General features: G+C 31.2%; 5 protein-coding genes and 1 long non-coding RNA gene across 13 annotated transcripts; 2 read left to right on the top strand and 4 right to left on the bottom strand.

Moving 5' to 3' along the window:
• Positions 1–8,725: 8,725 nt before the first annotated feature.
• On the bottom strand, positions 8,726–17,432 carry LOC114412204 (ubiquitin carboxyl-terminal hydrolase 3-like). The gene is made up of 9 exons (XM_028376016.1): positions 17,319–17,432; positions 16,982–17,113; positions 16,832–16,870; positions 16,462–16,567; positions 16,311–16,369; positions 16,107–16,181; positions 14,604–14,652; positions 14,270–14,346; positions 8,726–9,045 (listed from the first exon to the last, which is right to left on the bottom strand). The coding sequence occupies exons 1-9, from the start codon at positions 17,391–17,393 to the stop codon at positions 8,947–8,949; spliced, it is 711 nt and encodes a 236-aa protein (XP_028231817.1). The 5' UTR covers positions 17,394–17,432; the 3' UTR covers positions 8,726–8,946.
• A 4,077-nt stretch (positions 17,433–21,509) lies between these two features.
• LOC114412205 (probable enoyl-CoA hydratase 2, mitochondrial) lies at positions 21,510–25,159 on the bottom strand. Its single transcript, XM_028376017.1, has 8 exons — positions 24,714–25,159; positions 24,469–24,638; positions 24,123–24,197; positions 23,644–23,734; positions 23,483–23,534; positions 23,111–23,214; positions 22,617–22,693; positions 21,510–22,053 (listed from the first exon to the last, which is right to left on the bottom strand). The coding sequence occupies exons 1-8, from the start codon at positions 24,892–24,894 to the stop codon at positions 21,877–21,879; spliced, it is 927 nt and encodes a 308-aa protein (XP_028231818.1). The 5' UTR covers positions 24,895–25,159; the 3' UTR covers positions 21,510–21,876.
• Positions 25,160–34,369: 9,210 nt separating this feature from the next.
• LOC114411606 lies at positions 34,370–35,160 on the bottom strand. The gene is made up of 2 exons (XM_028375230.1): positions 34,957–35,160; positions 34,370–34,880 (listed from the first exon to the last, which is right to left on the bottom strand). The coding sequence occupies exons 1-2, from the start codon at positions 34,999–35,001 to the stop codon at positions 34,554–34,556; spliced, it is 372 nt and encodes a 123-aa protein (XP_028231031.1). The 5' UTR covers positions 35,002–35,160; the 3' UTR covers positions 34,370–34,553.
• Positions 35,161–43,120: 7,960 nt separating this feature from the next.
• Positions 43,121–44,682, top strand: LOC114411453. The gene is made up of 3 exons (XM_028375131.1): positions 43,121–43,401; positions 43,601–43,687; positions 44,322–44,682. The coding sequence occupies exons 1-3, from the start codon at positions 43,151–43,153 to the stop codon at positions 44,341–44,343; spliced, it is 360 nt and encodes a 119-aa protein (XP_028230932.1). The 5' UTR covers positions 43,121–43,150; the 3' UTR covers positions 44,344–44,682.
• A 10,825-nt stretch (positions 44,683–55,507) lies between these two features.
• Positions 55,508–60,891, top strand: LOC114412207 (calcium-dependent protein kinase 15-like). 8 transcript variants are annotated; one of them, XM_028376020.1, is made up of 6 exons: positions 55,508–55,765; positions 57,220–57,294; positions 58,290–58,639; positions 58,865–58,987; positions 59,808–59,851; positions 60,533–60,891. In XM_028376020.1, exons 3-6 carry the CDS (start codon positions 58,544–58,546, stop codon positions 60,537–60,539), a joined length of 270 nt encoding a protein of 89 aa, XP_028231821.1. In that variant the 5' UTR covers positions 55,508–55,765; positions 57,220–57,294; positions 58,290–58,543; the 3' UTR covers positions 60,540–60,891. The 8 variants fall into 8 exon arrangements, 4 of the variants coding, with proteins under 4 accessions (XP_028231821.1, XP_028231819.1, XP_028231820.1 ...); XM_028376018.1 differs by having other exon boundaries at positions 60,572–60,891; XM_028376019.1 differs by having other exon boundaries at positions 60,632–60,891.
• On the bottom strand, positions 59,196–60,020 carry LOC114412208. The gene is made up of 2 exons (XR_003666611.1): positions 59,931–60,020; positions 59,196–59,900 (listed from the first exon to the last, which is right to left on the bottom strand). It is a non-coding gene; the product is annotated as an uncharacterized LOC114412208 (long non-coding RNA).
• Positions 60,892–72,089: the final 11,198 nt, after the last annotated feature.

The following is a 72,089-nucleotide window of genomic DNA, read 5'->3' on the forward strand; positions in this document are numbered from 1 at the left end:
TTAATTAAAATATAAAAAATAAAATAAATAAATAAAATTAAAATTAAAAATTGAAAAAAAAAACATTTTTTTAAAAATAAAATGATCAAATATCTCAAATTAATTTTCTTACATCTTTTAATACAACTAATTAATGCATTGTAACTTGATTTGAGTATGCTCAATAAAACATGCTCATTCATTCACTTGATAATAATTTGTTTTCGAGAAGTCATGTCAGCAATTCAGCTTATGTAAGCTACAAGATGAAAAAGCAAGTACTAATAACGTGGGGTTTTCAGTGTAAGAAAAATCGAGTCCATAGTTATATTATATTTTAAAATATTTTAATGGTGAATTTACATTTATTATTATTATTATTATTATTATTATTATTATTATTATTATTATTATTAAATAATTAGGTAACACGACATTATTATATTTTTCGTAGAAATGAAAGAGAGGGAGACGCCTCGGAAAAAAATGCACACTGTTTTTTAAAGTTAGGATTCTTATAATAATTAAGATTCTTCAGTTATAATGTTATAAATGCTTTTTATATTTTGAAGAACAAATGACACCGTGTAGTTCATATTTTATTAATAAATTATTGTAAATCTGTGCATTAATTATACATAAAAAAACAGGAAAATAACGTTTTATTTGGTTTTTTAAATGGAAACATGGGGCCCCACACCCCCACACTCGCTATCACAGTTTTAAACAATTATGAATTAATTGAACGATCACACGATTTTGAACAAAAGCTAACAAGTATCTAAAAATGTTTAAATTTATACAAATATGCATGCGTAATTAATTTAAATAAGTAAAAATATAAATAACAATAACTTAGCATAAAAAGATAAATTTTAAAACTATATAAATAATTGATATGTCAGAAAAAATATTAATATGAAAAAGTTCGAATGCTAATCAAGTTAATCAAAGATTAAAATTTGAGAAGAAAAATCATATTTAAAACAATCAATAATTTGAGAATGACTGGAATGGGACCTATTACGGTTACGACAAATATTTTTCTTTTTAAAAACGATAAACACTTATATTGATGATTACACGGTTTTTGTAATTGTATTAATTATTGAACAATGTGCATGATAATTATATGAAAAATTATAAATCTTTTGATAGTTAAATTTAACTTTTACGTATAAAAAAAAATAATTACACGATTTTGAATAGGATGAAAATAAGGCAAGATAACTTTAAATATCTACATACTCTGACAAAAGTGTTCCCCTAAGTCATGTGTTGCTTTTTGAATGCTCTTTCAATCATTCTGTCATTTCGTAGAATTTGATTAATTAATTGTGTTTGTCTCAATAAAAATATTAAATTTTATAAATAGATGTATTTGAAATATACGTCAGAACAATGAAAACCCATATGCTGATGCACGAGTAATCCTTGATCGGTCACTTTTTCTTTTTCATCATAACACTTGGTCAGTCACTCTATTGAGTAAAAGTCCACCTCGTATTATGCCCATAAAGATTATGTTAAGCTGATATTTATAAATTTTACGAATATTTGTAGATATCAATTAAAATAATTTTATATCAAAGTAAAAGTTAAATTAAATTAAATTAAATTAAAAATTGAAATAAAATATTTATTAAAAAATAAATAATTTCTAAATTTTGTTTATCCTAAAAATAATTTATTTAAAAATATACATTTATACAATTCTAAATTATGAGACGACAGGTACCTGTAGGTACAAATATTTTACTATCTTCCCCCACTTTGTTAATAAACAGGTATAAATAATTATATTTATGAATACTCATTAAACTATTTATTTTTAATAATAAATTTTATTTGTAAATAATTTACAAGTACAACTTTTTTTTAATAAGGATGTTTACAGGTCAGCTTGGGTCAAGAATATAAGAATATAGAAGATGAGTTTAATTTGGACTCAGTTTAGTATATGTTTTACATTAATATATAACATGTATATAATTGAATAGCAATGTGTTTACACAAATAATATAATGAATGAAATTAGACTCGCGCGTTTTCAACTATATAAACTCTGTACATAATCATTGAAATGAACCTTACTTAACCTAATATTTCTCTCCTCTTTTGAGAAGCTAGACAGCGTTCAAATAAATTAGTTTATTTATTTTACATTTACCCTCTGCAAATGCTATTTTCACTTTCCCAAAATCGTTAGTACATAAAAGTAAAGCAACTCTTCCTTTGTTCAACGTTCATTGGCGTCAGAAACATTAATTTGAAACAAATAATTGAGGGTGTTGGGAGTTCAATTCAAACATGTATTCTCGGGTCTCAGTGACGTTAGCTCACATTTGTTTATGCATGTAGATAAAGTAAAAGTTAGCGACGGAAAATCTTGCTTCACTAAAATCTTAAGAAAACATCACTTACTAGAACACACGTGAAAATGAAACGTGTTAAAACGTAGTGCTACTAAACACTAATATTCAATCACAATTTCACTTCACATTGCATTGTCTAAAAAGAATAAAACATAGTGCTACTAAACACTAATATTCAATATTGCATTGTCTAAAAAGAATAACGTATCTCTTTGAAAACTGCGACATATCGAAATTACTAGTAGAATTATTCATGAGATGAGGTTTGCGTCAACCGCCAAAAGCACCGCACGTGGGCTCCTACGACAAAGTATGCAATACCTTACAAAGTTGTCGCAGCTAATTATCCTCAAGCTTAGACTTTCAAACTTTGACCTTGACTTTTCTCCATTTCTCTCTTCTATGAATTTTCAAGAATGTTTATAAATATTTTAAAGGATATTGTTAGTCGGTATTATAAGAGCATTGATTAAATAATTAAAAGATTTTTTTGATGCGTAAGTTATACAAAAACGTAACAAAAATCATGGAAATATAATTTTCTAAATTCCAATAAAAAACTTTTTACTTTTATTCTATTAGTCTATTTGGTTAGATGAAAAAAATATATGGAAGAAAACAAAAATTTAAAATTTGAATGAAAAAATATGGAAAGAAAGAAAATTTTTAATTTTTATTTCTAGAAATCATTTTTTTTTTGTTTTATTTTCCTTCTATTTTCTTTCAAATCAAATAAAAAATATTTGGTTTCTTTCCTTTCACGTTTCTGTCTATCAAACAAATCATATGTCTGAGGAAAAAGAAAATGAAAGAGAAAAATATACTTTAAAATTTACTCTTTTTAGTTTTTCTTTTTTTTCTTTCTCTTTTCTCTTCGACCAATCAATAAAAAAACATCATAATACATTTTTTTAAATTTTTTTTTCTTTCATTTTCATTCCTTCAAACGGACCCTTACTTAACTAATGTCTTCATTGACCTAAGGCATCTGTTATTCTGTTAGCATTTTTCTATTTTAAAAACTAAAAAGGGTTATTTGGCCGCCTCTCATGTGAAGTAATGTGAGATCAATCACTTTCAAATCCAACGGTTTTGGACCCGAACACGTGTCCAAATCAAAAGCAGCAGAATTTATCTGGTCTGACCAAGACATAAAAGTGCTTCATGCAGGAGAATTTGGATCATAACTGTCTCTAGTTCTAGACTAAGAATATGGCCATATCCTCCTTCATTTGGGGAATCAAGCATGCAAGCCACGTCTCCTAACTAAGGTGTCTAGGTTTATGCCATTTTTGTGTAAAGAAGACGTACCTCGTTTGTCATGATGCTTGATATATATTAACACTCAAAATTAAAGGATTCCCATGTTTAGTTAAAAATGAAAATATTTTCAAATCATCTTTAACAATATTTTTTTATCTAATACTTAATAAAAATATTGCTAAAAAATTTTGATAAAATTTTAAAAATGTTACTAAATATAAATAAATATTACTAATATATTTTTTTATGTTGTTAAAACCTTTAATAACAAATTATACATGCTGTTAAAGATCACATGTGTAATAATAACAACCGAACAAACGTATTAATTGATGTAAAATTATTCTAGTCTAACTAATATCCTTATGTTTGAATTGTAAGCATAAATATTTACTTTTTAAACTAAAAGGAAGAGTTTTTCTCATTAATGATCTTATTCAAATTGAACAAAGTTATCTTCAATTTGTCACTTATAATGATCTTATTTAATTTTACTTTCAAGATGTTGGGGTGGGGGTATATCGTTATAGAGATATGGAATGTGACTGAACTTGGCTAAAATATATGGCCCAAAGCTATCCTAATTAAGGCTTAACCTCAAGACATGGAGAATCATTTGGAACCTCAAGATTCCTCTCCTAAGGCAGCGGTGCTATTATGTGGGATAAACTACCCACGAGAATTAACCTCCTCCATAGAAATGTTTCACTGTCAACAACAACAACAACCGGAGTCAATCAACCATTTGCTGTTTCAGTGCCCAAAAACCCATGGATTGTGGCTACAATTCTATACTCGGCATTTACAGATTGCTTGCAGCCACACATGGGCTTTTGATCAATCGAAGGCTGGCAATGAAGGATGGGCAATTGTGTGGTGTACATGGAAGTCCCGTAATGATCTTGTCTTAAATAATAATAGAATTTCAGCACGAATGATATTTTGCAGGAGGTGCTCTTTGTGAGTTGGTCATGGTTGAGACAAGAGAGGTCTTTTGCCAAATTTCACATATTCGTTTCACCAATGGGCTCTTAATGTTGATGCATGTCTACGTGCTGCAGCTTGACACATTTTATGGACGCATAGGAACCTACCTGGGGGCTGTGTATGTACGGTGATTCCATATCAGAATTTTTGTGGCCTGGTTCTGATGTTTGAGCTGATAGGTAACTGTAAGAGGCTTTTTTAACAACATTATATTTTGTGTTTATCTTTTTCCTTTGTCTATCATTTATTATATTTCAAATTTAAATTTATTTCTTTTTCTTTTCTTTCGTTTAATTGTATATTTTATTGTACAATTATTATTTCTGTTTGGGAATTTCTTAGGACTAATGTAATTCAACATTCTCCCTTTCCTTTTTTTATATATATTTGTTATTATCCAAAATACCTTTTTATTTATACTTCCCATAATTATCCAAATGCTTAAATAAGTTTTTAGGTCCTATAAGTTAACACTTTTTCTATTTTTGGTCCTTATAAGTTTATTTTTTTTACTTTAGTTCTTGTAAGTTGAGGCTTTTCTAAGTTTGATCTGTGTAAGTTTTTTTTTATTCATTTTGTAATTATTGTAAGTTTATGTTTTTTCCGTTTTAGTCCCTTTTAGATTTTAATTTTTCATTTATAATCTTCATAATCTTGCACTTACCAATACTAGAAGTGAAAAAATGCAAACATACAAGGACAGAAAATAAATAAAATATCTTATAAAGATTAAAATTAAAAAAGTACAAACTTACATAGATTAAAAATAAAAACCTTATCCAAACTCTGTCCCTTTGCATTGTTACTGACGAAGGCAACAATGAAACAACCGGAGCAACTTCATCAAGACATTTAAATTATCATCTCTTATTGCAGCAAACAAGAGCAACCAGATTCCATACTTATACCTACCACTCCATTATCTAAAAAAGCATTGTATACAGTGCAGCACTCAGCAAACTGATGATCAAAAAGCTATGGCTATCATTAGTATTAGAATAGATCTCCCAAACGTAGTCTGTCTTGTAATGATCAGAATTTGTTACCAATCCATCCTTTGCAGAGCTTTGTGCCATATATTTTAGCCAAGTTCAGTCACAGTCCATATCTATATCACGATATACCCCCACCCCAACATCTTGAATAGTTAGGGGAGGTATGAATAAAAGCGCATTTTGGATAATAACAATTATAAAAAAGAATTGGGAGGTGTGTTGAATTGTCATAGATTTTAGCCAAGTTCAGTCACACAGTCCAAATCTATATCACGATATCCCCATCCCAACATCTTCAATAATTAAGGAAGATATGAATAAAAGGACATTTTGAATAATAACAAATATAAAAAAAGGAAAGGAAGGTATGTTTAATAATTTAGGGAGGTATATGAATAACATTGGCCTTTCTTAGTGGTTATGAAGTATTTGGGTCATCAAATTCTCAAATACCCAATAACCATCATTTGGATCCTGTGATTGGCGAGGAAATATCCTCTGTTTTGTATTTGTAAATGGCATACCTTATACTTTTTTTTAATATATAAAATCTTTTATTTGACGTTCCGCATTTAGCATAGTTTTAAAACTTCCTACAAAAAAACCTCCATATTTAGTGTAGGTATAAAAATCTCTTCCAATAAACCTCCATATTTAGCGTAGGTTTAAAACTTCCTTTAAAAAATTTTCACAGTTAGCGTAGGTTTAAAATCTCTACAAAAAGATCTCTGCAAAATATTCTCGATACCAGAGGTTTTCAAAAACCGCCGCTAATTGCTTGTGACGAATATAACTGCAGAAGTTTTTGAAAATCTCCGTAATTTATTTTGTAGAGGGTAAAAACCTCCACTAAACAAAAAAATAACCTCAATTATTTAACAGATTTGTTGTAGTGAGTTCCCTAAGTTTAATTTTAATATATATATATACCCCAAGTATTGCCTAAGACTACACTTGAATAGTTAACAATTTTGTTTTAAATCCATACAAGTTGCAGGTTATTAATACCAATTCTTAAACTAAAATTTTAATAACCAAGGCGTTGTGGAGGATAATGGGGCAAGCCAGAAAAGATGGGTCTCTTGTATGCTTGCAACTGAAAAACAGGTGACTATTCACACTGATGGGAGTTGCTGTGGGAACCCAGGTTTAGCAATCTTGTTGTTTTGGAGTCTTTGTTGCCAGAGTTAGCTGCCTTGCTCCGGGCTGACGCCATGCAAGTCTCTTTCTTGAAGCTTTAGTTCTGGTTTTGTTTGTTCTCTTCATCTACCAAAAAAAATAACACTAAAATTTCTATATTCAACTTACTAAGAAGTCATGTAGAATAGACAATTTTTCATAATTTTAAATTATGCTTTATTTTTTTTATAAAAAAATATTTTATACAACTTGTACACCAATCAAGGAAAGAAAATTACAAAGCTTTTACCAAAAAAAAATAAAAATAAAGCATTGATTATGTCATAAATGCAATTTTTTAAGTAATTAAGAGTATTTACAGGAATATTATTCCTTAATGTACACACGTGTATAAGATAGAAAAGTTAATTTTAACATGAAATATAAAACAAAAAAACTTGCATGTTGTGTGTTTTCTTAAAAGCAAAGAAAAAAACTCATCCTTTTTGTCATTTCACAAAAGCATAGAATACTAAATAAAGAGCGTCCCAACCATGCACAATAAATAAACAATAACAATTCAGGCACATGATAGAGCTCTGAACTTTTCTTCAATTTCTTTTCCTTTGTCATTCTTTCTGGATCAGCACCTGTCCAGCAGCAATCCAAGTCAAATCAAGACGATCCAAAACAATCGACAACCAATATGAGTAAATTAGTGTTGTGCAAAGGAGCTAACATAAAGACAACAAATCTGAGTAGAGCACTACTACCTAAGGGAACTCTAAAAAGTTTGGATACCATTGCAAAGACGGCTCTAACAAATTTATTTTGAACAGGTGAAGTGTGTAGGTGATGAGTAGAAGCCTATAAGGGGCACCATTCACAAACAAACAAACTGAAAAAGTGAATGGGGTGAAACTGTTGATTGGAAAAAGAAGAGAAAGGTGGAAAGCTAGATGAAGAGGAAGAGGGGTGATAGTGGTGAAGAAAGAAAAAAGGAAGGAAAGAAAACAAAAACTCACTAAGAAGATAAAAGACCCATCTAAAATGGGAAAAGACTTTCCCACGGATATAAAGGAACCCTCCCATGGAGAAGGGTGGCCCCTGAAGGGGGAGACATCCCTGAGGGTTTGCTCTCTTAGAAGGTTTGAAGCATGGAGGTAAAGGAACCCTCTCCATGAAGGAGGCCACAACACTGAGGATTTGCTCTCTAGTAGGTTTGAAGTGTCGAGACATCTGGTCCAAGTGTTTTTTTAAGATCAGACATGTTAGATGTTAAAATGTTATACAGGTCTTGAATATAAAATATAAGTAACAAAAATTCTTTATTTTTTGTTTTTAAATATAAACAAATATCAATTTCTTATATATTATTTAATAAAATTATCTTCAAAATACTCTTTCATTTAAAAAGTCAAAATCATTTTTATGTTTGACATTAAGTTTCAATAAATGTTTCTTGTTTAATTAAAAATGACAATTTAATTAAATTGACTTATTTTTTTAATAAGTGTGAAGTATGTCTTTTCTTTTACTTATAATTGAGACCAAAGGGAGTAACTAAAACTTTTAAGAAAATAATACAGTTCGAGTCATAAAATTTTATGAAATTATGAATTTCAATTTTATTGTTGAAAATTAAATATTTTATGGATCGATAAGGATGATTGCTTTTCTTTCTTTATTTATTTTTTATTCATTGGAAATAAAGCAACAAAGAAATTACCCTAGCCTGTTTCTGAGAACAAGTGAAGCTGGAAAAGGAGAGGGAATGTCCTTTTTGTTTACCTTTCTTTTTTTCCCCCTAATCTTTTAAACAAATCAACCCACCTCTAATACAGACGGGTTATTGAATTCAAACCATCTAAAGTGAGGCAGGTTGACCCAACCATCTTTTATGGGTCAGAACATAGACCTGTTTTACCATACTATTTTAAAATTTGCTCTCAACATTTATCGCACGGTTATTATGTTTGCTTGAATTAATTTTTTATTTTTTTTAAAAAAAAAGTTAAATTCAAAACGACAGTAAACACGACTTTTAGCTCAAATTTACTCGCATTGCATCTATTTGAAACGAAAGATGCATAACCTGATAGGTCACTGACTGAAAATTAAAATCCGAGCATAAATACAGGAAAAGCGAGTGAATAAAGCTGCATGGATGATGACTGGGGATTATACTGCTGATAACTTCAAGAATTATTTCCCCCAAATTGACTGCCTTAATGTCCATCCTTGGATTTCTTTGATATTGCAATGACATTGAAGTTGAGAGAACCTGGATTTTTCTGAATCATGCTCTGGATGACTTTCGCTGCATCCTGTTGTAAATTAAGATATACACAATTGAAAATAGCAAGGTAATGAAAGAAACATGTAAAGATGAAAGAGATAGTAAACCCAGCCACTTCAGACATGATCAAATAACCAAGACGGGTTGAAAAGGTCATGGTCACGGGATTCAGCACAACCCTCCAACATTTGATAGGGAGGATAAAAGAAAGAAAAAGGCATATATAAGCTGGTGAAGGTGATGAACTATAGTGCCAAAAGTACGGTGCCTGTTCGGAGAAACAAGAGAGTTTGTGTTGAATTTGAAGAGGTGGGCAAGTAAAATTTACTTGAAACGAAACTTCAATTTAGTAATAGAAAGTAATACAAATGAGAAATCGGATACACTGAGGAGCGCTTATGGTTATAATGGGTGCTCTAACCTAGCACTCCTATCTCAAACCCTCTCGCACACAAATGGACAACATCCAAATCCTATTCATATGGGGTGTATGCCAGTATAAATAAGTGGCAGAAACTCCATCCAAAAGTTAGTAGTTTGGCGGCCAAGTGATCCATAAGACAAATCCTATTCATATAGTTTGACGACAAGCTCCCTCTAAAAAATAATCTGCCATAAGACAAAATTCCTTGCAAACTAATACATGACAATGGTGGTGATAAAATGTATCCCGATGCTTTGAGAAATATGGTGGCAGTTATAGCATCTAGTATATTCTGGATTATGCTAGTAAGACTGTAAGTGGAGGAATAAATTGGCATTCTTAACACTCCCGCTCAATTATTCTCTCTTTGGACCTTGTCGTCACACCAAGCTATCATCTAAACTTTTTAAACTCTGAAGCCGTTCTATAAATATATTCGAAAGTTGGCCTTGTTGCCCCACAAGTACCACAACTTTTCTTTGATAAAATGATAATCAGCTCTACGTGCTTTGTCACGGCATGATACACTAGATTCTCTACTAAACAAATTGTCAACTAATTATTGTAATATAACTCCATCCCAAAATTGTCAACTAATTTTTGTAATATAACTCCATCCCATAGTCAGTAAGTTGATATAGATCTTGTAGTGATTGCATAGGACACATACTGTAACACTCCGATTAAATCACATCAGAATGAGAGGGATCCAGAGGTTGTGCAGGTATGCGCCTATACAATTGAGGTTGACTTGAAGGAATTAATTGATATTATCTATACCAACAAGATGCATCTACTTTTCGGTAGCCCATCACATAAGAACTCCACAGTTAAACGTGTTTGGCTTGAAATAGTTATGGAATGGGTGACCTTCTGGGAAGTTTTTCAGAAAGCATGAGCAAGGATAAAGCACACTCAAAAGTCTCGTTAGTTTGTGAGATCAGTTATTGATCCTGAAAGCAGACAGAGCCGATTATCGAGATCTTGAAAAGGGCTACCTACGGAGGATTCTGACCAGTGGAAGTTATGACCAACAAGATGTTGAGTGAAGTACCATCGTGTGAGAGTCGCCGAGAAGTCGAAAATCAGGAATATTACAAATGGTAGAAGAGCATACCTCTCCTAGTATGGTGTGGTTCGAGGACAAACCAAGCGGAAGTTGGTAGGCATGTAACATCCCAATTAAATCACACCAGAATGAGAGAGATTCAGAGATTATGCAGGTATGAGACTGTACAACTGAGAATGACTTAAAAGAATTAATTGATACTACCTATACCAATAAGATGCATCTACTTTTCGGTAGCCCATCACATAAGAACTCCACAATTAAGCATGCTTGACTTGGAGTAGTTATGGGATGGGTGACCTTTTGGGAAGTTTCTCAGAAAACGTGTGAATGAGGTCAAAGCACGCTGAAAAATCTTGTTGGTTTGTGGGGTCAGTCATTAATCCTGGAAGCAAGCAGAGCCGATTGTCGAGATCTCGAAAATGACTACCTACGGAAGGTTCTGACTAATGGAGGATTATGACCAACAAGGATGTTGAGTGAAGTGTTACTGCGTGAAGTGCAATAATGTGAGAGCCGTCAAGAAGTAAAAAATCAGGAATGTTACACATACACTCTTGAGCCATAATTGCTACTTTATTCTTCACTTTTGTACTTGACAGAGATAAAATGGGTTGTGTACACCAAGATATTACTCCTATGCAATTATAGTGTGTTGATTCAACATAGTACATTGGATATTAAGGTGTGTTAAGAGTACATTTAATTATTATATATTATACAAGAAATGTGTGAACTATAAGGTCGTAGGATATTGCAATGCTAATTACACTAAAGAATCATTAAATAAGGACCAAGACCTACAAATTTTGGGTTTTCTAATAAAATTCAGCCAATAACATAAAGTGTGTTCAAGAGGGTGCATTAGGAGTGTGTAGCTAAGCATTTTTCTTACTCCTAATTCCAATTTAAACATATATCTCGTGCTCTCATAAACAAGCTTGAGTCATGTCATTGAATATTCACGTTGTAATACAAGTTTAATTTTTCTATATGGTGCTTTCTTCAACTTGTATACATAAGTGAAACTTGCTCTCAATATACCCCTTGGTTGTTCCATGTATATTTCTTAATCTCTAACTCACTCTTTAGAAATAAATTCTTGCATATGCCAAAGCCTCCAAGACTTATTAATTGCTTGTTATAAAAGCACACACTAATTATTTTAGCCATTGAACTACATTTCTTGTCATAGTCCCACTTGTATTGTGAAAATCCTCAAACCACTAAATGGGTCTTGTATCTCTCTACTGATATACTGATCCATTTGGACAACTCTTCACCTTGTATACCCATTTACAAGAAATGGGCTGCACTCTAGTAGATCATGGCCCTATTTCCCAAGTTAATTCTATTTTAATGCATCAATCTCATCTTTTGTTTTATCTATCCACTCCTTTGACAGTGTTGCTTCTTCATATGTACTAGGCCTTTTCACATTATTATCTTTAATAATGCTACATTAGCATATTTTGGATTTGATTTTCAAATCTTAGTTGATCTACCTAGTTGTGATGCCCCTCAAATTCCTGTATTTGACTTGGTCTCTCCTTTGAAGACCTAGTGTGTACTCCTGTCTGCCAAGGGATTTTTCTTTTATCTGGAGATCTTGCTCTGATAGAAAGAATGTAAATATGATGATTATGGGCTGATTACATGATGTATATTATTATGTAACTATGGTATTTAGGATAATTGTAAATCCTTATTTTCATTACGCCCAGCATATAAGTCTTTTCTGGGTATTTCAAACACATGGATTCCATCATATCCCCCGTTTCTCTCCTCTCTCAACATGGTATCAGAGCAATGAATTAGAGAAGGAACTTGCATAGTTAAGAGAACAAATCAGACAACTATTACTACAACACTAACCCAAAGTTCTTCACCATTTTGGGGTGATGTGCTGTGCCTACTCCTTGCTATCTTTTCAACCAGATGCTTTCTTCTATTATTTACAACAAATACCTCAGTCTGTTTTATTTCCTTACAGATTATTAAACCTCTTTCCTCCTTAAGTCTTTGGTCCTAAATGTTTTATTCATAATCTCAATCCAGGCTTGATAAACTCTTAGGTCACTCTCACATTTAGAGAGTAGAGAGAAAGTGGAAGCAAAAATCCAACAACAATGAATGTCTAGTAGACAGGGGATAGGGCCAAAGGTTGGTAGGGAAATTCATATATTAGTCACTTTCAAGGCCCAACATTCTCTACAGCATAATAAGTTAATTTATGCAATGTCCTACTAAAAGGCATCTAGAGGCAGCCAACTGTGTACTGAAATATCTCAAGGGTACTCTAGGCAAAGGAATTCCAATTAAGAAATGCAGGATAAGAGACATTGAAGGGTTTGCAAATTTTAATTGGGCTAGATCAACTAAAGTTAGTAAGTCCATGATTGGGTATGGACAAAAGGTATGGGGAAACCTTGTTACATGGAGAAGCAAAATACAATCAGTTGTGGCAAGGAGGAGCGCTGAAGCTGACTTCATAGCAATCGTATAAGGATTATGTCTGAATTTGGATTGAGACTCCACAAGACCTAAAATTCTCTAGAGAATGTCCTATGGAGGTATGTAGTGACAGTGAATCAGCAACAGCATAGTTCACAAGCCAGTCCAGCATGGCCCAACGAAACATTGTAAAATTGATTCGAATTTTATCAAAGATGAAATTATTTCAGGGGGTAACAGTATGTTCACATTCCAACAGGACACCACAAAGCGGACTTATTCACCAAAGCATAGTCAACACCTGGATTTGAATTATTATTTGGCAAGCTAGAAATGACTAATATTCTTATTTCACCCAGGAGACCCGGGTTTGTTTCCCGGCAACGGAACCAAAATGTTAGATAATAATCGGGAAAAATAGAAGTGCAATACAAAAATATGGGGAACAAGTCACTGGTATTGATCAACACTGAAACACCTCTGCCACTGCAGGGTGATGAAAATACAATTCCAGGACCTCACAAAGAGAGAGAGAGAGAGAGAGAGAGAGAGAGAGAAAACCCTCAATAGCTACCAGCAAGTCTGCCAAAATAACTGCCCCCTCACAACCTCATTCCACCTTCCTAAAAACACCTCCTCCTCCCCCACTCACGACATGAGGGCCCTAGCCCTATAACTAATTTCCCCCTACACAGGATCCCCTTTTTTCTTTCTTCTCTCACAGTCTCTCAGCCCCTTAATCATATTGCCCCCACATCCAAAAGCCCATCATGTTGAGGCCCAACCAACCTGTCCAATTCTTTTGGGCTAACAACAGGGTTGAGGGGGAGTGTTGGATAGGATCTTGGTCATTATAGGAGGTAGCACTTAATGCAAGTAGCTGTAAATATTGTATATTTATTGTAATCTGTTGATTGTATCCTGATTGATAAGTCTGTAGGTTAGGAGTAAATTCCTCACTCTTTCAGTTTACCTTCTATGATTAGGGTAGCTTTAGCCTATTTCGTGTAAATTCTGTATTCTCAGAAAAGCAATAAGTAGGATTTCTTTCTAAAGCCTCTTTGTTCACTAACTTTGCAAACTCAAATTCAAAGCACTAACTATCTGTAATTTTTTTCCTGAAAGGTGGGTGCTCCAATGCTAGAGCCGCTTACCTACACAATTGTGGTCATTGTTTCTTCATCCATCATTTAAATTTAAAAGTGACAACAGAACTACTTGCATTTGCAAACAAACCAGACCTTTTGCCAAATACATGTCTTTAAGGAACAATCAACTATAGACTTAACATTTAAAGATATTTACCCTCAACAAAGTACTTGGTGAGGATGGACCATGAGATATTGGTCCTGACTTTCTTCCATCTAGCTCATACAATTCACCTGCATATTATACAATTGCAGAGAAATTAATTAGATAATATTCAGGCAAGTGCAAAAGTAGAAGAACAACAAATTGATCTAGACATGAATATGATCCCAAATAGTTTAGTTATGGGCTTTTCATACAGCTGGTTTATGATTTAGATATTTAGGTTGCTTACTATATTGTTGACACAATTAAATCTTGGTATATTGGTTTGCTCTTTTTACAAACACCACAGAAACAAAAATATTAATCAGTTATATGAAGAAATTACCATCCACACAAGCAAAGCAGATGAAATGAGTGTCCACATTATCTGATGCCTGCATTATAAATATTTTAAACAAAAAAAAATGTAAGGATAAAAGGAAACAATTTGAAAATTGAAACAAGCAATTTTGTTGTTGCAGGGGTAGGGGGTTGTTATCTATGTTTACAATACTATCCAAGTTTTGCCTCACAATATAACAACATTAATACATGAGAACACTTAGAAAGTTATATCTCCTAAAACCTAAGTAATTTACATTTCCAGCTTGTTAAAGTCAGCATATACAACATTATCAATGTAGTGAGATACAGAAAGAAGAAAGAGAGAGAGAGACGATGATAATTTTTCACTTCATATAATGAAAAATAACTTTCATTAGGATAAAAAAAATGCCGCCCAGTGCATAAGGCTCCCACCTAATGGGGTTTGGGGAGGATAACTGTATGTAGCCTTAACCACACAAGTGAAAAGAATGTTTCCAAGATTTGAACCCATAACCTCCACATCATAAGGCAGAAACCTTACTGTTGCACTAGCACTTGCCCCAAGAAAATCATTAAGATGAAGAGAAGAATATTACAAAGAAATTTGGAGGTTAAGAGATCCTCCATAATAGAAAAAAAAAAAAAAACAAAAGAAAAAGAGAGAACATCATAGTTGCAAAGCTCCCCAATCCCTCCATATATCTGTTAAGAAAATGAAAACCCCCTTAAAAAAACCATGTTCTTCACACGCAATAGAAGCCAATTGCCTAATTTTATCCCAATAACTGAATAAACTACTAAACCAAAGAAACCTCAAAAAATAGGGTCATTAAGCTTTAACCAAATGCATCAAATACAGTATTTAGCTTCTTTATTTATACCAAACTCATTAAAGCTAGTCACCAAAAAATGGTCCAAATATTGGCCCTGAAAACATGAGGCTACTCACATTATGGACTGAATTTGCTATATTACTACCAACTTATGTAAATCACTTTGAAATTGAATTTTTTTAGAATTGCAGCTACTCCTACTTTGGCTCATAAAAGTAAATTCCTGTGTGTAAGTCATACAACTTCAATGAAGAAAAATCCAAGTAGGAAGCAGGGTTTGACACCAATGGGTTGGTATCTTCTCATAATTTTATATCTCCTGCGAAGTTAAATGGTCATTTGTTTGTGATATGTTTTCAAAGAAACTTCTTTGTAAAACTCAGTTGCATAACAACTTAAATTTGAACATTGGTTCAAATCTCTAGTCTAAAAGGCCAAATCTAAATCCCAGGATTACTCACCATAAGAGAACCTACAAATAAAAACTATTTTATATAAAAGACCCTGCTTAAGTATCAGTTTATCATATCCAAAGAATAATGATAACAACAAATAACTAACCAGATTTTCAAGATAAGAAAGCCAAACTAAACCTTTCATCACTACATCAGTTATCTGTTTCACTAATACATCACATCATAACCCCTCCCCCAATTTACTGTTGCTTTAAATTTAATAAATAAAAGTACCACTGTATCACCAGCAGTGGCGGCTACTGAATGAGCAACTTCCATCTCTCTGTCATTCTCAAGAAATACAGCCCGCTGCAAGATATGAAAGTTAAAAAATTGCCAAATGAGCATATATTTAACTGACCAATAGTGTCAGTTCCTTGCACTTATGAAATATGAGAAAGAAAAGAGAGGAGGTTTGGCTAGGAAGAAACAAATAACCTGCAATGGATCCATGCTTGCAGTAGATTTAAAAAACTTATCAAAGAATGACCCCTCAACTGGTAAGAACAAAAGCAACACAACTGAATGAGATTTAATGATTGATATACTAAAAACTTTAACTGAGGCTGCGTGATTGTTGGAAACCTACCAAGCTTGACTTCGGAGGTTATGTTCCCAAGTGCATGAAGCAACCCTATTGTACCACAAGCATTACCCACGGTTTGCTTCATAAAATACACTTTGCTGCTATAATCCTACACCAGAACAACAACAAAAATTCCTACTCAAGGCATGCAGTTAAATAATCAATTATATGATATATGCTACCTAAAATTCAGATTTTATTAGACAATGTTTAATAAAATAGTCAATTAAGCTTGTAAAACAGTCCTATAATTAATAATAAATGATATTAATTTAATACACTACAGTCAAACAGAATGCACTATTCTTTGAATCAGGGAAACGAATAGTCACAGATAAATTAAAAGATTCCATAAATAGATATATCCACTCACCTTTTTTTCGTTTTCCTGTTGCAACCTTTCTTCTTCGGACTGAAAACAGATCATAAAACTTACACAAAATCAGAAGCAACACGTGAATGTGACATGACAGTAAAAATAAAAATTAAAAAGAAATCACATGTTTTCTGTGTAGAAACTAACCTTTGCGGTAATTGGATAAAGAAAAAGCACGGCGAGGACGGGCTTCGGAACCATTTCCAGAAGCTCTTCATCTAAGCCAAACACATCACAGCACTCTGCCTCGTCCAGTGGAAGGCCAAGACCCCAAAGGAACTGCAATTCACCGAAAACACTTAGAAATTATGCATTGCATGCTACCAAATAAAAATTGTAAATCTAAAATGAAAGAGAGGGGAAGTTCTTTAGCAAAATTTGTCAATATTATTATATGAGTATGTGTTGAATCAATAGATGATCATGATTGAAACATTTTGCTCAATGTAATAAAAGAAAGAGGAATAGAGAGAGGAATGAAAACCTGGTTCATGACTTCAGGGTTAGCTTCAAGAGGAAGCCACCTTTTCGCAGAAGGGCGTTCGTCTAAAGTGGCCATTCTAGTTTCTTTCTACTGCTCTTCGAAACTCACTCTAAGATGATGGCAGTGAAATAAAGTCACCATATATAGCTGAATTGCGTGGGCCTTACTGGACCTTTACAAAGCCTATAGTTTAAGCATGTAACTCTGCAAGGTCCATGATATTGACACCCCTGTTTGATATTCGCACCACCCCTCTTTTTTCTTTAATATTTTTTAATAAAAATATCTTTATATATTGTAGATTCACACTTCTCTATCAATTTTTATGCATATAAATTTTGATTTGAAAATAAATTGTTTTTTTACTGTGACTGAAACATTTAATGTTTCACTTACAGTGATAACTAATTAAAAATCACTATTATTATAATGTTTGACACAATTATTTAAAAAAGTTAACAAACTTATTATATACATGATAATTTATGATTGGATGACAAACCTATTAAAATTAAAAAAACATATATTTAATTATAATCAATTTGACATGGTTGTACTAAATTGTAAACAATGCATATTACCCACAATGATGAATTTTTCTTTTTTTTAGAATGATGAATTTGGTTTAAATTGGCCAGTATGTGTTTATAAGTACAGATTCAGGTTTAACTTTTGGATGTGAGGCATGTCATTAATCAGGTTCGACCTCTACATGTGGATATATTGGTGACTTTTAATCAGGTCCGTCAACTTAAACCAGCTCATCAAGTTCGTTGGGAGCAGCCTCAAGATTTCTATTATCAAAGTCAACACTGATAGTGTGTTCGATAAAGAGGAAAGAAATAATATCGAAGAGAAATTTTATATTTTTTTTTTGTGAGACTCACATTTTTTTATATTCTATTTTAATCTAAAATATTTTTTTTATTTTTATTTTTATCTTCGTGTTTTCATCCTCTAAATCAAATATGGGAGTTCCAAAGGCAATCCTGGACACTAAGGGGCATTCACAAAGATCAGCTTGGTAACTGGATATATGCTATTCCGGGGTACTGCGGCTACACCTCTTGCTTCTAGCGGACATGATAGGTGTTATTGTTATCCATATTTGGATTTGAGTTCCTTTGCTTAAAGTCTTTTATTTCTCAAGTACATGCAAAAAAAAAAAAAAGTAAGATTTTTTCTTCGTGCACCTAACCTTTTTCTTATACATCCAACAGATTTTGGACAATTTTAACATCCTAATTCCGTATGGTCCAAAAAATACATTATTAAACCTACAATTTTTATTTAAAATTTATATATGTAAAAAAAAGTATATTATTAAATCAAAATTAATTGTTACAAAATTTCTTATATAAACTTATGTGTATTAAATATAATTTTATAATAACATTAATTATTTTATAATATAATTGACTTGTTAGCTTAATTGGTTAAAGCCTTGTATTAATAATACAAAAGTTACAAGTTTAAGTCTTGAATGGACTATTAATTTTAAATTAATTCATAAAATTTAAAAAAAATTAAAAAAATCCATAAGATTATTATGAATACACAATCCATATGAGCTTTATTGATTCACAATCCATATCAACTTTATAGAAAGATGATGTTGAAATTGTCCCAAATCTACTAGGTGTCCAAGAAAAAGGTTTGGGGCACCTAGAAAAATCCAATAAGTACGGATTCAGGAACTTGGGCAATGATTGGCACCTCGCTAGTAGCTTTGGACAGCATTTTGACCTAACTGGGTTACTTTCACAAACTTATTCCCAATATAGGTTTGTTCTTAAACTATTTCCAAATTGGGTCTGTTTTTCTACGTAAATCCCAGCCTATCCTGCCAGCCTACATGGCGGTATCACTGGCGTGGCGACACGTGGACGAAGCCGTCAGGATGAATGGCGAGACAGCTGCCAGTTGGATGCCACCAGTCGAGGTAGCGAGACACCCATGGAAGTCACCAGTCGTAGCAGCGAGACCCGTGGAAGAAGACGAAGTGCACAGACCCGTGGAAGAAGACGAAGTGAGGTGCACTGTTTGTTGCTGCAGTATCTCGCTGGTTGCAATGGCGAGACAGCTGCCAGTTGGATGCCGCCAGTCGAGGTAGCGAGACACCCATGGAAGCCGCCAGTCGTAGCAGCGAGACCCGTGGAAGAAGACGAAGTGCACAGACCCGTGGAAGAAGACGAAGTGAGGTGCACTGTTTGTTGCTGCAGTATCTCGCTGGTTGCAATGGCGAGACAGCTGCCAGTTGGATGCCGCCAGTCGAGGTAGCGAGACACCCATGGAAGCCGCCAGTCGTAACAACGAGACCCGTGGAAGAAGACGAAGTGAGGTGCACTATTTCTTGCTGCAGTGTCTCGCTGGTTGCAATGGCGAGATTCACGTGCTAGTCTTTTTCTGCTTTATAAAATGCTTCCCTGAACCAAACATAGCACACTTTCATCTCACCTCTTCATGCATTCTTCGTGTTAGTGCTTGTGCTGCTGGGTGTGGTTGCTATTGTTGTCCATCTTCCATTTTTTTAGTGTGTCAAACCAAGTAAGTTAATTAATATCTTTTACGTTATAATTACTTTAGATATTAATATTATTTATGTTAGATATTATAAGTTTATATTGTAAATTAATTTTAGTTTTTATGTTAATATTATTTGTAAGTTTTAATTAGAGGTTAGTTTTAGTTATAATTTTTTATGGTACTTAATTTTAGTTTTAGTTTGGGATATCCTAATTTTTTAGTTCTGTATGTTAGTTTTAATACGTTACTTTTACAAATGATAGTTTTTTATTTCGTTAATTTTAGTTTTAAGTATTTTAAGTTGTTAGTTTTACTTGTAGGTATCCTAATTTTTTATTTTTGTATGTTAGTGTTAGTTTTTGTTTTATAAATTACGGTAGTTTTAATTTTAGGTATTTAAAGTTGTTAGTTTTAGTTGTAGGTATTTTAAGTTGTTAATTTTAATTTTAGTTTTAGATATTTTAAGTTGTTAGTTTTATATGTTAAATTAATTTTAGTTTTAAGTATTAGAAGTTAATATTGATACATTAATTTAGTTTGTAATAATTTTATATATTTTGTTATGGTATTGTAATAATTTTAGGTACCTTAATTTTATATAGTTTGTAATAATAGTTTTAGGTATTGTAATAATTTTACAAATGTTAGGTACGTTCATCTCATCTCGCAACACACATTGGCGAGACCTTCCTGTGCATAGCCTGCGTCCCTCAGCTGTCCCCTCGAAGCACGCGTGCAAGGCCAAGTCGCCACTCAGAGTGGCAAGAACTTGCCACAGCAAAATCGCCATCTCCAATTACGATATCTACACCGATATCACCGGCTCCACTGGCGGTATCATTCCACGTGTCAACGGCTTGCGGATTTCGCCATTCATACTGGCGATACACTTACATAGCTTTGCATGACTACGTAAAAAACAAACCCACCTTTAAAATAGTTTAAAAAGAGTTCTATATTGGGAATAAGTTTGTAAAAGTGACCCAGTTAGGTCAAAATGCCAGCTTTGAACTTATCATTTTCCAACTTTGACTGTTGTAAATAACTCTATAATTAAAAATCACTAAGGCAGATTGTCTGCGAAATGTGTTTGGAAATTTAATTTTGAATTATTATCTAATTTTGTAAAGTTAGTTTTCATAAAAAATTAGTTTTAATCAAGTAATATATACTTGAAAGCTTTTATCTTAAAAACAAGTCTGAAGCAAAACATAAAATATAATTATCCATTCTACATTAAGTCATTTTTTTCACTCTGGATAAAGTTTACATTTAGATGGAAAGAAAGACTAGAATGAAATAACAAAAAAATATAATTAGAATTCATTATTTAGATTATTTAAAATAAAGTGTGTCATGATAAAATACATTTTATGTCATTTCGTCCAATACCATGTTTTTCTTTCTCCCTAATTTGGAGGTTGAGATGGAACCAATGTTTTTTTCTTTTTTCTAATTCTATCATAAAAGAAATAAACAATGAAATAGTAACTCCATTCCATTTCATCTTTCAACTTCAATGTTAACCATAGGCTTAGGAGCAAAAGCAAACTAAACATCACCCCCCTCCCTTTCCCCAACACACAAAATCACATTGTCTTCCCCTCAGTGTGATTTTGGTGTTGTCCAATAGCTTTTCCATCCATCAACTGTTGAAAAGTAATATACAGGTTCTTAAGGGTTAATTGATTATCCAAATGGACTTTATTCTTTACATTGAATCACCACAAGTTTACACTCCAAGTTCCCAAACAGATTAATTTATTGCCAGAAAACATCGAAAAGAAAATTTTGAATCTTTAAAACAATAATATAAATGATGAAGAAAAAGCTCAAAGCCATCTCAAGGTGCTTGATATTAGAGACACTTTTCAGCTTCAGGAAGATGACTTTACTCAAAAGGGGAAGAGATTGTCCCCAGCAAATAGTTATGAGATTTTCTCATCTAGGAACTTGACTCCAGGCTCTAGATGACTCTAATCTACATGATAGATGAACCTCTCTAGACCCAATCAGCGAAAGACCACTCCTTTCACTCACCAACATACCTTGGTTTCCGCTTCTCAGCAAATGCAGCCAAACCTTCTAATCGATCTTTAGAATTCAAGACCTGATCATAGCAATCTTCTTCCAACTCCAAAGCTGATCTTAGATCAGTCTCAACTCCCTCATTAATAGCTCTTTTAGCCATCCTTAAAGCTACAGGACCCTGTTAAAAGTTTAATAACTGAATAACATGCAAGAACAATAGTGACAACTAAGCCTTATATATAAAAAAAAAAAATCACATTTTCAATAAAGTGGAGGGTTGTTTTAATTCGGAAAACTCACCTAAAAGTAATTTCAATTTACAGTATCCAAGAAACTCCATTTGACAATAAACTTTAGGCTAACATTCTCAAATACAAAATATTGTTCAACAATTTTTTCTTCCAAAATACATTCTAATCATATGTTGTTTTGGACAAATAATCGAAGTGTTCTCTTGATTTGCAAAATAAGATGGATCACAGGGATCAAATGCACCAATTGAATCATTTGTGGGTCTTTGTACAGGAAGTAAAGGATTTAGTAATGTACTTAAAACATAAGCTATCTTTTTCATTTAATAGATCAACTTCAAAAGAACAAAATGAAAACTCAATTATAAAATATTGGTTGCTGCCATTTATACATGGACATTCAATGGCACAAAAGGCCGGACCCCTGCATTTCTTATTGTCATAAACCAAAGCTATACGAGTATCAGAATGATATATCTCAGGGACATACCTTCTGATTGATATCCTGAGCAATTGCAAGTGCTTTTGAATAAGCTTCACCAGCAGGAACACAATAATTGACTAGACCTGCATCAATGAAATTTTAGGCAGCCAAGCCATTTATCATGATATTTGTTGAGGAACAAAAAAAGAGATTAATGAAAAGAAACAGCAAGAAATTAGTATTTTTTTCTGGTAAAAAAATCGTATTTGTTATTGTATTGAAAGTTGCAGAACAGTGGAAAATTTATTCTTTGCTTTCCCGGAGTTGAACAGTAGATACTGCCATAGAGTTGGCAATGAACTCCCAAAACAAATGAAGTTTGATAGACAAACTATAACTTTTATAAAGTCTGAATGTTTTTTCAAGTGAAATTATGAGTTCACAGAAACAATGAGCGTACATCATGTGTTCTCAAGATGCTCCTCCTATACATCTCTGCACCTAATGATGTTTTTAGTAATTAGAGGAAAAAAAATGATCTAAGTGACTAATCAGCATACCCAAGGACAGTGCCTCTTTGCCATCAATCTTTCGACCAGTGAATATAATATCTTTTGCTATTGCTTTTCCAACCAATCTTGGCAGTCGCTGTGTTCCACCTGCCCTGTATCAAGACAAGAATATCGGGCTGACCTCATTACACACATTCATAAAAACAACAATTAAAATCCACCCTTAGATTTTCATAGGATACCCCCCTGAACCAGTTCTATCAAATTTATATTTGTTTACATATTTTAGATATATTCTCCACAAACTAACTTGAAATTTAATCTTCTTTCATTATTAGATAGCAGATATGAAGAAGTCCATGGCAGAAATAGACAGCGTCAGAGATGCAATATGCTAAACAAAATTAGTATGCAGCATACCCAGGGATAATTGCAAGTCCTGTCTCTGGCAAACCCATCAGAGCATTTTCTCCTATGCCATCAAAGAAGAAACAAGTAAAGAAAAAGTCTAATACTTGCATCACACAGAAGCATTCAAACAATTAGAATCCAATTTACAAAAATACTTCATATTTAACTACCACATATTCGAATATCACATGCAAGAGCCATTTCAAGTCCACCACCAAGAGCTACTCCTTCAATAACAGCAATAGTTGGTACATTGACAGCCTGAATAAAGAAACAAATATTATACTAGTTTCAAGGAGCAGTATCAATAAAACAGGAAAACAGAGATTAGAATCCACTTAGAAATTTTCCATCACCAATATTTCTTACTACCAATCAAAGACAGACTATAAGTGGAAGCAAAAAAAGAAGTTAGGTCAACTCATGTGCTAACTAACCCACCCCCAAATAATAATAATAATAATAATAGAGCAGCAATACCAGAAAAGGATGTGAAACAGAATAGAACTAAACACCTGAACCTACTTCATATGATGCCTCATCTGTCATAATTCTCATAAATTCATAACATTATGTTGATAAGTACAAAACACAAATATTAGAATGCAATCCAATATGTACAGAAATGTGATGAATAGTGTGAACAAACCTCTAGAGATGAGAATGTGGAGCGAAGATAATTCACAAAAATCTTAGTTTCTGACTGACTCATGGTCCTGCGCTCCTGCAATCCAATAAACACAAAACCCTTAAAGGCAGGGATGACTTTGCTCCAAGACCATAACAAGTAAAATTAAATCCACACTATCTTGACTAACAGCAAGAACCCATTAGAAAGTGCATCAAACTATGTCCAACAGCCATGCTTTGAAAATGTTTGGTTTATGATCACAGATTCACAATCACCATAGAACAAAATAGAGTTCACAAAATATACTAAACACCCGACCCCCTTTCCTTTAAAGATTAAAAAAATACATAATTTAACAATTAACCTTTAAATCAGCCCCAGCACAAAATACCCCAGGAACTGAACTACTGATCATAGCAACATTAGCGTAAGATTTCTGATTAATCAACTCAAACGCATGACTCAGGCCTCGCAGCATCTCTTTCCCTATAGCATTTTTGGCTTGAGGCCTGTCCAAGCTAATTTCGACAATCCCTGTAAAAAAAATGACAAAAAAATATGGGAATTCATCATAGTAATGATGAATGGAGTAAAAAAATAAAAATTTACCGGAATCAGGGCCAGTGAGTTTGTGAAGCTTGACGAATTCAGAAGCGGAAGACTCAAGAATAAGATTTCTACGGGTCTGGTGCTGATGGGTGATGAGATTGAGAATGAGATAGGGTTTGGAAGTTTTAACATAGGAGCTGCTGTTGCATACGGACCTAGTCAACGCTCTCAAAGCGCACATTTTTCTTTTTGGTCAATGCTAGTTCAGTTCTGCTCTGTTTCTTCGGTGGGAGATGATCGACTTCTTCAGACAAGAACGAGAAGATCACTGTCTCTTTGCGACTTTCGTGTTTAATGGAGGCACTATCATCCTGCTAGTTTGGTTTCACGCATTGAAACGCCACCTATGATTTGATTTGTTTGGATGGGATGATTTAGGAAGGAATGAAGTGAGAGGAAGTGAGATAGGATAGAGATGATTTTTTTTCCCTATTAACATTAAGAATAAGAGATGTGTATACTAAAAGGAGTAATTATCTTTATTAATAGTTATAGATAAAAGAGTGGTTGTAAGTTGTGACATAGTGGATTTTCGTAATGTATGTTAGATGTTTGATAAATACTACAAGAGAAAATTAAATTTAGATTCATGATATTTATAAATCGAATTTAATAAATCGATTGTTTCGTTATGTGTCACAACATTATTGATAACTTTCTTGATGTGAGATTGTTGAAATTTATAAGTAAGTTTCTTTTAGTTGTAGAAAAAAGGGGTTGTCCTTAGAAGAAATAAAGGGGCAATTAGCAAAACTCAACATTTTCCAACCTTTTAAACATATGAAGCTTCTGGCTATCTCATTTTCTCGCATCTTATTTTCCAACCTTCCTTCTCCTCTCCTTCTTTCCTTTCCTTTCCTTCCTCTTCCCATGGAATCCCTTTAAGTTATTATTTGAGCCCCTTATGGCTAAATATTATATCTGATTTCTTAAGCACATAAGTCCATCAATGGAAGATGAATTCTCTTTCTTGTTTCTTTTTCTTCCTTTGATTTACCTAAGGCACATTTTTGTTATGGAACCTTCTATTGAGTGTTGTTTTGGCTTGTATTCCATGGGTATGGTGGGACGGTGTTGTTGTTTGGAGGAGATCCTTGGTGGAGCTTACGATCATCTTCTTCCCTTCTCTTCTTCAAAACCTAAATTGGGGGAAAACTTACAAGGTAAAGGAAGCTTTAATTTGGCTTGATTAATGTTTTGGTTATGTGTTTAATGCTTGGAATGATGATTCTTTTGTTGTTTATTGATGTCTAAGAGCTTCGATGTGTCTTTGCGCAAGGTTAGGATGAGTGGATATGCCATTAAAGGCCATGGAGCTTGCAAATTTGCAACTCCTTATCATTTCGGCCTAGCTAGAGTTCTGTTTCAGTTGGGCCAAAGTGTGACAAAGTGGAACATTAAGCTCCAGGGTGGTTTCGACCCTGCAAGAGTTGTTTTTCGGTTGGGATAAAGCATGGCAGAAAAGAGAATTCCCTCCAAGGGATTTCAACCTAACCAGGGTAACGTTTCGATTAGGCCATAATGTGAAAAAATGGAGTATTCAACTCCAAGGGTGTTTCAACCCAACAAGAAATTGTTCGACTGGCCAAAAAAATGATAGAAGGGTTTCAGCCTAGCTAGAATTTGTTTGACTAGGCCAAAAATGTGACAGAATAGGTAAATTAGCTTCAGATGAGTTCTTACTAGGCTGCAATTATGACTAGTTGGGCTAAAATATGGTTATTGTGAAAATTCTCTACCAACAAGTCATTGGTTCAAGTGGTCATGAGCTCAATCCTTTTATGCAAGGTCTTGGGTTTGAGCCTTGTGAATTGACAAAAAAATATGGTTAAGAAGGGAGACCCTACTAAAGATGGCCAGTCAGGTTCCTCGGTGGAGATTAGTCATCAATAAAGCTAGTGGATACTCCGCACCAATTCCATGATGACTAAAACAAACTCACTTTTTCTTTTTCTTTTTATGATTCAAATGACTTTAAAATGTTGTATGCTTATTTATATGGTGATTATGTTATTCTTGAAATGTTTATATTATGTTGAGGTGGTTGTATTGTTCTTACAATAATTATGTTTTGATTAGGTAAATGTGTTATTAATGAGATGATATGAAAACCAAAAGTATAAAGTGGAAAGTTGTTATAAGGATAAAGTGATGAATAAGTATAATGAGATGATTGGTCTATGATCTTATTATTGATAAGTTATTATGATGTTGTTGAGATGATTATGTTCTTTAATGAGATGGTGATTTTGATTATGTGTGCGATATGATTTTGGTATTGGAAAGGATTTTGTAGAATCTAATGTTGAGATCTTAATGATATGTGGATGAATTTATGATGAATTGTGAATTGAAATCGAATGTTGATGATAATGGATGTCTTGTAGGAGAACCATCCTTATGTGTGGAAATGAGTTAGTTATGTCCTTTGGAAAGATTTTGTTGTTGTTGAAAATGGTATATTTGGAAGGGTGAGTTTTACACCAGAAACTTCACCTCACTAAAGCGATTTAGGGGTCTCACCTAGTAAGATATCTTCCCAAGTACCACCCCTATGTTTTAACTTTGAATGACATGCTGAAGTGCTAGAAACGACTTCTCAAGAGGTTTAGTTAACTCTTTTGGTGTATAAGGAATGAGTTTTGTTGTTGTTGTTGCAATTGGTACACGGTGGGTGCACATAAATGTATTGTTCTAATTGGTAAACAACAAGTGCATAGTTGGTGCGCAAACATATGAGTAGGCATGCAAGTTAAGGGTGCTAGGTGGGCTCTCAACCTAGCGCTAAATGTTTTCGTAGTGACTAACAAGAATGGACCTATAGAGTATACGAGTGGGCGAATCCCTATAAATGTATGGTCTTGCAATCCTACAGAGGTAAGCCAATAGCTACACTTGTCTATTTTCAATAAAACCACACTTCCTCCGTAGGGTCAACCTAAGAAAGTCCCTGAATAATCAAAGTGTAAGTACAATGATAGGGGATAAGGCTCATAAAGGACTGTTAATATTGTGTTGAAACTCTATGAAGTAAAGTCGATGTTAATGTTTGAGTTTAACGTGGCCTCGTTGGCTGTTGGTGTATTAGTGTATGCCAATTATGATGATCATAGCCTAGTTTTTTGTTGGTGTATGTCAATTATGATGACCATGATCTAGTTGGTTATTGTTGTAGGTAAGTTGTAATGACAACTATGATGAGTGAATATGATAAGAAATTGTGAGGGTTAATGAAATTATGCTATTGATGATACCTGAGGATTATGTGTGATTATGATGATAAAAGTATGTTATTGATCATAATTGATTATTATGTTGTTGTGGTTAAGTTGGGTCTATCCATTTGCAATAGTTGAGCTTAATGTTTAAGGTTCAGTAAAGATTGATAAGAAAGGATGTTTTATATGAGTTGATTTTGGTAAACATACTATTTTATGTAAAGTATTTTCAAAGTGTATTAAAGTAGTTTTCCACCTTTCTCTATAAATTGTTCTGGTTTATTTGTATATGTGTGTTTGTTTTTGTGAGCTTACCTTTCATGTTGCATGTATGCTTTGTGTTTGTGATAATCCCAAATTTTGCGTATGGGGGAACATATAGTGTTTGGGTGGGTCTTCCTCTTGAATATAGATCATTCTTTATGAAACATCATGGGTAGATGCGCTTGGAAGCAAATGTTATGTTTTCTTTTGTGTTGTTTTGTAGTCATTCATATATGTATAATTGGACCAACTTAGGGTTTCATGTATTACCTTGCAAAGAGATATAAACATATATTTATATATGAATGGTCTATCTTTGAGTTTTGATTTCTAACTGCTAGTTTTAGAATTGTGAACATTTGTCAGCCTTTTCATAAATACACCAATTCAAGAGCTTTCTAGTTAAATAAGAAATAAAATCTTTGATTTTGTTAGATATGTAACAAATGTAGATTGTTACAATAGTTATTATAAAACTTGGCTTTGGCAAAATAATTGCATATTCTTGGATCACCACTTGAGCATTTAGTATGTTTGTAGGTGTGTCCATGAAATGCAAGCTAATTATTTGGTTTTGGGTGGCATTGTTTGTTTACTTCTCTCTCCCTGGACCCTTCTGTATCATCCGTTCTCTAAACTTAATGTTGATAGGAGTTTTATCTCTGATATAGGGTGTTAGTTTCTATTCATGAGTTAGTTTGGTATTGAATATTTGCAAGGAAATAGCACTATGCCTCCAATTTATGGTTCTTTTTATAGGAATTGTACATATTTTCTTTATTGTGTGAGTTTATAGGGTAGAAACTCCATTTTTGTGACTTAATGTTGAATCCAACTCAGTTTCAAGCCAAAGAAGAGAAGATTGAAGCAGCTGATGACTCGCTTAGCGAGGTTGATCCGCTCAGCGAAATGCCTCAGCTTAGCGAGGCATCCAGCTTGCTTAGCGGATGGGAAACCCTAGAAGAGGATAAGTAAAAAATTTGCACGTCCAACGTGCAACCAGCTCGCCCAATGAGGACGTTGTCCCTTCTCGCGCTCAACGCGCTCACTCTCGCTAAGTGAAAATTCACTAACTCTCGCTTAGCGAGCCTTCGGAAGCTGAAGAGTCCAAGAGCTTAAGCATTGAGGTTGGCGGAGTTTCAAAAGAGAGACGAGTTTTGAGCAACAAGGAGAGCTTAGTTCAGGAAAATATAGAGATTTAGGGTTTAGAGGCTGGAGAAGACATCCTCCATCATCTTCTTCCAATTTCTTTCATCAAAAATAGTTTCTTTCTTGTAGTTTTGAAGCTTTCCTTGTAATGGAAGGCTAAGCCTCTTTGTTAGGGAGTACTACTGAACAATCTTGATGTAATATTCTCATTATCTATTTAATGTTATTTTTCTGTGTTCATTGCTTCTATCTATGCTTATTTTATATGTTTGTGGCTTGATCACCCATTTGTATGTGTAGTTAGGTTTTTTAGTATTGGAAAATGCTTTAAAACCTTAGAATTTGATAAAGTAAGTTAGAAATCTGTATGTCTAGGAATGGAGTGCAGTGATCTAGTCCATTTTACACTATAGGCTTAGTACAACTCTTTAAGAACAAGTTTGTTGAGGGGATCAAGGTCAAAGTCTAAAGAGAGTTAGGCTCATTCATGTAAGGAATCATGGTTTGAGTAGTTTCTTAGTGTAAGAACACTAGGATAACGTCAAATAGAGAAAACCACATTGTATACATCAAGAGAATTTAGTAGGATGCTCCCCAATGCTTTTAACTTGATAGTTTTCACTTTTTATAGCTTTAGATATTTTGTTTATGTTCAAACAGATTTTATTAGTATAAAACTCAACAATTGCTTCATTTCAATCCTTCTAAGTGTTTACATACTGAATGTACATGGTCTAGGTGAAACAAATTCCCTGAGGATACGATACTCGGTCTTACCATTTTATACTACTTGTGCGAATTGGTACACTTGCCGATTACCGAACATAGGGCTAATGGGGGTTAGTGGTGTGCTGAAAATTTTGGTACGGACTTGGTTGTTTGGATTCTCGAAAGCTATGGATTCTGAAGATCATGTCCTTGCAGAAATCTTGACTATCCAACGAGGTTTCTATTTGTGTAGGGAGTAAGTTATTCAATAGTTGGTGTGCGAGTCAGATAACTTAGATCTCGTTGATCTTCTTTTAGATTGGAGGAAGGATCGGGTTGCATTGCATGTTCATAAAAGTCAGTTGCATGTAGTCCATGAGTTGCTTGTTAGAGATTGGGTTTATGTTCTTTCCTCCGTCCCTTGAGAGGAAAATGAAGTTGTAGATATCCTAGGGGGTTCTCAAAGCCTTCATTGGGAGCATAATTGGAATCACCCTCATGATGGTGTTCTTATTGCTCTAAAGAAGGATTTTTGTTAGTTCTTTTCTTGTTTTCTATTTTTTTTTATTCCCTCAATAACTAGAATGAAAAAAGGAAATTATCAATGCATCTAATGTCATTTTGTAAAGTTAGAAACAACGACCCATGAAAGATTTTTAAAAGTTAAAAAAATAAAATGTTCAAGTCAAATAATCTAAAAAATTCACCCAGGATTTACTCATTTTATTCATGAAAACTAAAAATTATATATTGGAAACTAAAAAGTTTTGAAAATAAAAAATATTATGAGTATTAATGGATAAGAAAAAAATGGAAAAGAAAAAAAGCAGATATTTCTTAAAAAAACAAATTAAAATTTAAAAAAGAAAAATCAACTTGTCAATTCAATTTCCGAAAGGCAAACTTTGAAATCAAAGCCATAACTACTCATCAGAAAATAAAATCGAAGCCATGACCATTAAGCTAAATGAGAACTCCAAAAGCTTCATCTTGGCCAAGAACACTTCTTCATTTCACTTACCATCTTGAAAAACAAGCCCTTTTGAAGCAAATTCTTCGAAATTGAAATTTCAATCAAAGTGGATTTCTAATTTGGCTGTGGGTTTCCAATCAAATTGAAACTAATATCAAGATATGGACTTTTAAGAAATCTCATTTCATGTGATTTGTAGAAAAAGAAATGAAATAGAGAAAATTGGATACAATAATGTTATGCTCTGACACCGTGAGAATCATAGCCATCAACCCTTTTTGGTGCACATTCTCAGCAACCAAACTTGAAATGCAAAACCTATTGAAGACGAGGAAAATCTCTAATCATGGATATGAATTGGGAAAATGGTACTTGGGAATGGAAGCTTCAAAGGAATCTTGCGTTTGAATCCATCAACGTTTTTCCAACATTAAATCCAACAACCTAGGAGGTAGAGCCAAACATTATGGTAAGATGGTAAAAAGAATTATTTTTTATTTTTTTTACTGTAATTGTTAAATTTTTGAAAATTTGAGTGGGATTGACACCACTTGTCTTAAAGGGCATTTGGTTTATGCTAAGTTTTGTTTATCTTCTATTGTTCTATGTCTTTCCTCCAACAAAAATGCTAATGATTTTAGGATAGTTTTTTTTTTTCATTTCCTAATGACCTTTTGGAGAATATGAAATAAGCAAAATGTCTCCACATGAAATTTAAATGTGGTGTTTCTTTTGTTGCAGAAATGTGGTTTATTTTATTCACATTCTTTTTTTGCCACAACCACACAAATGAGAGTTCTATGGAGTAAATTAGCCTAGGACTAACATATAATTTAAAGGAATGTCTAGTTTCTCTTAGTCTAACTAGTTACTTATTTGATCATTTCACATCCATCATTTTCATTCCTTCACCAATGAAAATTTACATGGGTTCTTATTTAGGTAATTTTCTAAAAAACATGCAATCAATCTATTGTCTTACCTCTCAAGCTTATCTAAAAGCAATTCTAGGCTATGAAGCGACATGACACAAACATTTTGACACAAATAATGTCTAAAATATAGGACATGGGACACCACATACAAACACAATTACACAAACATAAATACACAAAGAGACTCTAATGAAATGAAATATGAGTAACATATAACAAATTATCTAAATTGATGGCATATTCATTTTTTAAACCAACCTTTTATGTTTTTTCAAGTGTATTAGCTGTGTAAACGTGACGGTTTAAGTGTTCGAGCCAACAAAATATAATTTTTAAAATGGACACCTAATAAGAGGTGTTAAACAAGTGTCGGGGTGTCAGAAAAATGTCTGACATGGCGACACTTCGAACAAGAGAAGTGTCCATGCTTCTTAGTTTCTAGGAGAAGTAAAAGTGAAATGAGTTTTTCCATAAGCTAATTTGTAGAAGCTTTTTCATGTAACTTCTCTAAAAGATGAGAGAACTTCTACAAATTAGCATGTGCCTGTAAGTTAATTTGAGCTTATCAATACCTCATTTCATTTTTTCTTCTCCTAGAAGTGCTTTTGGATAAGCTTAACCAAACAGGTCCTAAGCAATTTTCAATGACATAATCAAAGAAAGTAGTTGCTTTATAATTTGTTTGAAAGGTTGGTCTCAGATGCCACATAGGTGATTTACCACTAGGCAATTTTGTTGATAATTCTTTTACTTGTTGAATCTCTAGCAACTTTCAGCAGCTGGATATGCTACAAGATACAACTAAAATTATAAGAAGAGAATGTGTCTTAAATGAATTCCTTTATTTTTTACATTAATTAATTTTTTGAACTAAATTTAGAGTGTGTAAAAAAAGTGTCTGAAAGGAGTTTCTCTATTTTCTATCATTTAAATCAAATAATTATTTTTTGAGGGGCAAACGTGCAACAAAGCTTAAAAGAAGGAGTATGCAACATTTTAATCAAATTGCAAGTAGTGTACTCTGGTTGCACTTTATCAGATGAAGTGCTAAAACCTAATATAAAATTTATAATTCTTAACCACAAGTTCTCATTATGCACCGTCGTAGTATTATCATATAATGCATTTTACAATATTTGGAAGCCAATCTAACTTGGCAGGGAAAAGCAACGCAACAAAACAAAATATTCTTTTTACATGGCATAATCAATTACAAAAAATTACACAAGTTTCTTATTTTATTCTTGTCTAAGCCTGGGCAATAAAAACACATCTAATATCATATCTGCACACGACAACTTAAATTAATGATTGGTTAGACAATGAATGGGTGAAACCCGTTTGACAAGTGTCGACTCAGCACAAACAGTAACCACATTGTCCCAGCTGCCATTTTGACTGAATTTGAATTTTCTTGGATATAAAGATATGGTAGGTCTACCCTTGCCAAGTACAATTACCTTACTATGTGTTTGGATGGGGAATTTAAAGATTTTTAGGAAATTCAAATTCATAATATTTTGATTGTCTTGATTTAAATTCCTTTCATTTTGTAAATATTTTGTTTGGATGAAGCAATTCAATTTTTTATATTTTAATTTTATTGTTTGGACAAAGTAATTCAATTTCAATGAAATTCAAATTTTCATTTTTAAATATTTATTTAAAAATTAAAATTTCAATATTGAATGAAAATAAACATGAGTCATTTTTTAAATATTCAAAATAAATTTAATGTTATAAAATATATAATAATAATTTTTTAAATATTTAATAATTAAATAATCAAAATAATTTTAATGCTAAACAATTTTGAATCTTATACAATATTCTTGTAGTAACACAAAAAAAAACTTGGATTAAACAATACTGCAAAATTAAAAGATGAATGATATGTAATTCTTTATTCTTGTTAAAAAAAATTAATTACCTAGTCTTGCAATAATTTTAAAAAATATATTAAAATTAAATAATTATGTAATTTAAGGACAATTATCTCGTACAAAATTCAAATGATATTAATTTCATCGTTCGTACGGGAAGAAAATTCAAATTGTTAATAACGCACCAACGCATAAACACAAATCAACACAAGCATTACAAGGTCCTAATTAATCAAGTTCCAAACAAAGATCTTAAACAAGAATTACAAGGTCCAAATTAAAAAAAAAAAACAATGTTCTTCATTCCTTAATCTTCATTCATCATCAAGTGTAAAAGGTCGAGGAACCTGAATAATTAACATCCAATGCTGTCATTTAGGGGAGAAGAAACAAGATAATATAAGTCACAAGAGGAAAGACAAATAACTATAGTGAAAATATAAGCTCAATTAGGCATAAAAAAGACACAAATTTATAATTTGAGAGTTGAAATGGGAAATGTAGACAAAAGGTTACTCACCAAGTTTCATTCTCCAAGAAGATGTGTTAAAACATAATCTGTCTTTTGGTGAATTGGAAGGGCTTTCACAATAGCTAACTACTTTGGATCGTCAGCTAACCATTTAATAGCTTTAGTCCATTATTGTCTATTAAGATCTAGTATCAAAGCTGCCTCACGTAATACTTCTTGAATATCTTCATCATCAACTTTACCATCCATTTTTTTCTACCATTCGGTTAAAAGAGTTGGTCATTTTATCCAAAGAAGCTGATATTCCTTCTTTTTCTCCCATCTTTCTCTTGTGAGGATGTGTGTCAGAATAGGTCGAACCTTGTCTTTTTCCTTTTGTATTAGAGCTTGGTTCTTCTAAATCTATGACAGTAGCACCTAACCCCATGAATTCCACTTCATTTGTTTCTCTACTCATCACTTCATCAGCTCCATGACCGGTGGCTCTATCTTTAGCACACAAATCCACTATATCATCCCAATTTTGAAGCACCTTGAATCGAAACGGTTTAGCCGATTTATGCGACTGAAAAAAAAAAGAAGAAAAAGTCAAATCCAATCTACTTTGAATAACAAATAGCAACATATTAAAGAATACTTACAGTGCAATATTCATTCCAAGCATTTTCATTCTCAATTGTGATCATGTGCTTAGTGCCATCCCAATCAAATCTACTCTAGCCAAGGATGTCACTTACAATACCATACCACGATCTCCATAATTTGATACAGTTTTTGACATTATCTGATGTGACATTAACATTGAAGCTTGTAGACAACACTGCGGCTGCAACATTCAATGCTGACCTTTTCCAACCTCCGTCACCCTTGTTGCCCAAATTCCTTTGATCTCTAAGTACATCAGCCAATAGCCAATACACGTTCCATTTCCAAATTCCATGTAAAATAACTTCTTGTTTATTTATTATTTTTTCCTAAAACTTTTCTTTTGTCTGTTATTTTTTCATTAGATGACTCCATTGAAGTTAATGTCACTTATTCAACCTGCACATAACAAATATTAGATATAACCTACTTTATTCATTTGACTAGTCCATTGCACAATCATAGAAAATATTTCAAGCAGTTTTTATGCAATAGCAAAGTACATAAAAGTCTATCTTCAATAGAAAAGTACAATAGTAACAAAGCACACAAAGTTTGTCTGCAATAGCAAATTACATTTAAAAAAGAACTATCCCTAAGCAAAGTTTCTCCTAACTTGATAGTTAGCCAACATATTCATAGCTAATGTATTTTGAAATCTTGTCCATTCCTCGGTAGCTTGAATAGTTGTGATATCATCTATGACATTATTTTGAACTCTTTCCCTTGATTGATGGACTACCTCTTCATCAACAACAGATCAGAATTCTAAGTCTTGAACTTCTAAAAGTTGATCAGTTTGTTGTTCGTCTCTTATGAAATTGTGTAACACAAAACAAGCATTGATAATTTTTATTTGTGTCTTTATATAAAAAAATGAAGGAGTTCTTAATATACTCCATCTTTTTTTCAAGATCCCAAATGATCTTTCTATTGCATTTCGGGCACTTGCATGACGAAGATTAAATAACTCCTTGTAACTTTGAGGGGTGTTTCCAATCCACTCATTGAGATGATATCTAGTCCCTCCATATGGTGCTAAAAATCCCGGACCATTGGTATATCCCGCATCCACAAGAAAATACTTACCTACAATGTTTAAAATAACAAACATAGACTTAAACTAGACCAAAAAAAAAAAGAAAAAAATTATTTCTAAGAAATATTACCAGTTGGAATTTCAAGTTTGTTTTGATGATGTAATGCATCTTGTAATACTCGAGAATCTCCTGCAGACCCTTCCCACCCAGGTAACACATAAATAAATCTTAAATCTGGACCACAAGCAGCTAACACATTTGTAGAGACATCACCCTTTCTATTACGATATCTAGGTCTCTCATCAGGAGAAAACTGTAACCGGAATATGAGTCCCATCAAGTGCTCCAATACATCTCTACAAACAAGAAATTTTTTTTAGATTCTAAGAAAATTTTATAATTAATTAATCTCTCCTAACAATTGATAAACTTACCTCAAATCATCTCCACTTGTTTGCTTCCGCACCTTCTAAAGTACAGGGTTGAAAATTCAAATAGTTTTTGCTCACTTTCATTACCGCTCTCAAGACATCATTGAATTTCCTACTTATGGTTTCTTTAGATCTACAATAACTAAATTGCACTACCCTATACTTTAGGTTGTGAGCAAGGATATGTAAAAACATTGCTACTGCTTCAGTTGTTGGAACATTTCTTGTTCTTACTAATCCACCCTTTTCTTGTAAAATTCTACAAAGGTTAAAAAATGCATTTTTACTAAGCCTCAATTGTTCAATGCAATCTTTATTTGTTCCTCTATAAAGACGATTAAGGAAGTTGTGACGTTCTAGTTCCCAATTACGGGTTGGTTCCTTAACAAAATAATTATTATGATATCATGTCACTACACCAATGATCATATGAACAACACAAGCAGCAGCTAATAAGATTATCTTCTTATACTCTTCTCTTTTACGTTTTCTTGAAGTCATTGCAGTGTCAACTATGTTAGGATCCATTTCTTCTCAATCCAAACTGCATGATAATGATATAAGATAATATTTTGAGATTTAAAACAAATATGTAGGGAAAAGATGTAAATAAGCTCTAAATTTTAATGCCCATATTTTTCTACATTAGGCTGTCACAAGCAAGAGCCTAGAGGTTAACTTTAGCAGAATATAAATTGGATGACAAGAAATGTCTCTTAACTATATATACACAACAAAAAAAGAAGTTTTTTTTTTCTTTTTGGGTTTGATTAGACCCCTGTAATAAAAAATTAAACTCGAGGCATAGGGAGCTTAAGAAATTCAAGTTTAATTCCACTCATATTAATGATTTGTGGCTTTTCCATATGGAAGCATCGACCAACTTGTTACAGATTTGTGGCAGATAGATAATAGATGTATCACATACAAGTTTCATTCATAAAAACCGGATACTAGCAGGGTTCCCTATCCCGTACGTATAAATCACTGTTGCTACTTGCTAGTCCCTTTGATCCAACCAATACACTTTAGGCAATTGCAAAGGGGATGTGATTGATATGGTATATATGATTGTACAGGTTTTAGATATACTACTTTTAAGATTTGTTAAAATTATCTGTTAGAATTAAAAGTATGTAATTAAAGTATTGATTAATTAATTCTATAATGAAGTGCTTTAGATTCAACATATATAAAAAATTATAAAAAAATACTAACACAGACTTTAAAACAAAAATAAATGTCCATATCTACAAACTTCAAAATCAGAGTATCAATATTCAACAGTAAAAAAAGTGCAACTTTAACTCATCAAACATAGACTAGAAGACTGTCTAAGACATTCCCTTTATTTAGAGGAACATATCACTTGGACAGCAATGAATTGACCAAGTAGCTGAGGAAGATGACATGGAAAAGGGGCCAATATATGAGTAACAACTGCATAATGGTTGAAATTTTGATTCTAGAATACTAATAATAAAGTTCCTGCTATTACTGGTTTATGGTTTATAAAATTTGTTGGGTATGACTATAGATCAATAGTGTCTTAAACAATGATGATATAATGACTTCAGGGAGCATGTCATGGGTTGTTGACTATAGTTCTTGTTATTACTTTTTAGCTGCACTCTTCCCCCCCCCCCCCCCCCCCCTCCCATGACATTGTACGCACCATTTCTTCAGTTTCATCTTTTTGTGGCTTTCTTCAAGCTGGTGTAGATTTAATTACAAGACATCAAATTTATTTGTTCATATTAAATAGTATGAACTAAGGGGACTTCTAGCTCAGTTATTTAACAGATGCGTAAATTGATGTAATTCTTTTAGTATATTTATTTTCCATTCTTATAAATAAATAAAAATATATTAAATAATATGAATCTAAATATATCTTTGCATTTTGGAAATAACATATTTTTAAACAACTTTTCAAACATACATGATCAAGGGCAGACCTACGACTACATGAGGGGGGCCTTGGTCCCCTGATTTTTCCACAGATTTTTTATATTAGGTTATTCTTAAAAAATAATATTAAGTAATTATTTTGTTTTGGAAATTTAAGTATGTAAATAATATTATTTAAGTCTTACTTATTATTTTATATTTTAATAAAATATGCTATTCTTTTGTAATATTTATTGTAAAGAATAGAGATAACTACATTTTTGTTTTTCTAGATAAAATATTTTAGTATTATTTATTTTTCTTTTAAAAGACCAACCTAGAAATTGACTTACATCTACAACAGGAAAATCTTAGCAAATAAATGTCCATATCTATAGACTTCAAAATCAGAGTATCAATATTCAACAGTAAAAAAGTGCAACTTTAACTCATCAAACACAGACTAGAAGATTGTCTAAGACATTCCCTTTATTTAGAGGAACATATCACTTGGACAACAATGAATTAACCAAGTAGCTGAGGAAGTTGACATGGAAAAGGGGTCAATATATGAGTAACAACTGCATAATGGTTGAAATTTTGATTCTAGAATGCTAATAATAAAGTTCCTATTATTACTGGTTTATGGTTTATAAAATTTGTTGGGTATGACTATAGATCAATAGTGTCTTAAACAATGATGATATAATGACTTCAGGGAGCATGTCATGGGTTGTTGACATAAGCCCCGAGAACCATAGACAATAACATACTCAAGTATTGGGTCTTTCATGCCTGCATACCCATCTTATTTATTTACTAAAAGCAAGGCCAATGAAAGTAGGACTCCAGAATTGTGAATGCTTCCAACTTCAAACAAATAACTTCAATCGCATGAACACAATTCATGATACATTCTCTTTGAGCTGATAGAGATATCTTATTTTAAACTAGGCACCAGATTTGTGTTTTCCTTTAAATCATTACAAAAAAAACCTTATCAAGGAACCCTTTCTTCAACCAATATGAGGAAAAATATACAGCCATATAAACTGTTTACTTGAGAAAACCACTTCGGTGACCAAGACACATCACAGCAGCTATAACAGTAGCAGTACACAGCAATAATAATAAGCAAGCAAAACACCCATCATTACCAACATAGTACAGCCCAGCCCCATCAAAACTAATCCCCATGATTGACCCAAAAGATTCAATTAATGAAACCAAACAACAACAAAAAAAAGCAGCTACACTGCAGAGGGTGATGAACCCTAAATGAGACATTGAAGGAAAAAATCATAATACAATTAAAAGAAGACTCACCAGAGAGTGATGAACAAAGTGTGGAGAACAAAACCCTAGAGAATAGAATAGAGCATGTGAGGGAGAACGAGAATGAGCCACTGCGAGAGAGAAAAACCCACCACGGAGAGAGCAAACCGAGTGAGGGAGAACGAGGTTAGAAGGGAGAACGAGAGTCACGCGAGAGAAATGGTCGCTGGAGAGGAAGTGAGGTCCATGAAAGAGGAGAAATGAGGTTAATGAGAGAGAAGAGTCACTGGAGACGTGCGAGAGAAGAGTCGCTGGAGACGTGAGAGAGAATTTCAAATTCTCTTTATTTATGTGTAATTTTAATTCTCACCTTTTGAAGTAATCAGAATTCTTTTTCAAAATGACGTGAATTTAAATTCTCTCACAATGCTTTATCCAAACAGTTTAACAAATTGCAGAATAATTTAAATTCATTAAATAATTGATTTGCTCCGTTAAATTACTGTATCCAAAACGCACAGTTAGGGAATCCAAATTCAGACCAATTTCGAATTGCAGTCACTGTCTCACTGCTAGCACTAAACACCTAGCTGGAGAAGAGTGTGCAGTCTAAATTATTCGCCAGTGTCTTGCTCTTGCTTGTGACACCACTTATCTGTTTCAGTTTTCAAAGCAATAAAAATCTCCTTTGGTACCGATTTTCCTATTCTTGTTAGCAAATGTAACATGAATTCTTTCATCAATTTCAGATATTCACTGCAATTTTTTATTATTATTTCAAGTTGTGCAGGCATTTCATAGATTTATAGACCATTTGCAACTGCAGTGATCACCGCACTAACTTGAAGGATTCTATAAAATCTGCACATCAAGAATCTATAAAATCTTATTCCAAAATTGAAGGTATGTCTTCTACTCAGTAGCAATGTCTGCAGTGGTTGAAATTTTGTGGAATATAATTACCACTTTGCCTGTTAGCCAAAGTGTTTGGATCTCCTTGATTGAAGTGTGGTGAATGACAATTTTACTTATGCATGCTTGTTTTGCCATATTGATGTTATCTGTTCTGGTATAGATACTCCAAAAATACAACAAGAATTAGAGTCCAGACACATCTAATACCGATACACGTCGATACGTCCCAATATGAATCCAAAAAGTATCTATCAACTTTTTAAAAGATAAATTGCCTGATATATCTCCGACACGTCTCCAAAACCCCATGGATATGGCTCCAATAATCTATGGATACAGCTCAGGACATGATTCTATAACTATTGTAATTTTTATTGTTAAAAAGCAACCCAGTAGTGTCTATTGTTTCCAAACAACGAGCTAGGGTATATAATTATCAGATTTCATCTCCCAAACAACGATGTTTTTACTTTATTGAGCCAAAACTTCTTTTGGACAACACTAATGTTTTTTTACAACATTATGACCTACGCAGGGAAAATTGTACATTTTTTGTGACAAGTTCACAATAAAAAGAATATTATATTTTGATATGGGTCGAGGAAAGATATGTATCTATGCTTACTTGTTATGACTACAAGTTTTTTGTTCTATAAATTGCATTCATCATCTATTGACTTCTATATGTTTATGGATTAATTAGTGGACAATCGGTGATGTAAATGTCTCTTCACAAATATTGTGCTTTTATGTTATATATATATATATATATATATATATATATATATATATATATATATATATATATATATTAAAATTTTGTTAATGTAACATGGATGTGTCGTATCTTGATTCTTTAAAAATTCCTCATATCCCATATCCATATCGTACCAACCCCATACTACGTATTTGGGCTTCCTAGGACGATTTTGATTTTCAGATTTTCAAACTACTATTTCATTAGAGTGAATTTCTTCAAAGTAATTTTTTAAAGTCATTTGAAGATAGAACAAATGGTCATTGGTATCTACAATTGCCAAAAAGAGTCGAGATGGAAGTTTTGGACAACAGAGACGGAGATTTGTTGATCGATTATTGTCTCACTCCTGATAAATTAATCAATTAATTATGGTGACAATAGTGAATATCACATCAGAGAAAACTTCGCTAGAAAAGATTAACTAGATTAGACATCCATGATGAAACTTGACTTGCATGGTCATTAATTAAAAATATCTGATTGCTTAGCATTTTGAAGTAAAATAAACAAAGTATTTTCACTAGTCAAAAAATTTAGTATGAAAAAGCAGATTATATGTTGAAGCAGCAATTTGTCAATTTCTTATTATGGAGAGAATAACACTTTCGTTGTTTCCCCCTATGATTATGATCTGATCCTTCTGTCAGTGTTAAGTTTTCAGTGTTTTTGTGCAGATTCCACATAACTTACATCCTTTGTAAAATTTATAGAGGAGTATACTACAAATAAATACATAGTTCATCATATATGATTTTATGACATAAATTTATTGTTTTTATTTATTAGCTTCGAAATACAACATATTTCAGTTATGCTGGTTTATGAGTATGAAAGTCCTTTTTAAGCTGTTTTGTAATTCTATTACAGATATTTTGGCACCTTAAGTTGATATTGTCAAAGCAGAACTTTCATTGAATAGAACCAACAACATGGTCTCCACCCTGACATGCTGCAATAATAAAGCAAACTATGTAGGCCCGAGTGATCCTAAGACTGACTCGTACAGTTCTGATAATTCAAGGGTCAGGTCTACTAGACCAACAACAAGAAGGAACAAATTATCTGGCTCTCCAAGAACATTGGAGACTGATAGGGTCGAATCAAGTGTGGATTTGATTGCAAGAGGTGGAGAAACAATATCATACTCTCCAAGAGCAATGGAGACTGAAATGGTGTAGTCGGATGTGGATTTGAATGCAAGACATGGACAGTGTTGTGGACAAGGAGAAAACACAACATTAGGCATTCCAAGAGCAATGGAGACTAAAATGATTGACTCAAGCGAGGATTTGACTGTTGGAAACACCACATTAAGCACTCCAAGAGCAATGAAGATTGGAATGGTACTCAAGTGGGGACTTGATTGCTGGAAATACAATATCATGCACCACTCCAAGAGCAATGGAGATGGAATTGGTGGACGCAGGTGTAGATTTAATTGCAGAACAGAGAGAGGGTCATGGACAAGGTGACAAGACAACATCAAGTGTTTCAAGGGGAATGGAGACAGAATGGTGGGCTTGGGTGCTGATCTGATGATGGCAAGACATAAATCAGTCTCTAGAAAAGGTGAAAACAGAACATCACGCACTCCAAGAGCAGTGGAGAATAAAAAGGCAGCGACAAGTATGGAGTCAATTGCTAAACGTAGACGGGTTAGTGGACGAGGTGTAAACTTAATCTGCTGTGACAAGTGTCCCTCCACATATCATCTATCTTGCATGAATATAGAAGTAATCAAATTGATTTTTGCCTTTCCTTTCTAGAAAGGGTCTGTTCACATTACTTAGAAATAATCTTTCTGGTGTAAATTATGTATTTGATGGTCTACATAATGTGAATACTTTCGTTTTATATATACTGCAGAGGGTTCCACAAAATGATTGGTTTTGTCAATATTTTTATGCAAATACTTTGGGCTGGTTTTGGACCTGGTTGTAGAGAAAAAAGAAGGCTTCAAGTGCTCCCAAATGTGAGAAGAAGGGTAAGATTACTCGGTATCCATACGAATCTATGCTCAGAAAATAACTCAATGGTTGTTACTTGGATGTTTATGAATAAAGCTCTCAAGAAACTAACCCACACACATACGGGCATCAACGTGATTCAAAGTATAGTTTACAGTCGCGGGTAAGCATATAGATAGTATTATTCCACATTGTTGCAGCACTTATAGTTTTGTCCATCTTACGGCATGCGACTCATTACTGCTGCTGTCATCATGTTCTTGTTGTTTTGTTCATTCAAATGCTTCTAATATTTTCTACTTTCTGTATAAGCAATCAGGCATTAACAACCTTTTGATCAATTGTTGCCATTTACTATTCAGGTCAAACTTAACAAGGATTTATTTTAGTCGTTTTTATATGTTTGTTCTGGAGAAAGATGATGAGATCATTGCTGCAGCTTCTATAAGGTATTTTTTTCTGTTCGATAGTAATCTTTTCGACTTTTTTTTGGTTATTGAGTTTGTGAATACTCTTTGTAACTAAGAAATGTCCCTCGCGCTCTGATGCTCTCTGCATTTGACATCGTATATATAATTTTGTTGTGTTAACAAAGATTGATTGAGATAAATATTGAATTGTTACTTCACGGCTCTATAAATTTCATGGGGGAGGGATTGCAAAAATGCTATTTATTGCTAAAGACATGGCATACAGGAAGCAAGGAGTTTGCAAAGAATTAATGAGGTTAATTGAATCGGTAAGTGATTGACAAAGTCCTATAATCTCTTGTTAAATGTCCATTCAATCATGTAGTTAGAGATTATGACTAAGATCTTTAAACATCAACTCATTTCCTCTATAGCCCGTTTCCTATCATTGCTATTCATAGCAATATTCTATATGCCTAGACAATTTATAATGGTCATCACTACCTATTCCAGTTCCTATGCAACCTTAAAGTCACAAAGTTGATAATTCAATCTATTCCGGAAACTTATAATGTGTGGAAGCGCAAGTTCAACTTTACTGAGGTGAGCGAAGAGTTAATGAGAAATATCCTCCTACAAAATTTTGATGTTCCCTTGTTGTTTGAGACTGTAGAAGGATTTGTCAGCAAGCATAGCAGGTGAATCTTACTGAGGTGACCCTCATCAGGAAGATTAGTAGAAGCAAAAGAGTAGTAGGGATCGTTACAGATGGCAAATAGTAGGTTGATACTCCTCATTGTGGCCAGATTGAAAGAAACTTAATGCTCAAATCTTGGATAGTCCCTGCCAGAAATTATTGGTGTCTGACGAGTGCTACCTAATATTCATTATTCAACTAAGATTTATTTTTACCTGAGGTTTCTCTGTGTTTTTTCTTTGGTTGGTAAACTAGACTCAGTTTTGGACTAAGATTTATTTGTTTAATGTAAAGATTGTTATTTAAAAGTAATATTATCTGTGACTCTAATTCGATAGTATTAGTCTATCATCTCAAACAAATGTTGCACTTCATGTTTGTGTCGACACTTGATTACTAGGCCTATGATTTTAAAAACTGAAGTTGATCAAACTCAACCCAAGTCTCTAATACACAAAAATGATAATGACGACAAAGTCCTACTTCACTATATGATTTCAGTTACATGGATTATAGAATGTAATTCAGTTTCAAAGATATTATTTATCATGAGATTTTTTTTGACAATTTTTTTCAATGTTCTTTTTTATCTTCCTTTTTTTCTTTTTATAAGATTAAAAATTATGCAATTTCTTCTTTTTCATTGATACTTTACGTGGCCTTTTTTTTATGTGGACAAACAACCTTAAGTAATTTTTTCTACACCAAACTCGCTTGGTATATAGTCATTTCATATTTTATTATTTGTATGGCCTCACGATCATCTTTTTTTTTTTTTTTAAATCAAGGAACTTATATTAATTCAAAAAACCAAAATTACAAGGCCATCAAATGATCCTGCCATCAACAAGGACAAAAGGACAAAAAGAGGAAAAAACTCAAAACATCATGAAATGAGCTATGTGAGATTTCAGTTTATTGTTATACCACCCTCTATAAACTATATTATCTATAATATAATCAACTATGTTCGTATTATCTATAGTTTCTTCAAAAATCTTAGCATTGCGGTATTTCCAGATGCCATAGACAGTTTCAGTCACCTCCAGCTTCAGAATAGAGGCCTTATGTCCCTTTCCTTTACCGTGCCTAATAATCCATTTTAGCTCTTCATTCCATTCTTGAGGATGATGCTTTACCTGAATCCACTCAAGGACTTGTTTCCACACATCACCAAGGACACTACATCCAAAGAAAAGGTGATCATGGGATTCTGGTCCCTCACAGAAGCAACAAATCTTATCACCTAGCATTCCAAATCTTAGCAAACGATCTTTTGTGGGTAGCCTACCGTGGCAGGCTTGCCATAGAGTCATCAAAGTGCAAGGTCTAGCAGGGTTACCACAAAAAAGTCTATTCCACACAACCTCATTCGAGCCTTCACATCGCATCTTCAGATATAGTGTCTTCATACTGAATTTTCCCCTATCCCTCTGGCCCAAATCACTCTGCATATTATTAATATGAACTCTTTGATTGAGAATGGATCTCATAATCCAAGACTGAGTTGTCTTCTGTGGAATCTCCATTATACTTTGATTTTTTAAATAGTAGGTATGTATCCACTTTACCCACAAATTATCTGCTTTCTCACTAAGACTCCAAAGTAGTTTCATCATAGTGACATGATTCCACGTTTGGAGGTGAATAACATTCAAACCCCCGTATTTCCTAGGCCTGCAAACATTAGTCCAGGCTACAGGACTTTTACGACTTTTGTCAACACCACCTGTCCAAAGGAAAGTCCTACAAACAGTATTAATTTTATGGATAACAAACTTAGGCAACGGAAAACATTGCATCCAGTAGTTTGCTATGGAAAAGGTAACACTCTTAATGAGTTGTAGCCGGCCTGCATAACTCAACAACTTATTACTCCAGTGATTAATCTTTCCAGTTATTCTATCAACTAGACTGAGATAATGAGAAATAGACAACTTCTTACTAGTCAATGGTACACCTAAGTATTTGAAAGGGAGGGGCCCCTCTTTAAAACCTGTCAGCTTCATAATATCAGTCTTCGTAGGAGCATCAACCCCCTCAAAGTAAATATTGCATTTACTCGGGTTTACCACTAAACCAGTTGTTTCAGAGAAGGTATTCAAGGTCTGCATCAACATCTCTACTGATCTGCAATCTCCTCTAGCAAAAAGCAAGACATCGTCAGCAAAGGCCAAATTAGTAATATTTAGCTTTTCGCATTTGGAATGATGATTGAAATCAGGATTCCTTTGCATCTTATGGAGGAGTCTATTGAGATATTCCATGATAATAACGAACAACACCGGGGATAAGGGGTCCCCTTGTCGTATGCCCCTATTAGCTTTCATACATTTGGTGTAATTACCATTGATATTAAACCTGTAGGTGACGGAAGTGACAGTAAGCATAATCCACTTAACAAATTGTTTAGGAATACCTGTTTCCAGCAGAATAGTTTCCAGAGCAAACCAGTCCACCATGTCATACGCTTTCTGAAGGTCTAATTGAATCATGCATCGGGGGGTTCCATTCTTCCTAGCATACCCTCTTATAAGCTCATAGGCCAGCAGAATGTGATTATGGATCTGCTGTCCAGGAACAAAGGCCGCTTGACACGGACTTACAATACTATTCAAAACTTTTCCAAGCCTAGCTGTAAGTATTTTTGAGATAATCTTATATAAGATAGTGCATCCTGCAATCGGTCTATAGTCTTTCACAGAGACAACCTTCTCATGCTTGGGAATAAGAGTTACAATAGTGCAGTTAAATGCCTTAAGCAATCTATCATTATTGAAAAAGTCATATAATGCATTATTGATATCATCTTTGATAGTATCCCAACTGGATTTAAAGAATTTTGCCCCGTATCCGTCGATACTGGGAGACTTCAAATCGCCTATACCATTCAACGCTTTTAGGATTTCCTGATCACTGACTGGGGTAACAAGAAGCTGTCGTTGCTCCATTGAAAGTTGCCCACCTCTTCGCATAGCATCTGCATCTATATGCTTCAGATTGGTAGATTTTTTCCCCATCAGCTCACCATAAAACTCCAGGACCAGATTCTCAATATCTTCCTGAGTTGCACAAACTGTACCATCAATCTTCCTTAGCATGTTCATCCCTTTAGCATTAGCCCTCAATTTAACGGTTGCGTAGAAAAATGAATTGTTGCCATCACCTAATTTTAGCCAATCAATCTTCGCCTTCTGCCTAAGAACATTTTCCTCAAGTTCCTGAAAGTAAATAAGTTCATCAGTGTACTTTTTTACCTTAGCAATATTGGTACTGTTCATCAGGTCGATGGAGAGATCAAGTTGAGCCTGTTGCAGGTTCCCCCTGGTTTGGAGAATATTTTGTTTGAGATGCATCAGTGGTTTACTTAAATTCCTCAGAACTGGCGGTAGACGCTTTAATTTTTCCCAGACCATGAACATAGGTCTGCTTGTGATTGGCTCTCTCCAGCTGGCCGAGACTGCATCATTGTAACCATCCAGATCGACACTTCCATTAATGAATTTGAAGTGGGATTTTTTCAGAATTACCCTATCGCGGTGTTGCAGCCATAGAAGAGCGTGGTCCGAGACATTTGGGGGCATGATGTGAAGGTTCACATTCAGATTGTTTTGAAACCACGAAACATTTGCCAGAACTCTATCAATTATCGAGTAAATGGTGCCTTCTACATGCTTATTTGACCAAGTAAAATAGTCTCCTTGACTATCCATTTCGGCCAGACCAGTCTGCTCAAGCATATCAGAAAAATCAGTATATTCGGCTTCCGTCACCATTTTACCTCCTATGCGATCTTGAGCTTTTGCGACATTATTATAGTCACCTATCAGACACCATGGACCTTGCTGGTGGCTATGCAAAGTCACAATATCCTTTCATAGACTTCTACGATCATCTTAATATTATTATTTTTCTACTCTTATTTTCTTTTCTTTTGATACACGACTTAAGTGAAATTGTCATTATCTTTTTTAAAAATTATTAGAAATCGTGGTTGTGGTTAGAGGCAAGATAATCCAACAGAAAGTATCAGATTGAAAGTTAAAAAAGATACCTTCAAGGTCCCGAATCAATGCCACATACTAACACAATGTAACATATCAAAGGACGTGTATGACAGTTGTTTAGAAGTGAATATATGAAGCAATCATAGCAGGAATACCTCTCTAGTGAGTGAGCTGAACAGCCACAATCTTTTCTTTATTTTTTATTTTTTTTTATCTAAACTATAGATAGTCAGGTATATTTTACTAGGTATATTTTACTAGAGACAATCATGTTTGAGCACTAGAATCACTATAGGCGGTAAAATACTCTCTCCAAGTATTCCTAGTATTTAAAGCAGCATCGCAGCCACAATCTGTTAGTAAGGTTCGATTCTGCATATATTAGGATGCCAACATGCTCAATAAAGTGACATTTTTAGCAAGGAATGTTGAAGTCAAATTTTAACAGCTCAATTCAATGCCATCATAACCCTTCAGAAGATCTAACACAAGTTCCTCCAAGGCAGTTTATCACAAACGATGCTAGAAGTTACAAACTTAGAACAGTTAAGACATATACAAGGGTTGATATTTAGGGTATTCGTTTGATAATTTCAACAAGATAGTCAATATTCATATATTTTCAAAACTAGTATTTTGGAGAGCTTAGTGGAGATACCCACTCCTTTGTAGTAAAATAAATGACAATTGGCATTAAGGTACGTTGAATTCTACAGTGAGCATGTACCAACTAATTGGTGAAACACAAGCATAATGGATAAGAGGCACCATAAAAAGAATCGAGCAACAAACACTCCTTGTGCCAATTTCAATAGAGAGCACAAATGTATTATTATTTACCTCAACTTGATGAAATAAGATTCATTTCTAAGTCCAATTTCGACAATTTGATTTTAATAGTCTTTAAAACCATCAAACGTAAAAAGAGGCTGACGAAAGGAAATTTACTCTTCATCCATCACATCCTCCTCCTCTAATTAATTAATTAAAATTACTCACGAAAAATTTAAGAAGAAAAAAGATAACAGAAAAGTGACAGGAAGTTGGAGACATCAAAGCAAGGACAAAGTTTTACAACTCTTTCGACCTCACCTCAAAGGACCACGAGAAAACTCGCAATTTATAACAACTCTAACATTAACTTGTATGACAAAGGTAAATGCATGAGGGTGAAAATAGATTTGTTTGCTTGCAGAAAAAAAAAATATATAACTTAGGCCTGTTTGAAGTGGTTTATATTTGTAAGTTTCCAAAATTTTAAAAACAACAACAACATTTTAGTTTTAGTTTAAAAAAAATTAAAGCCAACTTTTAAAATTTAATTGTAACTTTTTCTTTAAATTTTTAATTTCAAAATAAACTCATTTAAAAAAATTTCAATCCTATTAAAATTGATTTAAAGGTATATTTTTGTGATAATGACAACGAGAAAAATAATAATATCAATATCATTTATTTTATTAATAAATATTAGTTGTTATTTTATTAGTGAGGGATTCAAATTCGTTTTCTTCTTTCATAACCTTAAAATTATAGTATTAATGATAATGGTGATGGTGGTAATAATCATAGTACTTATGGAGGTGAGACCGCAATGTCAATGATAATGATAATAACATGAAGAATGTTGTAAAAAATGTAGATAGTATATATTTTTTTTAAACTAAAAATTAAATTCATATATCATTTTTCTTGGTTATAAAAATGAATATAAAAGTATTTTAAATTTGAATTAAAAATTATTTCAACTGCAATTTTATCAAATGAGTTTTTGTTTTCAAAATCAAAAAAAAATTCAATAACTAACAATCACCCCAAATGAGCCTTAGTTATTTTATTTTAAAATTGGATTTGAAATATAATCTAATCAACTTGATAAAAATGATTTTATTTTTTATTTAATTCAATTTATTCTGGCAAATTACGGGAGTTATATGGCAATTTTTTAAAAGAAAAAAAAAACTTATAATATTTCATTAAAATAAGACTTTCAATACAGTTAGGAAACATAATAAAAAATTTGGTGACTAACAAATAATTAAGATACTCTTACAAGAGATGAATAACTTAATTAGCTTGTTGCCTAATAAAACACACTGACGTTTTGAAGGGAGGAAAACAATTGGATACAATTATGAGTAACAACTCCAAATTCAAAAAAATAAATAAAAATGGAGCCATTTCTATCTAGACATATTTGCAATCAAGCTCAATAATAACATGCTGCATGTGAAGTTGACTAATCCAAGAGAGAGCTTCCATCAGTGCCGCTGCTTCTGCTCATGTGCTGGAGGCTGATGTCCTGACTGAATAACAAACTTGGCAGTAACAAAATCTCATCTATAATCACAAATACAAATACCAAATCCAAATTGATTTTGATCATTAAATTTGTTGCATCCACATTGCATTTAAGATGTCATTTGGTTTCTCCCAAACTGCACAAGATGTTCTTGACACAGGATGCAAAAGTTGCTGATTGTTAATTTTCCGAGCTTGCTGTTTTAGCATTAACTAGAAAATGTTGTTTCAGCAAATCCATCATTTGTAACACAATCTATATTTATCATTTGAGAATGCTGTACACTCTTGTAATATCGGGGTTGGCTTCATTGTGAACACACCTCGTGTTTCAATTAAGTTTATTAATAACAAAAATTACATTTAAAAAACATAAATATTTACCAATTATGCTAATGACTAATTTTTATTAAGAAATTCGACCGACTACTTTTAGAATATCACTTCTTAATCACGTTTTTTAACTCAAACATGAAATCTTTAAACTTATTTATACTTGAACCAACCAACACAAAGTTGGTATTTATATCCAATAATTTAAACTTAAAAATATGTGATTTTATTACATATTTTAACATTAAAAAATAGCATTTTAACTTTAAACTAAGTACTGGGACGATTTTTATAATATTTTAAAAAGAGTAAAAATTACATAATTATAATTAAAAATGTACATTATTTTTAAAGAAGTTTACATTAAAAAAAAGCGCACAAATTTTAAACATATATTTCAATCAAAAAAATATTTTTTCCATGAAAAAGTTCAAACAAACAAATCCTCTATGAGTTAAAATTAAAGTTTTCAACTTAAAAGTCCAATTAGACCGATCTATATTGACCAAAATCCATTTTTCTTAAAAAAACAACTTAGATTTTAAATATATATTGATCCATCTATACTTTAAACGATTTTAAGATTTTTCTGCGAACATGTTTTAAAAAAATATCAGTAAGCCCAATACTTTATTTTTCCTCAAAAGTAAAAAAGAATGACTTTTGAAAATAAGATTATAAAATTACTTCTTTTTTTAAAAAAAAAATTATCAAAACTTCAAAGTAGCATTATGTATCATACAAAAATAAATCCTAAGCTGACGCAATGAATAAAATGTTAAAAAAAAAACCACAACAAGAGTACTAAAAAATATTTAGCTCCTTCAAAAATGAAAAATTAAATATATAATATCTAAATAATTGGCTATGGAAAATGATTCAATTCATTGATCAAGGTACTTTTATAAATTTATAAAAGTGTGCAAACTATAAGCTCATCTACTATTTTAATTTTTATAAAAAAAAAATTAAAGGAATATTTTAAAGCCTAGCTAAAAACAACCATTGATGGAAATTAACAGAGTCTTTACATACATGCTTCTTCTAAAAATCAATTCTGTCTTGTTCGGTAAATTAATAATACTTTTATAGGAGTTGAATAATGATCTTAAGCTGTATTGTGAGCATCTAATCAGTTTCAAAGTCAAGACATTTATATCCAAAATACTGTACTAATTCAAGCAAGATACATATGCCTCCCCCACCCCCAGACCAAAGAATACAATTATAATAGGATATCAAGATCAAAATGTCAAGCACTTTTGAAACAAAACACTTTGTATATTTTATTCCTTAATTTTTTATTGAAGATATTAGTATAAAGTATCTATCAGTTTTATTGATGATTAATCTTCATTGGAGAATTTTATTAATTACCTTTAATGAGATCTTTCCTCTTAATCACATTTTTTTCATCCACAAAATTTAAATCTAAGATCTTATTTAAAAAAAATCAAGTCCAGTGCCACTCGAATCAACATCTTATTATTCCATTCCTTAATTTGAAATAATCATCTAAAACCACTATTAGAAAAATGAAATTTAGCAACCGAAATTCACGACCGAAAAACTTCGGTCTCTATTAGTGACTGAAGTAGCGACCACACAGTTAATGGTGCAACTCGCGATTGAATTTGATAATGATGGCTAACTTGTGTCAGCGACTGAATTAGCGACCGTAAAGGTTGCTGAAGACTTCGGTGGCTCTTTCGGTTGCTGTATATGTAAAAAAAACAAAAGTACTTTAGTCACCGAAGTAGCAACCGATATGTAGTTGAAGATAGCAATCGAAGAGGTTTCGATCGCAATACCAAGATTATAACAACCGAACATAATTCGGTCGCTATACATATTTCTGTTTTGAGATTAGCGACTGAATTAGCGACTGAAATATCCTTTTTCTATATAAGTGAAGTAACAAAATTTTTATTTATTATAAATTGTCATAAATATATAATATACTTAAATATATTTTATACTAGAAAAATATTGAAATTAGTATATTAGTAATATTTTTCAATTAAGAAAATAATATTTACATTATTTGATTAAGATAAAGAAGCCATACTTATCATTAGTCTTTTTAATTTGTGTTTTAAACAAAATAAATATTTAAAAATGATAATAAATACCCTTTATATTTTGAAAATATATGATAATCAAAATTTATAAAATTAAGTAATTCAAAATATAAGGTATAAGTGTAACACCAATTATTCAATAAGTTTAAATATGACATAAGTTAAATTTATGCATTGATGAAGACCCAATTTGACTTTAATACAACATGTGCATTGAGCAAGGCCCAATAAGATGCAATGCTTAACATATGCATTCACTAAAATCCCAAATTTACTTTAATTTAAGGCTTAATTGCAAAATATGTCCCCCTATTTTACCTATAATTTCACCAAATTAATCCTCCTATTTTTTTAATTCACTATTTGAGTTGCTGATTTTAACTAGGGGTGGATAAACAGGCTCGGGTCCATGGATCGGATAGTAGGGCCTGTGGTTCGCGTAGGCCACAAACCATTTTTTTAAATAAAATCCATGGGTATGCAAGATTTTGGGTCCGTCCAGTATAATCCGCAAGTTATGTGGGTTTGGACGACGGGGTTTATGGGTTGACTCGCAAACCCACAACTACTAACCAAGACCAACCCAAATCAAATTAATCCTAAAAGTCTAATCCAAAATTTCTTTTCATTTATGTTGAAAATTTATTTAGTTGTGTTAAAATTTTTGTAATTGAGTATTTGATAGAGATTTATTAAGATTTTTTTTAAAAAAAATATAATTGAGTGTAATTGACTTTTTTTAAGAGAAAAAATTATATTTATTTTCAAATTTAAGTATTTCTTAAAAAACTAGGCCTGTAAGGTGGGTGCGGACCAATGTATTAAGTTCGTGTAAGAGTGTGGGATAGACTAGTCTATCTGCTATCAATGTGGGCTTACGCGGGGCGAGGCAGCCCGCTTACCCACTCCTAATTTTAACCGTTGATGGTTAAATTTCAAACATTGATTATAATAAAAAGTTGACTAACATTTTCTTAAAAAAATAAAAACTTTAAAAATGCTTGAAGAAAGACAAGAACATGATGTTTAGGATGAGAAACACACTTCTTTATGACGACATCTAAGTGTTCATTTAAATATTTGGTGCAAAATATAATATTAATATAAATTATTCAAAAATAGTTCAAATTCAATTTTTTATTTATTATATTTTTATAATCTTATATATTATCTATTAAAATATAACATATAAGTTTAAATTCTATTTTCACATAAATTAAAATATGTATATTTATATAAGTTTTTTTATTTTATATATTATATTTATCTTTTAAAATAATGTTTCTGATTTAGTGACAACATTTTTTATTTATATTAAGAAATTCATGTTATTTATTGTAATATAGATAAAAATATTGTCAATAAATTACATAAATAAATATTTTTAAAATAGAAAATATTCTTATTTTATTTAAGTACATTTATTTATTATATAATTTAATTATTTAAAAAAATTAACCACTTGATTAAATAAAGTTAAATATAAATAAAAAAATACTATTCTAATAAATAATAAAAATATCTTAATCTTAATATATGTAAAAAATATTATTCATATAAATTAGAATATGTATATTTATATAAGTTTTTTTATTTTATTATTATATTTATCTTTTAAAACAATGTTTCTGATTTAGTGACAACATTTTTTATCTTTATTAAGAAATTCATGTTATTTATTATAATATAGATAAAAATATTGTCAATAAATTATATAAATAAATATTTTAAAAATATAAAATATTCTCATTTATTTAAGTATATTTATTTACTATATAATTTAATTCTTTTAAAAAATAACCACTTGATTAAATAAAGTTAAATATAAATAAAAAATATTATTCTCATAAATAATAAAAATATCTTAATCTTAATATATGTAAAAAAATACTATTGACATAAATTAGAATATGTATATTTATATAAATTTTTTTATTTTATATATTATATTTATCTTTTAAAATAATGTTTTTTATTTAGTGACAACATTTTTTATTTATATTAAGAAATTTATGTTATTTATTGTAATATAGATAGAAATATTATCAATAAATTATATAAATAAATATTTTAAAAATAGAAAATATTCTCATTTAAGTATATTTATTTACTATATAATTTAATTCTTTAAAAAATTTAACCACTTGATTTCATAAAGTTAAATATAAATAAAAATATTGTTCTAATAAATTCGTGAATAATTTTATCGGGGAACAAAATTTAAAATTAGAGATAAAATAAAGGACTAATTTTATAATTGTGCCATCTTTTTTTGATAAAATTATATTATTTAAAAATAAAATAAAATATTAAAATTTCATAAATGTGGTATAACTTTGGTATAACATGTAAAATAAAACTTAATTAATGTAATTTTGTAGAGTGGGCCTACTGGGCCTACTCCTTATATGAATAAACAAATTTTGTCAGGTATGGTAAGGTAACTCAACTGTCTTTCAACTCTTTTTTCTCTCTCTCTCTCTTTGGCGAATGAACCATTCTCTTCCTCTCCGATCCGAAACCCATCACTTCTAACACCTGCAGATCTCCCTCTCTCAACCTCACTCCACACCTTACACCAAAGTCTCCCAAACTTTCCATCGCTTATTATTCCCTTTTTACTCTTTCTCTCTTCTCACCTTTCTGCAATTGCTTCTCTAGGGTTTCTCCGAGGCGACGGATTTTCCAATTGTATCCGGTACACTCTCGTTTCCTCTTACAAAAAACGTATTTCGAGGGGGGAAATTAGAACTGGCGTTTTTGCAACTATAACTGCTGTGGGATTTGATATAAATATGTTTTTATTTTTTGTGGTTGGAGATTAAAATGGACCCGTGTAGAGCATGTTTTGTCGCAAAAGTGTTTTTTTTTGTTTGTATAATCGTTTATTTGTATTTCTCACATTTTTTTGTGTGGAATAAAATGATCCAAAAGCCTTTCCATTGCAATTTTTGTGGAATAGGTTGAACTTCATTTGAACTCCTGTTTTCTGAATTTTTGAAGATGTTATGCGTCTGTGGTTGTTGGGCTTAACTTGCGTATGATAGCATTGTTGAGGAGCGCTCGCTGTTGAAAAGTTTGTGTTGCTTTTGGATCTCTGGTTTGGTGATAAGATTAATATGGAATTGACAAATGATTGGTTCTGGTGGAATTGAATGTTAACGATTTTGGAGTATGTCGTTATTTGGTATACTTGGTATTATTATTATTATGGTATATATAGCAATATGGTTGTTACTGCCAAGGATGTGCCTATGTTTGTGAAGTGGTGCTATAAACAAATACAGAGTGATCATGATCAGGAGGAAAGACTGTTTTGTATATAAGTTGATTCATTGCATGAAGTTCAGGCTCTTTTTGTAGTCATTTAAACTTTGAATATAGCTGCATGATATTAAATGCATTGGTAGAAAATATGATTAGAAATAGAAACCCTTAATAGAACATTACTACATGAGGTGGATGGCCAAACTGTAAGCATATATATTATTTAATGGGATTGGCTGATTGGGTAAAACAAAATAGTATAATCATTGATTGGAAAATCAATGGTTAAGATTTTTAAGAATTTCATTTTGTGTTGTATACACACGTGTGTTTTGCCGCTATTTCAATGACCAACATAATTAACTTACCCTCTGAACTGTTCCCTGTGATTTAGAGGAATCTAATTCTATTTCATGTCAGTTAATAATCTTGCTGAGAACCATGAGTAGATGAACTGTGTGTCATGTTTACCATTTTTTATATATAGGCTCAGCTCCAATTGGAGACTGGTGAGATTTGGTAATAAATGAAGAAAATAGTGAAGACAACAATGGATTTTGTTGCCATTGAAATTTAACGTTTGAATATTTTGTGGGCCTAACTTGGTGACTGCATGAAATGCATGTATTGAGAATGATGTTTTGGACGAATGGCATCCTAAAGTTAGAACTATAATCTGTCGACAATGGGAAAGGATGTTGAGAATTTGCTGCACATTTTAAACTCACTAGTTTTATATAACTCCCACTGTTTCCTTGAAATTTAAGAGTATTTCCATTAAACATTCTCAGGTTTAATGTTGGCATTATAATACATCTTAAATTCTTACCTGTATGAATTCATTGCAATATGTCTTATCAATTGTTTCTTTGTCTCTCTCATCAGGCCTTTCAATTGGATTGAATGACTGTATGGCGGCACCTAGGCTATGACTTCAAGCATGTTGAGTGGGGAGTGAAGGTAGGTTTTAATTTGAGTGTGCTTTTGAAGCCACTAAAAATGAACTTATTAAGTTGAGGATCCTCAACTTCTCATTGAGGATCCTGTAGTGTGTTATCAACTGCTGCTTCCATAATGGTGAACGGATCACAATAAAGGAATTATAATAATTTTTTCTAACAGGGCATCCTTTAGCATTTTGCTTTGAAATATTATAGTAAGAAGAAAATGCAATGAAGAGATAAGTCTTATTTATTAGTAAGTAATTAATCACTTAGAGTCCAGACTATAGAGTCGAGACTTGGAATTCCAAACTCTTGGCTGCAAAAGCTTTTATGGTTCCATAATAAAGAGTGCCTAGCTAGTGAGATATGAATCAACAACGTAAAGCTATTAAAAATCTTCCAAATTTTTTATAAGCAAGGGGTGGGGGTGATAAAGCACACAGTTCATCTAATTGCAAATTTTCAGATTAATTCCACTACAGAGTGACTGCTAAGTAGCCTAAATCACTACCAAAGGTGCAAGGGCAATCGACTCTATAATTGAATTGGCATTTTCACCTTTTTTTATATAAAAAAAAGGTTGAAAGGGGTTGGAGAAAACATTCCCTTCCACTCCATAGTATAAACATTTGGAATATATATATATATATATATATATATATATATATATATATATATATATATATATATATATATATATATATATATATAGATTTTGGGCAGTGTGCAGGTCCTGTGGTCTCATTGTACCCAAAAACCAATTTTGTGCTTTGGAGTTTTGAAAGCAAATCATATAGTGACATGTTGTTTTTCAGAAGATATATCTATTTGGATCCAATGTTAAGTTGACGGAACACTAGAACAGAAACCATTGTATGAGTGTTATTCTAAAAGAATTGAGAAAAAAAAGAAGCAGACCTCAGATGCTCACTCCTCCTCTCTATATTCTGCTTCTCTAGGAAGACCTTCATAAATGCCGTACCCTAATTCTATTTCACTGTGCGTGGACAGTGTTTGCTTCGTTGAATGGCGCTAGCTTCCACCAAGCCACCGCCCAACCACAGTTGTTCTTGGTTGTAGTCGTAGATCCGGGCTTACCAGTGTGCTTTTTCTTGTTCTCTTCTCTTTCCATTTTTCTCTGGTATGGAGCATTTGAGCCACAACTTTCTTGGCAATTTGCCTATTTGAGTCAACCAGTCATAATAAAATGTTATATATATATATATATATATATATAACTCCATATCATCCTTGGATGAGAGAAGATGGAGCATCTGATAAACCTCGATCTAGATGTTTTTGTTTTATCCAGAATGAAACAATTTAGGACAATGAACAAGCTAAAGAAAGCTGCTCTGAAGGTAAATAATCTTTTATCATCATTTTTGTTGTATTGATCAATATTTTAATAATCAAGCTTTTAGTATAATATATAAAACATTATGTCAAAAGCCTCAAGGATTGAAAATGGTATATGTCAATCAAAATGCCAAATTAGAAAATAAATAGGGAGAGGAATTCATAATTGAATTAGATCAAAGGTTATTGCTGAAAACCTTTCTGAAGAAGAAATCATTGGTTTGAAGGAAATGTTTAAATCCATGGACATAGATAATAGTGGAACAATCACTTTTGAAGAGTTGAAAGCTGGTCTGCCAAAACTGGGTACTAAGGTTTCTGAGTCTGAAGTAAGGCAATTGATGGAAGCGGTAAGAATTTTGTCTGATTATACTTTAGCATTTTTGGTACTTTTGTATTACCTAATCCCCTGCAATTAACTTTCTTCATTTGGTAACTTTTAAAAAAAAAAAACAAAGTTGAACACTAATGTTAACTCTTCTGTGCTCTCTCTCGCTTGATGACACCCCTGATATATGGATAAATTCTTTCCCTGCAATTTCACTTCTTGTCTTGATGATTTTATATATCCAAACCTAGCTTGGTGCTTGTGAATTGTGATTAAGATTACCGTTAGTCCTTGAATATGCTGTGCATTTACAGAATACCGTCAGAATTATGGTTCAAGGTGCAAACCTGAAAAACATGACTTGTAATTAAAGGATTTTTTTTTGGTTAAAATAAGTAAAGAAAAATTTAAGTATCACATATATAAGGAGTTAATAGGTTGACTTAATAGTTAAAATAAGAAAAAAGAAAAAAGAAAAAAGAAGAAAGAAGTCTTAGATTTAAATTTCTCTCAATAGCAAATTAATATTTAATATTTTTAAAAATATCACATATATAATTATGCAACAATTTTGAATAAGAAAAGGAAATGTGAAATAAGATGAATTATGAGATAAAAAGACTGAAAAGATATAATTATAAAAAATGAGGTGATGAGAGACTATCATATAAATAATTCTAGAATTTGATTTTTATGCAATAAGAGATTGATTGATATTTACACTTCTCAATACACTAATTATAAAATTTGAGGACCTACAAATAAATTGTTCTCAAACTTAGGCGGGCAATTTCAAGTAGCCAATTGGGTTTTACACTTTTACTGACCTTAATTTCTTTCAGGTTTATCTTTGGGAGTTCTCAATCTTGCAATTGTGGTACCACAGGTTAGAACCCACTTACTCATATATTAACAGCTTGAAGGTTGGGACTGACCTATTATGACGTTATCGTTCTCCAGAATACCTATTATGACGTTATCGTTCTCCAGAATATTAACAGCTTGAAAGTACAAAACCAAGAGTTTTAATTGTGAATTAAGAGGCATTTTTGCCTATTATTGTTGTTTGGTTGAGAAATAAAATTGATCATTTTTAAGATGTGCACTGCACAACTCATCATATAACTATAGGCTTTCCAATTTTCCCTGGTTCCTATTAGATCACTAAGCACGTGCTAGTCCTTCATAAGGTTTTTGGAAGCCATTATAAGAATTTTATAATCCTATCATATCATTACTAATGGCCTTAGCTGATGATAGATTCCATTTTTTGCTGGGTTTAATTAAAATACATTTAAACTAGTGTATTTTTCCTTTCCTCTTGTACTATCCATAGTAATTTCTAAAATTAAATACATTCATTATGAAATATAAAAATGAAGTTGAGACAACATCTAATGCTTTCTGCCTCATTCCTTATTATTTTATATCAAAATGAATCAGTTTTTTTGGATGATTGTTCCATATCCCATTTATTGCAAGGACCTTCTAAATTTAGTTTAGCAACATATCGAGTGAATTAGTGCCAATACATATTCCCTTCTAGCATTTAACTTGTTCATGTTAGATTGTGATATAGTAACATGTGCTATAATGTATCCTACAGCCAGTATTATATAGTAGGAGGAAAGTTTATAGGACTGGCTTAATTGTTTGGCAAAGGCAGATACGGAGAGGACACTTGAGGAAAAGATGTTGTGGCTGATAGAGAGTCATGATCACGTAGTCAGGTGATGTGGATGGAACCGAGCACCATGTTGACAATGCTCAAGTTGATCATTGACTCTTGGCTATTGTTTTAGTTTGATTATGTCATGTTAGTTATGAATTTAAACTATATTAAACTTTCACATTGCATTTTATTAAACTTTGAATTTTCACTTTGTCAATATTTAATTAGAATTTTGTTATTAGATGTATTTACAGATTATGAATGTTCACTTTTATATATAAGTTTGATTATATAGTTTAATTAAAAATTATATTTACAATTGGTAATTATTAAATAGGTTAAAATCTAATAAATGAAAAAATAAAAATAATGGCATATATTTTTTGAACAATCGAGTTTTTTTTTCATTTATTTTAAATTTAAAAATTAATTATTAAACTAGGCCAAAAACATTTAAAATACATTTTAAAATGTAAAATTAGTGACCGAATTAGCAATTAAAATTATTATTATTTTGTAAAATTTTATTATTTAGTAGTCACTGAAATTTATTTTAATTTATTTTACAATTAAAATTTAATTTTTTATTAGTGTTATTTTAATTTATTTTATATTTAAAATTTAATTATTTGTTAGCAACCGAATTAGTTACCCCAACCTTTGGTTGTTAATTTGGTCTCAAGCAAAATAGCAACAAAATATCTAGCGACCGAATTTTGTGTGTTAGCGACTCAGTATTTCGGTGATGAAATAACAACCGAATAGTGAAGGTTTAGCGACTAGGATTTTTGCAACGTTCGTTATTTTGGTGGCTAAGAGTTTTAGCAACCGAATTTAGGGATTTAGTGACTAAAGTTTTCGGTCGCTAAATCATTTTTTTTTTTTAATGAACCCAAGTTGTTATGTCACCATTAACTGCATATTCTATTGCACAATTTTTAAAGGTAAAGAAGTTGGTCAAGTAATCAAAACGACTAATGTCTTGCATACATATAGAATAATACAATATTTAATTTGATAACAGTATTTATAAAATATTTATAATCATACTTCATTACCTTTACACAATGATAATTTTTTAATATATTTTATTTTATATAGATGATAAGTATCCATAATTACAAATAATCTTACTTGAACCAGGTAAAAACACTATGATTACGCATAGTTTGAACAACTCTACATTAGCTAATCTACACGCTTCTTCGTATTTTTTAATAAATTTTCAAAATATATCTAAAGAGTGTGGAAAATAAAAACAAAAAAATATATAAACTTGATAATATCATGCTCACACCTCGTCAACATCCAACGTAGGTAGCAAGAGAAAGCATTTTCTTACACCTCCTTTAAAATATTATGTACTCGGTTTCAAAGACTAGGAGCGAGTAATAGGTTAATTATATATATAAAATCATATTTAACTGATTCAGATTAAAATATAAATTATCGTACACGATTTTTTTAATAGTCGTGTTGTTACTAACTAAATAACTTTTAATTTTGACTGTTTGTATGTGGCTGTGTGATCCAAATTTCTTATATATGTATCTTATAAAAGTGAGTAGTGAATTTAGTACACGGTTCCAATTTTTAATAAAAGGAAATAAAAATTGAATTAAATTAAATTTTAATCAAGTTATGCACCCTAATTTTTTGAGCAGCTTGATGAGAGTGTTTTTATAAAAGTTGAAATATATATTAATTTTTAATCATGAAAAAAAAATCATTTTAGCGTTTTATTTTCTTCTAATAAATATGTTATGAACCAAATTTATCCAAACAAGATCATATATACATGAAATACTAACGTTTGTAATATCATGCTGCTTATTAACAATAAATCCCTTGACTGGAATGGTTTTAAACGTTGAAGAGGGTCGATTCAATTTTAATTTTTGAGGAGACCAAGGCAAATTAAATATAGTGTAGTGGGTATGTTACGCAAATTAATTCACAATAGCTAGCTATATGGAAATTAAATCCCAAAAGGTTTGTACGTAACAGCAAGTTACTTCATTAATTGAAAAATATACCAAACAACAAGTCTTGCCAATTTATTATGTAGAAGATGAAAATCCAAATTACTGTATTTGTTAACCCTTTTTTTACTACTCAATCAAATAACCTAAGCATACCATACCCTAAAAATTCTTTATTTTCAGTATAAAAACATGCTAATGATATTACTCTCTTTCTAACAAAATTAATGAATTTTTTATTCGTAAAAATTGAAAACAATATCAGAAGAAGATTTATAATAACTTCCGCAATATCTTCAACTAATTGAGTTAAACCTATGATAATTTTTTTGATGTATTTAACTTCTCATTTAATATTTAAAAGTGAAACTTATTAACATTTATGATTTCAATAAATTTCCACTAATTACAAGGAAAATGTTAATTAAAAAAAAGCATTAGCGATAATGTCGCTACATTCCTCAAAAAATAATCGTGTGTAAATAATTATGATCGATACGGTAGAAAAGTAATAAAATGCGTAGATGTCTGTACTAACAAGATTAGGGGATCATAAATAACTTCTGAGTTCTTCAAATTATATAGTTATTTTCCTAAGTTTATCATTTTAATTTTATTGATTGATTAAACTTTTTAGTACTAAATAATTATATAATGTGGACAAAATTCATATAAAATAATTAATTTGGCATAACAAACACAATTAATATTTATACTTAAACTTATGCTTTTTAAATCTTTTAAACCTATAATAAGTCAAAATTTTACTAAAAAGACTCAATACAAGTCGATTTTTGTGATTTCTTGATTGAATGTTGTCTATTTTTCTTGTTAAATAATACAAATATAGTTGACTTGTATATAATTACCAAAAAAATATATTGTTGACTTGTATTTGTTAAACTTACCGTTACAATCGACTAGTACTAAATCAATTTCTTGTTGGAGAGTTAAAACAAAGTTTGACTTTTACTTGTTTTAGAGTTGACTTGATAGATATTTTTTTGCCAAACACAAACTACCGACAAAAACAAATAATAGGCAATTAATGCCAGTTGGTCTTTTTTTTAAAGGTAATGCTAGTTGGTCTATGCACTATAAAATGAAAAAGAATTATTTACTATTATAACTTAGGTATCTAGCTCAATTAATTGTGCAATATGTAACTTATGATAATCTCTGTACTACTTAAGTTTATTTTCTATGAATAAAAAAATGTCAGTTTATTTAAAGAAATATATAGTGATTTTTTTGAAAATAATCCATAAAACTTATATTTAGATCTGTAATATATAGAGTTTTTTGAAAATTGAAATGATAACTATTAGACATCAGTGGTATATGTAATTTATTCCATAAATGCTCTCATGATCTAGCCAATCGAACTAGATTGCTTTGGTAAAGAAAGTGAAAGAACATCATCAGCATCGACCCGTCTTGAATATATCTAATATCTTGATCACCAAGATATAGTGTTAAACACCAAATGAAGCTTGGTGTCTACGCAACATGTCACACATGTGGACACGTGAATTCCGATGCTTGGCAACGGCGAAGAAGCTACATAGAATTGAATCTACTTGTAGGACTTATGTGTGTGTGTGTGTGCCTCTTTGGGGTAACCACATTAACGATAAGTCAGTCTTTGACTCATTTTCCATTACAGTTTCAGTTGAGACTTGGGTACGTATTTGGAACTCTCAGTTGAATAAATCCTTACAAGCTATTTTTTATCAGAGAAATCTCAGGTCATGGTCGTGGGGAACATATTTTTCTACTGGTCTCAACCTGTGCGAACACGTATACGTGCATGGTCCAAAATACTGATCTAATGGATTTAAAGAAAAAGCATAATAATTAATTAATTAACATTACGTATATATATGTCTCAGCTTTCAAATTAAAAAATTAAAGAAATAATGTTTCACTTATAATTTTAGTTATTTCTATATATATATATATATATAGCTGGAAAGGCACTTAGAATTATATTTGAATTCTCCACTCTAATTTGATCTGAAATCAACTTAGTCAAATTATGCTATGAATATTCTTGATAAGTTTGGATGGCACAATGAAAAGTAGAATAAAGTCAAAAGTAATTTAACTAAAAGCACGTATGTTTGCGTGTACCACTATGCTTTTTTATGCTTTAGAATTGCATGAGGTATAATTGTTGATATGATTGTTTATAAATCAATAAGACTCAATAAAAATTAAAGAAAAAATAAAATTTAATTCTTTTATTAAATTGGATTTATTTTTAATCCGTTTTAGAAAAAAAAAATTATGAAATTTGAGACGTGATGACACTATTTCAAAGGATTTATCTAGGATCCAACAAGTTTTTGAAAATTCTTTTATAGTAATTTTTTTAGAGGCTTTAATAGTATTGATAAACTTTTGACAGTAATTAACCGATACTATGTGATAAAGTAGAGGTAATGTCATTAATTTTTGTATAATTTTGTTTAACACTCAGTATTATTGTGAGTAAATAATATATATGTGCTGATTAATAGTGTAAAGATTTTTTTATAAAGAAGCAATCATATATTATAATTTTATTAAAATTTATAATAATTACTTTAAAGTCGAACCGACAATATTTCTTATTAGTTAACAGTAATTTTTTTTACAATCACAATATAGAAAATGTGACATGAAATTATTGGTTTTTAAATTTAGTTTAATTTTTCCTCTCAAATGAAAAATAAAATTTTAATAATACTCTAATGAACATTATTACAACCTATTTGCATGACTCTTGATGATGACATTTATATAAAACATCCTATAAACTTTATTAATTTGCCTAACATATGTAGTGTAGGTCCATAGTGGTTATACCTAATTTAGGTAAAATTATCTCTTATAAAAGATATTATGATTTTTACAAAAATAAAAAATAAAAAATGTGACATTAAATTGGTTTTTAAGTTTTTTCCTCTCAAATGAAAAATAAAATTTTATAATATTCTAATGAACATTATTATAACATATTTGTATGACTCTCTTAATAATGATATTTATATGAAACATCCTAAAAAGTTTATTAATTTGCATAATGCATGCAGTGTAGGTTCTCAAGAAGATTTGCCTAATAAGACACATGTGGTATATTAGCCATCTTAGTATTTAAGCTTTTATTAATTTTAATGACTAAAATGACAATAGAACAAAAATTTAGGGACTAATTAATCATTTATTCTTTTAAAAAAATAATATTTTGTGATGATTGAAAGAAGAATAAAATTGTTAATTATAAAGATAACATGTGAAGTGCACATCTAAATAAATAAAAAACTTAAAAATCTAATTGAAAGCTTAAAAAAAGTAAAAACTTCAACCTTTAAGTTATATGTTATAATTTATAATGCAAAAGTATATTGAAAATTTTATATTTTGTATCCGATGACCCAAAAAGTAAAAATTAATTGTAATACTTCAAAAACAAACATCATCAGCAAGACATATAATAACCAACAATTTATAACCCAACTCATTCATAAAAAAAATTCTCTTATGCATATACATTAATAAATACCAGTAGACCATAATATCATAATCAATCACCAAACATCAACATGTGAATTCAAACATTAATTATCAAAAGTTATCATCATCATCCAATTATCAAAATTTATCATAACATTTGACTTAAACAACATCATCAACAACATATATACTCTTATCAACATAATCACATGTATAATAATCAAATCCTCAAAATTTCTCATGAGGTTCAATCATCACAATTATCATACACTAACAACCAACTAGACCACCTCAAACTCAAACTTAAACAATGACTCTATTCTATGAAGTTTTCAACACAATATGAGCAACCCCCCATGAGTTACATCCCCTAACATGATACTTATACTATGATCATTTAGGAAGTCTTTTGAGTTGATCTTATGGAGGAAATGTAATTTTATCGAATATAAACAAATATGAGTATTGACTTACTTTTATAGGTTTGCAAGACCATACATCTATATACAGGAATTTACCACTTGTCTATTTTATAAGCAAATTATCATTAGTTATCATGAAAACCTCTAATACTAGGTTAAGAGTCCACCTAGCACCATCAACTTATGTGTTTACTTATATATTTATACACAAACTGTGCACACATCGTATACCAACGATAATAGTATATTTATGTCCACCCATCCACCCACACCCACCCACACACATTTCCAATTGTAATATTTGGTCCTCTAATTTTGGTTCATTTATTAGATTATTAATAAATAATTATGATTAGTAAAATTATTAAGTTAATTATAATTTATTTTTTAATAATTAATGGTTTTAATTCATTTATAATTAACTTTAATAAAAAAAAATTAGTTTATGATTACCCGAAAGCTCAATTGCCACATAAACTAAATCTTATCATTGGTATTTGTATTCAACATTCAGAATTCAGAACCGTGTTCTGAGCCCCTGCGTGTTTATGGTCGCTTTCGTTTTCCACGTTTACGTAATGGTCGGTGGTCACTCTTTCTCATGGAAAAAATAATATAACATTTTTTCAAAATCGAATCAAACACTCAAATAAACGCCGAAATGTATGCAGGTCACACTTTTTCCAACTTTTACTTCTATAATGTGATTCATATGGTATACTCTTACTAATAATAATAAAGAAGTTTCTACTTTCTAGCGATTAAACAATGACAAATTGAGAGGCAAAACTGTGCTGACAGAGCTAACACGTCAGAACTTGTGATAGATTTAGTTTAGGTGGCAATTGAGCTAAATTAGGATCATAATATCGATGAGAATATATATGTTGGAAGTTAATTTATTTTGCTAATATAAATTATCAATAAAATTTTAATGAAAGAACTACCTTTTTAAAGGAGTATTTCTTTCTGAAAAAAATAATAATAATTAAACATATATGAAGATGAGAAATAACGTTGAGCTAAGTGCAAGAAATAACACAGAAGAGTCAACTAAAAGTTGTTTCCTTGAAAGTGAGAAGTTGAAGTAATACTAGTTGGGAAAGTATCAAGTGTCAACACGGGGAGCATATATAGCATTAGCATGAGTAGTAAACAAGTATGACTCGGAACATGAACTAGCAGACCCGAATTTCCGGTTGTCAGCATCTGGTGATTCAAATTTTCTTAGTTTATATTATAACTAAGAAAATTATAAATGGGCACCTTGTTGACAAAAGGACAACAGGGCCAATTATGAAAAATTTAATATTACCTAACAAATATATTAGCATGAAACTTTATAATTTTTTTTTATCATTATGTGTTTCTTTTTTATTTTTATACAATTAATATGCAGAAGTTAGATAACAAAAACATTTCAACTATGTTGACAACCTTTTGCAAACCAACTAGAGAGACACCAAATATCATTAAGAAAGAGAATGATATCAGGAAACAATATGGGATTAGGCGAAAACCCATAAACAAAATTAGGAAAACCTTTAGGAAGGAAGAACAACTCTATTGCGAAAAGACTCTCCCCTTATAAAACTTGAAGTAGAGTCCCACAAAAATAAAAATAAAAAGTGTTTGGGAAGCAGCCCCATGATTAGCAAGGAAGTCGGCATAATTATTCTCCTCCTTAAAAATATTGATGCTTTCATATTGTGTTTCTCAGATGATCAAAAAATCATATTAATTATCTTCTAAAATTCTATCAAATCATTCCCCAAAAAAAAAACTGAATAATGATATGATGTATTCATATATTCCTAAAAATATATAACTGTTTATTAATAATTTATCAAAACATTAATAAATATATTCAAACTAGATGTTAAAATAAATGATAAAATAAAAATAATATTTAAAAAATAAATAATAATTGAATACTTTATTTTAAAAGAAAAAATACAGTTATCTCCACAATAAATACAAAAAGGAAAATAAAGTATTTATCTAAAAAAAACAAAATTTTCCTTACAATAAAAATTATAAAAGGAGAATAAAATATTTTATAAAAAATAAAAGAGAAATAAACAATATCATAATTGTATTCACTATAAGATTTTCTATACTATTAATTATTAATTTTAAACTTTGAAACTATTTTTTAAAGTTGGTTATTTTTAATTGTTAATGATTTTAAATCATTTGATGAACATAGAATAACTATTTGATTAAAAGTAATTTTTAGTTATTATTATAGATAGTTTTACGTTAATACTAAGTTTTTGCTTTTAATAACATTAGTAGTTATGGCTAATTTTTTACATTAATAATACCTTTCACACAAGAACTATTCCATTATTTAATTGTATTTTTATAATATTTTGTATTTTTCAAACTTACTTTACTTTTATATTATCATTTTGTATAAGAAAGTTTATACAATATAACTTAAACTTGTAAATTTTTCTTATTTGCAGATTTTTCTTGTGGGTTTTTTGAACCATTTTTTAATATAAATTTTATGATTTTCTTACACAAATTTTCTTCAAGTTTTGCTAAGATTTTGGCAAAAATATGATATTTTTCTTGAATATGTTGAAAATCCACCGAAACCCCTTCAAATATTTTATGGGTATTCTTGTACAAATTTTATTTTGTATAAAAGTTCAAAATTATCCATGAAGATGATATTATAAAAAAATTACATTTAATTTATTTTATATATGCTTAATTATTTTGGTCCCTCCAAATTTTTTTGTTAAGCTCTGTCATTGCATATTCTTTTCCACAAATTCAATATGTGTTGTCAAATTAGTAAAAAAAACACGGCTAGTTTTCTCTTTGACAAATTTTAATAAATAGTATTAATTTCTTATTCCATTTTTTAGTGTCCTTATATAGTGTTAATTTTTAATTTTAGACTATAGCAAACTTGTATATGAAGGAATCAGATTTGTTTTTTTAAGCCAACAAAAAGATACATCAGAGATTACATCGAGCAAAAAGAGATTACATCAGAGATGCTGTGTGTAATGACAGCACTGCATCACAACCCCAAATAATGCAGCATAGCCAACCCAAAGATAATGAAATACATAAATGTACGTACAAGCCGCAACCCTTGCAGATGCAGTTGTTAATCCAAATCCTACTCGTATTCTGCGTTAATTTTTAAATATACTAATAAGATATTTTAAAAGAGAAAAAGGGTTATGCATGTTATATAATATAAAAAATTTATTAATTTTTAAAATAATTATCTTAGAATAATTTAAATCCTAATTTATGATTGGATGTTGGTATATGATTATTAAACTGAAAAATAACAGAAATTTGTAAAAATAAAAATTAGTATATTTTATATTGTTGAATGAATGATGTCACATTTTTTTTCTTCGTCTTCCAAAATTTTTGTTACTGTCGGATTCATACCATGCGGAGGGTAGAATATAATCCATCGTATAGATCATAAATTCTATAATATATTGGTGCATACACGAGCAGTATTTATTATATAAAACAGAATATCTGTGTGATCAAGAATTGTACGGCTCGTGACTCACAAGTCACAAGACTTGAATACGGAGACAAAGCTGGTTTATGGTGGAAATCTGAGGGCTTGTGTACAGCAAATATTTGTCTGAGTATTTTAAAATTAAAAATAAAACTAAAAACATTTAATAGAATATAATGAAAATGATACAACATGTATATAAATTAATTTAAATAAAATATAAAATAAAAGTATCGATAATAACTTTTTTTAAAAATACAACACGTGTGAAATAATACATACATAATCATGTATTTACCAAATATATAGTATATTATTGTTCATGCCACTGCGTATTGTCTTATTGTATGTTTGAGTGGAAGAAAAAAGAAAAGAAAATAAGAATAATGTTATTTTTTCTTTTGTTCAATTGAAAAAAAATTAATTTTTTTTATAGGCATTCAATCACAATTTATTATATAATAAATTTATTAACTCTTAAAATAATTCTCTTAAAGTAATTTAAATAATAATTTATAACTAAATAATAGTCTAAAATTATTTTACACATTAAAAAAATACAAAAAGAAGAGAGAGAAAAGATGTTAATTAATTTTAAAAAGTAAAATTGTAAAGTTTTCTTTTCTTTTACTTTTTTTTTAATTCAAACTTCAAAATTATTTTCATGTGGGAAACATGATGAGACTTGAGATATGCAAATAGCATTGTCGTAAATGGTAATATTGTGGGTGTAAACTTTACCCGATGCTAATTTCTGATTTTGACATGGTTTTTGCCTTTTTGGGCATTGCTAGTATATGTTAATGATCTCTTTAGCCATGATCGCGCTGTGGACTAATGCGAGTCGCATTTTGTGGGGTTACTTGTAACATGCGGTACTATGTATTGTATAGTGTGGTAGTGGACTGGTGGTATTATCAACTTTCCCAAAGTCACATTTTTGCGGTAAGTGGAAACATGTAAAGGAAAGACATGTGAAACATTGTTTCCCTTTGTTTAACTTATGTGAAATTAAAGAGAGATTAAAAGACTTTTTAATAATTTTTTACTATTAGACTTTTTTAATAATGATTAGATATAACAAATAAATTTATATTAGCATGTATCACTTGGAACCTACAACGAATTTGATGAAAATTGAGAATAAGATGAACATCAAATTATACTTGTACTTATATTTATATCCGTCATATTATATTTTTTTATAATTTTTTTCACAAAACATATATATATATATATATATATATATATATATATATATATAAGATTTTTTGCTATAATTTTTTAAAATATAAATCAATTAACTTAATAGTTAAATAACTAAATAGAAAACTTAAAATATACATTTAATTAAATATATAATGAATTCTTAATTTTTTTAATTTATTTTTTATTAGTTATATTTATATATTGTTTCAATTAAAATATAATCAGAAACTTATATATAATTTATTTAAAAATATATAAGTAAATTAAAATATAAAAAAGTGTAATAAATAACCTACAAATATATCCAAATCCGATTACGGGAATAAGTATTAAAATTCAGTCTCATTTCTACTGATATCACACTCATCCTCCCTTTTTGTGGGAGCGGGACGGAAAAAGTCAAATACATTCATTTGTCATCCCTAATAATGATCACGCTAAAGCCTATGACACCTCTCCAACCCCGCCACCAGACTCATCCCATTCGATATTAGATAATAATACTGAATTTCTTTTTTAAATATTTAAGTTACGAAATATATTTATTTTTATCCAATAAGTTATTTATTAAAAGTAGCAAAATTAAGCATTTAAACGTTTAAAAAAAAATACTAATATCACACTTTGCATGTATCTTTGGTGTAATTTCACTTTAATTTTTAATAAAATTATTTTATTTATTTATAAATATTTCCCTTAAAATACTCGTCAACGAGACCTTAAAATTAATAAAATAATATTTTTTAAAAAAATATTCTTATTTTTAGATGATATAGAAAAAATCTCTAATTTAATAAGGAATTTGTAACATTAAAAGTTGATATTCCTTGTTT

This window comes from Glycine soja, chromosome 5 (assembly GCF_004193775.1).
Source record: "Glycine soja cultivar W05 chromosome 5, ASM419377v2, whole genome shotgun sequence".
Taxonomy (NCBI): Eukaryota; Viridiplantae; Streptophyta; class Magnoliopsida; order Fabales; family Fabaceae; genus Glycine; species Glycine soja.

Excerpts from the sequence above, each read along its gene's own strand:
- LOC114412204 (XM_028376016.1), bottom strand. The coding sequence starts at position 17,393 with ATGGCCACTTTAGACGAACGCCCTTCTGCGAAAAGGTGGCTTCCTCTT. Across the intron at positions 17,114-17,318 it reads ACCCTGAAGTCATGAACCAG|TTCCTTTGGGGTCTTGGCCT; the intron begins GTTTTCATTCCT and ends GGTGAATTGCAG. Across the intron at positions 9,046-14,269 it reads CACCAAGTACTTTGTTGAGG|GATGCAGCGAAAGTCATCCA; the intron begins GTAAATATCTTT and ends AATTTACAACAG.
- LOC114412205 (XM_028376017.1), bottom strand. The coding sequence starts at position 24,894 with ATGTGCGCTTTGAGAGCGTTGACTAGGTCCGTATGCAACAGCAGCTCC. Across the intron at positions 24,639-24,713 it reads ACTCACTGGCCCTGATTCCG|GGATTGTCGAAATTAGCTTG; the intron begins GTAAATTTTTAT and ends TTTTTTTTACAG. Across the intron at positions 24,198-24,468 it reads GTGCTGGGGCTGATTTAAAG|GAGCGCAGGACCATGAGTCA; the intron begins GTTAATTGTTAA and ends ATTGGATTGCAG.
- LOC114411606 (XM_028375230.1), bottom strand. The coding sequence starts at position 35,001 with ATGATCACAATTGAGAATGAAAATGCTTGGAATGAATATTGCACT. Across the intron at positions 34,881-34,956 it reads CTTGGAATGAATATTGCACT|TCGCATAAATCGGCTAAACC; the intron begins GTAAGTATTCTT and ends TTTTTTTTTCAG.
- LOC114411453 (XM_028375131.1), top strand. The coding sequence starts at position 43,151 with ATGATTGGTTTTGTCAATATTTTTATGCAAATACTTTGGGCTGGTTTT. Across the intron at positions 43,402-43,600 it reads AGTATAGTTTACAGTCGCGG|GTCAAACTTAACAAGGATTT; the intron begins GTAAGCATATAG and ends TTTACTATTCAG. Across the intron at positions 43,688-44,321 it reads ATTGCTGCAGCTTCTATAAG|AAGGATTTGTCAGCAAGCAT; the intron begins GTATTTTTTTCT and ends TTGAGACTGTAG.
- LOC114412207 (XM_028376018.1), top strand. The coding sequence starts at position 58,544 with ATGGAGCATCTGATAAACCTCGATCTAGATGTTTTTGTTTTATCCAGA. Across the intron at positions 58,640-58,864 it reads TAAAGAAAGCTGCTCTGAAG|GAAATGTTTAAATCCATGGA; the intron begins GTAAATAATCTT and ends ATTGGTTTGAAG. Across the intron at positions 59,852-60,571 it reads TTGCAATTGTGGTACCACAG|CCAGTATTATATAGTAGGAG; the intron begins GTTAGAACCCAC and ends TGTATCCTACAG.